The sequence below is a fragment of the Nicotiana sylvestris genome, chromosome 6 (assembly GCF_000393655.2).
Source record: "Nicotiana sylvestris chromosome 6, ASM39365v2, whole genome shotgun sequence".
Classification (NCBI taxonomy): domain Eukaryota; kingdom Viridiplantae; phylum Streptophyta; class Magnoliopsida; order Solanales; family Solanaceae; genus Nicotiana; species Nicotiana sylvestris.
In genome coordinates this window covers 53,682,069-53,754,157 of record NC_091062.1, presented here as the reverse complement: position 1 = coordinate 53,754,157, position 72,089 = coordinate 53,682,069, and the positions used below count along the sequence as shown (strand labels likewise).

The following is a 72,089-nucleotide window of genomic DNA, read 5'->3' as shown; positions in this document are numbered from 1 at the left end:
TGGTACCGGGATTCGAGAGTCCACTTAAGAACATACTGCGACAAGCTGGTCGGAGTAGGGAAGGAGGAAAGGATACACATGAAGCATTTTATGAGGAGTCTGAAGGGAGATGCTCTGTGTTGGTACATTAGCCAAGACCTGAAGAAATGGTCGAACTGGGTGAGTATGGTGTCCGAATTTATGGACAGGTTTAGGTTCAACACAAAAATACACCAGATGTGTTCTACATTCAGAACTTAAAGAAGAAGCCCACAGAAACATTCCACGAGTATGCCACTCGCTGGAGATCAGAAGTTGCTAAGGTCAGACCTGCTTTAGAAGAAGAACAAATGAACAAGTTTTTCGTCCGGGCTCAAGACCTGCAGTACTATGAAAGGCTGATGTTGATTGAGAGCCAGAAATTTTCCAACATCATCAACCTAGGGAAAAGGATCGAGGAAGGCATCAAAAGTGGTATGGTTACAAACTTTGAATAAGGCTTTACACTCTGGTGGTACGTACAAGAAAAGGGATGTAGGTGCCGTAATGGTTGCACAAAAATCCAAATCCCCTATCAAATATCAAGCCTATCCGATACCTCCACTCACATATCAGCGTGCCCCGAATTACCAAGCACCCTCACCCTTTTACCAAACTCCACCACCTACTTACCAATCACCCCCACCTCCCACATATCATCCTACTTCACCTAGATATTCCCAACCCGTACATGTATACCAAGCCTACAATGCTCAGCCATCCCACTATCAATCACCTCCCACACGCAAGAACTTTCCTAGACCTCGACCAAAGTTTGACCGCAGACCCCCCAAACAGTATACCGCCATTGTTGAACCGATTGACCAGCTGTACAAAAGGCTTAAAGCTGCTGGTTATATCACCCCTATCCCTGCTATAACCTCAGAAAACCCTTCTCCATGGCTCAATCCAAATAAATCTTGTGCATACCATTCCGCCATGAAAGGGCATACCATTGATGAATGCCGCTCTCTGAAAGACAAGATCCAGAATTTGATTGATAACAAGATCATTGTTGCAAAGGAGCCTACTCTGAACGTCCACAACAACCCTCTACCAGACCATAAAGGTGGAGGTGTTCACATGATTGAAATAGAGGATGATTGGGATCCCGGATCGATCGGTTTAATCACAGAAGGTGACGAACCAAAGAAGCCAATAATCACCCTCAATCCCATTGTAGTCCAGACTCAGCCTTCTGGGGATACCGAGGTAAACATGTCTGTACCATTTGAATTTTAAGCACCCCCTCCCCCGCAAAGATGCCAACACCAATTGATGTCGAGTTTGGGTCTTCAGCAAACGCACCCGCACCGTTTGAAGTTGTGGTTTTACCCTCCAAAATACATGCTTCATTCGAAGTAAAGGTGCCCATCCCAGTAACAATGTCGGTCTTAACACCGTTCCATACAAATGTCATACCTTGGGATTACACAGCCAAGGCGAGAAGGAAAGGGAAAGCTAAATTTGGGGAAACAGTTGTGACAGAGGGTATGACAAGAACCGGCAGGGTTTATACTATGGAGCATTTAGCTGAACAAAACACCGGCCAACCATCACTAAAGTCGGGCCTGATGATTTCTAGAGAAAGATACAAGCCAAGGAATACTCAGTCATTGATCAGCTGAACAAAACACCGGCACAGATTTCTATCCTAGCTTTGTTGCAAAGTTCTGATGCACATAAGAATGCCTTGTTGAAGGTGCTGAGTGAGGCATATATACCAAGCAACTTCACCGGAGAAGAAATGGCAAACATGGCAGGGCAGGTATTAGAAAGTCACAAGATCACTTTTCATGAAGATGAGCTACCACCAGAAGGGTTGAGTCACAACAAAGCGTTGCACATCATCGTGCAATGCGAAGATTATTTTATCACTAGGGTCCTGATTGATGGAGGGTCCAGCCTCAATATTTGTCTGTTGGTAACACTCAGAACATTGGGAAAGGGTCTGCATGAGATCAAGGACGGGGCCATCAACGTCAAAGCTTTCGACGGTTCCCAAAGATCCACCATTGGGGAAATCAGCATGTGTTTGCAAATAGGGCCTACTTGGTTCGACGTTGATTTTCAGGTTATAGACGTGTCGGCATCTTACAACTTGCTGTTGGGACAACCGTGGATTCATGTCGCTGGGGCCGTACCGTCAACACTACATCAGGTGGTGAAATTTGAGTGGAACCTTCAAAAGGTGATCATTCACGGCGATGGGAGCAATCCCATATATAGTCACCAAACCATCCCAGCGATTGGAGAAAGGAGAAAGATAGGCGGGGAAATCTATCACCACATCGAGCGAGTCAACGTTGACAAAGAAAAATGGTGGAACAACAAAATTAAAAGCATATTGAACTGGAGCAGATATGAGCCTGGCAAGGGACTTGGCAAAAACTTCCAAGAAATCGCCAAGCCGATCTAACTGAAGAAACATGACACCACTTTTGGTCTGGGATACGAGTATACTTGGGAGGAATTCAACAACTGGTCTCCACCATGGCGCGGCCCATACTACTCACTGGAGCAACAAATACCATATTTGGAGCAGACTTTCCAGCCGATAGATGTTATCTATGGGTCGGAAGAAGAGGAAGCACTGGAAGTAGTAAGGAATTTATTCCTAGAAGAAGATGACATGGATTGTTGTGTCATTTTTGAGGAGGAGGGGGAGGAAGGCCCTTCCATACAGGTCATAAGCCGAGGAGCACACCTCAACAATTGAACCATAAAAACCACCAGAGCTCGGAAAGCCTCGGGGTAGCAAGGCTGAACAAAGCATCATGCACTATCTTTTATATTTACTAGTTGATTTTCCTTTCGTATTTTTGAATTTTCGCAATAAGATCTTCCAATATTCAAAACAGTTTTGAAATTTATCAAAGAATTTCGGTTTCCTTACAAATATTACTCTTATTATTTTCTCTCATTACTTTACTTATACAGCATTACTATTGCCTATCTTGATGAACCAATGGCTGTGACATGCAACGAGACAACGCAACAAATGGACATAAATTCAGAGGAAGATAATATAGCGGAAGATATTGTTAAAGAGGTCGAAAATTTTGAGAACAGACCTAAGTCCAACCTGGGCGAGACCGAGATTGTTAACCTGGGAGATGTAGAAAATATCAAAGAAACTCGGATCAGCGTCCATTTGTCACCGTCAGAAAAGGAAGAATAAACACAATTTCTGAAGGAATATGAGGACATATTCGCCTGGTCATATGATGACATGACTGGCTTGAGAATATCTATTGTGGCCCACAAACTGCCAACTGATCCGACATGTCCATCGGTAAAACAGAATCTCAGAAAGTTTAAACCCGACATGAGTCTGAAAATCAAGGAAGAAGTCACTAAGCAGGTCAAAGCTAAGGTCCACAGGGTAGTAGAATATCCGACGTGGTTAGCCAATATTGTGTCGGTGCCGAATAAGGATGGGAAGGTCAGAGTCTGTGTCGACTACCGGGATCTCAATCGGGTCAGTCCAAAGGACGACTTTCTCTTGCCGAACATACACATCCTGATCGACAATTGCGCCAAGCATGAGTTGCAATCATTTGTAGATTGCTTCGCTGGATATCATCAGATCTGGATGGACGAATGAGATGCTGAGAAAACGGCTTTCATTACGCCGTGTGGGATGTATTGATACAAGATGATGCCATTCGGGTTAAAGAATGCAAGGGCCAACTACATGAGGGCCATGACTACTATCTTCCATGATATGATGCACAAGGAGATTGAGGTGTATGTAGATGATGTCATCATAAAGTCCAAGAAAGCCACTGACCATATGGAAGATTTGAGGAAGTTCTTCAATAGACTGAGAAGATACAACCTGAAACTGAACCCCGTGAAATGTGCATTTGGGGTTCATGCCGGAAAACTACTTGGGTTCATTGTGAGTCACCGAGGGATAGAACTGGATCCATTTAAGGTCAAAGCTATTCAAGAACTGCCACCGCCAAAGAACAAGAAGGACGTAATGAGCTTCCTGGGAAGACTTAACTACATCAGCCGGTTTATAGCACAATCTACGGTCATTTGTGAGCCGATCTTTAAGATGTTGAAGAAGGACATCGCTACCACATGGACTGATGATTGCCAAAAATCTTTTGACAGAATCAAGGAATACCTATCAACACCACCAGTCTTAGTTCCACCTGAGCCGGGTAGACCTCTATTACTCTACCTTGCATTATTTAATGGAGCATTCGGTTGTGTTCTGGGGCAGCATGATGAAACGGGGAGGAAGGAGCAGGCCATTTATTACCTCAGTAAGAAGTTCACCCTGTACGAGGCTCGGTATTCTCTGTTAGAGTGCACCTGTTGTGCTTTGACTTGGGTAGCTCAGAAGTTGAGGCACTACTTCTGTGCCTATACTACATATCTCATATCAATAATGGATCCCTTGAAGTACATCCTTCTGAAGCCTATGCCCATTGGCAAGCTGGCCAAGTGACAAATCCTATTGAGTGAATTTGACATTGTCTACGTGACTCAGAAAGCAATCTAAGGACAGGCACTAGCAGATCACCTTGCTAAAAATCCCGTGGACGGAGAATACTAACCCTTGAAAATATATTTTCCTGATGAAGAGGTATCGTTCATAGGAGAAGACATTGAAGAATCCTATGACGGTTGGTGAATGTTTTTCGATGGAGCAGCAAATTTCAAAGGAGTTGGCATAAGAGCAGTCCTAGTATCAGAAACCGGTCAGCATTATCCAATATCTACCAAGCTCAAGTTTCCGTGCACCAACAACATGGCCGAGTACGAAGCCTGCATCTTAGGACTCAAGATGGCCATTGACAAGAACATCTAAGAGTTTCTAGTAATGGGGGATTTAGACTTGCTTATACATCAGGTCCGAGAAGAATAGGCGACCAAGAACTCCAAGATACTCCCTTATCTGCATCATGTGTAGGAGTTGAGAAAGAGGTTCACAAAGACAAAATTTCAGCATGTTCACAGGGTCCAGAATGAATTCGCCGATGCACTGTCTACCCTATCATCCATGATACAACATCTAGACAAGAATTTCATCGATCCCATTCCGGTAAAGATCTATGACCAGCCCGCTTACTGTGCTCATGTCGAAGAAGAAGCAGACGGAAAGCCTTGGTTTCATGATATCAAGGAATACTTGGCAAAAGGAGAATACCCAGAACTCAAGAACGCTACTCAGAAGTGCACGCTTCGGAGGTTATCCAACAATTTCTTTCACAGCGGAGGAATCCTGTATTGGAGGACTCCTGATTTGGGATTACTAAGGTGTGTCGACGCAAAGGAAGCATCCAGGCTATTAGAGGAAATTCATGCAGGGACCTGTGGTACACATATGAATGGCTTTGTTTTAGTAAAGAAAGTACTCTAAGCTAGTTACTTTTGGATAACTATGGAAACAAACTGCATCCAGTATGTCCTAAAGTGCCACCGCTACCAGATATATGCAGACATGATAAAGATGCATCCAAACTTGCTTAATGCAACAAGCTTGCTGTGGCCGTTCGCCGCCTGGGAAATGGATGTTATCGGACCAATCAAACCCGCCGCATCAAACAGACACAGGTTTATCCTAGTAGCAATTGATTATTTCACCAAATGGGTTGAAGCAGCATCTTACAGGGTAGTGACTAAGAAAGTCGTGGTGGATTTCGTCCGTGACCGTATCATGTGTCGGTTTGGGATTCCAGAGTCGATCATTACTGATAATGGCTCCAACCTCAACAGTGATTTGATGAAATCCATGTGTGAAACCTTTAAGATCAAACACAAGAATTCTACAGCTTACAAACCTCAGATGAACGGAGCCGTAGAGGTCGCCAACAAGAATATCGAGAAAATACTATGGAAAATGATAGAGAAGTATAAGCAATGGCACGAGAAGATATCGTTTGCTTTATTGGGATACCGCACCACAGTCCATACATCGATAAGAGCAACCCCCTATATGCTGGTCTATGGTACAGAGGAGGTCATTCCCGCTAAGGTAGAAATTCCTTCCTTAAAGATCATACAGGAAGCAGAGCTCGACAACGCAGAATGGGTGAAGAGTCGTTACAAGCAACTAGCTCTTATAGACAGAAAGAGAATGAATGCAGTTTTCCACGGTCAGCTCTATCAGAACAGAATGTCCAGAGCCTTCAACAAAAGAGTCAAGCCGAGACAATTCACATCGGGGTAGCTGGTGTTAAAGAAAAATTTTCCGCATCAAGATGAAGTCAAAGGGAAATTCTCTCCCAACTGGCAGGGTCCGTACATGGTTCACCGGGTTATGACAGGAGGAGCCCTCATACTTGCAGAAATGGACGGAGAAGTTTGGCCAAAGCCGATCGATTCAGACATAGTCAAGTGATACTATGTGTAATCTTTATGCTTTCCTTATATGATGTAATTTGAACTATGCCTGACCTGATTCCCGTTTAAGAGGGGATATGTAGGTAGCCTATGGGTTCCGTCACAATTCAATAAAAATTTCATTTCCCCCGTAATTGGAAACTAGGGCAGAATTTTGAGGAGGACCCTCAAAATTCCGAAGTGATTTCAGCCATTCGCCGCAAGTAGCCATCAGAAGCAGCAGCCCAGTAAACTGGGGAAGAATTTTGAGGAGGACCCTCAAAATTCCGAAGCAAGAGAAGTTGCAATATTTTGAACCACGTCGCAGCCGTCGGTTCATCTAAAGAAAACTATTCTTAATTATGTATTTATGTTACATTTTCTTTACTAAAATCATGCATGTTTATTTCTGAAATCGCTCTGTTTAGCAACGCTACCCCAATGATATGGGCAGTATCACCAGATCAAAATCGAGAAGGTCAAGCAAAGCCAGCAGGGATACGAACTAACCTCCGCCTTTACAAACTCACGACTTTTTTTAGATGCAGGCACTTGAGTTGCAAAATCATCAAATATACTATACGCTCACTCACAAAGTTCAGGAATACAACTCTCTGAACCATTGCGCTTGCTCGCAACTACTGTCCGCACACAACAGTGTCCCCAACAGGCACAATATCCCAAGCAATCACGATACCACAATCCGTTATCAGCTAAGAAAACTCTATTGCCATTTGCTATATTTACTTCCTGCATAAGGCTACCATTCTGCCTTCTGAGGTTAAGCTCTACCTCCATCTGCATTCTCTGCATTGCATAAGGCTACCATTCTGCCTTCCGAGACTAAGCTCTGTCTCCATTTGCATTCCCTGTATTGCATAAGGCTACCATTCTACCTTGTGAGGTTAAGCTCTACCTCCATCTGCATTTTCTTGCATTGTATAAGGCTACCATTCTGCCTTCCGAGGTTAAGCTCTACCTCCATCTGCATGGTTGAAAGATCGCCACCTTTACATCTTGCATGGCTGAAAGATCGCCACTTTATTTATATCTTGCATGGCTGAAAGATCGCCACTTTATTACCATCTTGCATGGGTGAAAGATCACCACTTCATTTACATCTTGCATCGGCTGAAAGATCGCCACTTCATTTACATATTGCATCGGCTGAAAGATCACCCCTTTATTTACATCTTGCATGGCTGAAAGATCGCCATTTCATTTACATCTTGCATCGGCTGAAAGATCGCCACCTTATTTACATCTTACATTGACTGAAAGATCGCCACCTTATTTATATTTGCACTGGCTAAAAGATCGCCACCTAATGCATCTCATAGGCTGAAAGATCGCCAAATCATCCAAAGGCATCATTGTTCGGAGGCACCATTTTCATAGCCAGAGAACGCCATGCCATGGCCTGAGGACCCCTCTTATATTTTGCATATCATTATTCAAAGGCATCATAGTTCGGAGGCATCATTCTCATAGACCGAGAGCACCATTTCATGGCCTGCGAATCCTTATTATACACTTCATGGCCCAGGACGTCATGGTCTGACGACGTCATCCTAACCGTCCAAAGACAACATTTCATAGTCCGACAGGAACTTGCATCATGTTTAAATTTCCGCACAACACATTGTTCATTTGCATGTAAACCGGCGAGCAACAGCCGTCTTAGCATGAGCAATCCTGCTCTAGTTCCCGCAGCCCTATTAGACTTTAACCATCCATCCTAACCCAAATATCGCATCCGTCTACGAAAATCTCCATCGGCATATTCTGCCGACGGATCCTGGACTATATAAGGCCTGATTCCTGTAAGACCAGGGATATGTAGGTAGCTCAGATGCCAGAACTCGGTCATATTCTTCAAACCATTCCGTTCGGTCAAAATTGGCCATCATATATTTACCCGATAACTCTTTCATCCTTCCCGGGTAAAGAGGGGCATCTGTTGACACCTAATTTTTCCCTGTATATTTTTATATGAAAAATACTTTCAAAATAGTATATGTATGCATATATAAGCATGTCAAAGTGTTTAATTATTTTTTCAATTTTTAAAAGATTTTTAAATCAATTTATCGCCATATTTTATCAGAAAAACCCAATAATTATTTCCCAAATTATCATTTTTGGTAACTACTTTATTGAATTCTTATATTTATACCAAAATATAGCTAAGGTAATTTTTGCACATTTTTACAGATTTATTTAGCTTTTTAAAGTTAAATTGCATATAATTGCAATTTTAGCCTATTTTAAGATTTAATTGTGTTTATAATTACAAATTTGATTCCAGTATTTTTAATTTAATATTTACATATTATTAACCGACTTAGTACCTTTAATTTATTTACAGATATTATTTTACTGTTTTTATAAAATAAATAAGGGGAAAATGGCTATTTAAATGTTAGCCCCATTTATTTTAATTTTAGCCTTATTTGAGACCCATATGAACCCAATTCCCAATCTCAATTCACCAACCCAATTTTAATTTAAACCCGCCCCTGACCCGATTAAATCCTACCCGACCTAGACCCCGCTCATCTTGGTCGTTGATCTCTGAGATCAACAACCCCTATTCACTCTTACCTTTTTTAACCCAAACGACCATCCTAACCTTATCATTTCTCACCTACCATCCGCCTCTGAACTCTCAAACTCTCTGGAACATTCCCAAACCCTAACCGCCTCTTACCACCACCTCCACCTTGAAACCCACCGGAATCCATGGCTTCTCAGGCTATGAGAGTCTTATACTCACCTTCTCTTGCTCTCACGCGCCTGATACCTGAAGATTCGAGGCCTGACCTCAAAGGTTTTCACCCAGACCTCTATCGATTCAAGGTTCCATGGCCATCTCCGGCTTTACTCTGGCGTACCATGGTGGTTTGAGCCTGATTCCGACCTCTCCGACTCAGATCGATGACCTTTCAAAGCCTATCTTACTTCTAGGGTTCTTTTAAAACCCTAACCCTTCGAGGTTTTCTCCGATTTTCTTAGATCTGTTGTATATTTGTGATCTCCTTGAGTTTTCAAATGATTTCCCTAACTTTTCTTTCAAAAATTACTTTCAAAACTGCTTCGTTTCCGATCTAGGGTTTTCTGAAAATATTTAAGTGTTTCTCTGACTTTCTCTCCTTTGTCTTTTGTGTTTATTTGCCTCTACTGTGTTCTTATGTTTTCTTCTACCTTGTATGTTCTTCTACTGAGTTTTTACACTCCGTTCTTATATGTTCTTCTACTGAGTTTTTACACTCCATTCTTGTATGTTCTTTTAATGAGTTTTATATACTCCATGCTTGTATGTTCTTCTACCATGTTTTCCATATTATGCTCTCATATGCTTTTCTACTATGTTCTTATATTTTTTGTCTTCTACTATATTCCAACATGTTTCTCCTACTGTATTTTTATGCTAAGTTCTTAAGTTTTCTTATTTTCCTTCTATTAAGCCCTGTTTAAGTTTCTTCTAAAAAATCTCTTAAGCATGTTTCTTTTACTATTCCTATCAGTGTTTTTCTTTTGAGTGCTTCTACTGTGTTCCGAATGTTACTTTGCTATCATGTATTTCTCATGAGTTTCTGTTGATGAAAGAAGCATGCAAGAGGTTTCAACTCTAAAACCTCTAAGCCTGTTTAAACTACTTGCCTTCTCATCTATGTACTTGATTCAGTGTGGAAACCCTAGAATTTGGGGGTTCCACCAAGCTTGATTATGTGATTTGATTGAACTTAGTGTTTATTTCAAAACCCCTAACTCTTTCAGACACATTCCTTGATTTCATACGACTCTGACCTTTTGCTAAACTTTTCTATACTGGATTTTCTACTGACCTTATAATGACACTACAGTCTTCCCTTATGCTCAACATGTTCGTATGCTCCTTATATATGATAAACTTCCCTTTAAAATAGCTTCTGAATTTGTGATTAGTTCCTACTTCCCTCTGAATATGGGTCTAATTGATTCCCTTTCCATTCTTTGTTGATTTCCCTTAAGTTAAAAACCTTTCCCATCTTTTGACTCGGTTCATTCATACAAAATCTCAAACCCTTTTGATTTACTGGTTGTTAATTGATCTTCTTACCTTATTCGCACAAACCGTGTATTTCAAAAAACCCCGTCCTTAAATAACTTTTATGTATTCACCCCTAATTGCCTACTTTGCACAAAGTGTTTGATTAATTTCTTTCCTTAATTGGTTTATACCCATTTGAATCTGAATCCCTTAACTAAAGAGAGTCTTTTGTAATTGATTGACAATCTGCTCTTCAATTATTTCTTACCTTATTTCTACTTGGTTTTTACACTATAAAAGGGCACGACCTTTCTTCACACGACAGAGGACACAATTCACAATCTCTTCTGAACTCTTACTCACATAATATAACTCTCTCTTCCTGTCTGCACTGAGGTTTTTACCAGACTACTGCATTTTCTCTACTTGTTTCTTTGAAATTGGTATGTCCTAATTTCAAATTTCAGCATCCCCACAATGTGTTTACTTACAGCTTTCTGCATCTATGTCTACTTTACTACTTCTACAGAGTTAAATACGTAAACTAGCATGTTGATTCCCTTTTTATTGTTTCTGCTATGAATCCCTATTCCTTATTTCCCTTTATATGCTTTGAGTTACAGTTTAAGTCATGGAAATATACAAGTTATTGTCTATGGAATGAACTTGATCCCTTAGGGGATCCTAACCTCTAAACAATGTGTTCCAGTAGGCTTATGGGTGTGCCAACGCTTCCCATTGTTGGGTTATGCCCACTAGCCTGCTTTTTACCTCTTGCAACTCCTCATTCCCTATCTCCAAATGTGTGTTGCTTCCTTTTCCCTTTCCCCTGCTGCGACCAAAACACTCACGCAAGTGTACGCGATCTTCAAGTAATATAGTAATAAGTAGAGTATTGTTTCCACGAAGACTTGTGATTAACTTAACGACTGATGCAAACTCAAACAATTATCGATTCAAGCTAATTCATCACAAAATACATAAATAACCAATTTACAATTTAACTAGTAGACAAACAATAATACAAGGCAAAGCTACTACGCCACTTATGAATTTTTCTTTTAACAGTTAATAAAAGAGATATCCCGGGGTTATGGGATTGCTAGAGATCATGCTACGTTTTTAGCTTAAAATGATTTATTGAATTATCTGGGTTATTGATTATAGGGTTAATAATACCCATAAGAATTTGTCGATTTCTTATGCGACTATTCAATTTAAATTAATACCTATATTTCTATGGTATTAATATTAACTCAAATTCATTTACAAATCCTATTTCTCAACCAAACAACGCAATTAAGTATAGTCCTATCTTAATCGCGAATCTTTCACCCGATGCCCAGGATCCAGATCTTGCTCTATTTGATTCTATATGCAATCAAGAATTTCCTTTTTCAAGTTTAACATAACATTCATAAATAGTATTTCACTATTAGCTATGCAGTAAAATAATTAACAGCATAATCAAATAAACAACCCTTAACGATAATTTCAAGATCATCAATCTAAGCTTCAAATAACATAATCATCTAACACCCATAACCCCAGAATTTTTGGGTTTTTAGCCACTCATAATTATACAAACATCAATAATATAAGTCTTAAACATAAAATAAATAGATACTAGAAGAAGGTTTAGAAAAACTCTTTCAATCCTTGCTCCAAAGTGTTGTCTCCTCTTGATTTTGATCCTCCAAGATGGATCTCCACTTCTTTTTCTCTCTCAAAAACAGACTCCTCCGTCAATAATGGATGCTTTCCCCTTTTTTTAATCGTGTGTGAAGGGGTTTTGACAATTATGCCCTTTTTAGACTGAAATCGAGTAATTCTGTGATTTTTACATGTCCGCGGCGCCGTGTGCGACGTCCCGTGTGCCGCGTACATGGATTAGACAAAGGCAGAATGCATTTTAACGGAGCAAAACAATGCATCGCAGATTTTTGCACTGCCGCGGAGGCCCACGCGGTGCGCCCTGCGGCGCGGCAGTGTATTTTTCTGCGCTGCTTCATCTTTTTCTTGTTTTTCTATCCAGGCTTGCTTTTCGACCCCCGAACACGATCCCGACTTGATTTATTTAGCTTTTACTCAGACTTCAAACCCCCAAATTAATCAAATTCATCCCAAAGTTAATTCTTAAGTTGGATTAGCTTCATGCAAGGCATAAAGCATGGATTTAGTACAATTCATTATCATTTAAGCTCAAACCTTTGTAAAATGCAATAATTAAAGTGTTGTTACAACGACTAAAACATGAGTTTTTAGCCTATGATCAACACCCCACACTTAGACCATTGCTCGTTCTCGAGCAATTTAACATATATTTCACATAAGGACGACATCTTTATCAAGCAATTTTTCTAACAACACATGCCGTCACTTAAGTACCAATTCATAATAGTTCAACCTCAAGACATGACTCACAAGTGCCACGCATTTTCATAACTTTCTCACTTACTCTAACACTAAGGTCAAAACGTTTCCTTGCTTTCAAAAATCATGTGCCCTCCCACAACTAATATAGACTAGTTCCTCTCAACATAGTATTCACAAATATTTAGGAACTCAAAATAGGAAGAATTAACTCAATCTCAGAATTGAAATTCATGTGCACCAGATGACATACCATATGCTTGCCCCTAGTGTAATAGTCTACTAATTGAGCTTATTCAATCAAAGATCAAATAGGACTTTAATTGGTTGTAATGCAGGCTAAGGAAGGGTGTGATAAATATAGAATGTAGTAGCTACATCTCTTTGAGCACTTCATACATACACCATTTCATTTCATAATTTCAGCATTACTCTTATGTTAAACCATCTCCAACCTTTTTTTTGTTGAGGTTTTACATAATAACAACAAATCTCATTCTCTTTAAGCACCATAAGCTAGGGAATGTTACTAATGAAAATCCATCTCCTATATATACATATATATATATGTATATACATATATATATGTATATGTATATATATATATATATATATATATATATATATATATATATATATATGTATTTTTTTTATAAACAAACAAATCTCTTCTCAACTTTAACAACATTAAAACAACACTAAGTGCTCATGAGAGATAGAGGTTCAAATAACTGAAATATTTACATAAATTGGTAAGGTTTATAATGCGGATGCCAAAGAAATAGGATTAATGGCTCAAAAGGATTGACTAAGATATATACAACTCGGTGGGAACAATTATAAAACTGGTTCAACAAAGAAATGCCTATATCATCTCCTAAACTAAATAATGCTACTATTTCGCTTTGCAAATACTTGGGGGAAAGTTCTAAATATCAACTATTATACACAGAATATTTCAACAACCTCACTCATACATTGGCCCACAACTCATTCAAGCTTGGATCTTTCTCGACTTTCTAGTCAAAGCAGTTAAGCATAGTTATAAATACACAATTTAAGGCACTTACTTTAGAATCAAGAACTGAGATTTGAACATCACAAATAAGGTACATATAACTTCTAAAGCTTGTGCATTTGAGGAGATTAACTCTGTAAGTTAGGAACTTTTTATTCAATTGAAATAAAAAATTACACTATACCCGGTTCAACTACACCCTTGGAAAAGAACCGTGGTATAAAGAAAAATCAAGGGGAAATTTTTAATTTAAACCAAAACTAGCATACACTAAACTGAAAATAAAACAAAACAAAAACTGCAAACTCAAAAATTTCGAATTTTTCTGATGGATTTTTTTTTTCGAATTTCGACTTTATTTTTCAACAAGAAAATCCAGGAGGGATCTATACCGAAATTAGGATTACTTACTATCTATCAACACTATATTCTAACAAAACAAACTAAAAGCAATTTTAACAAACTAAACAAAATCAAACAAAATAACTAAACTCAATCAAACAAAATACGAAAAATATAAAAGTAAGTACATTACAATAGGGGCCAACCACCCCACACTTAAAAAATTTGCATTGTCCCTAATGCGAAAATATCTAAAATAGATAAGAAAAGAGACTCCCTGAGGCCATTGGCCTAAGCATCTTCATCCTCAAAGGTGCGCAAATATTCCTCGTCATCTGAGGGAATAGAGTTTACATCTTCATCCGATGGGATTTGTCCTTGCTTAGCCAGTCCTAACCACTGTTGAGGCAAAGGAGATAGAGGGTGATTTTGTTGCAACTCTTCCAAGTTCACTTCCCCTCTAGATACGCAAAGGCGCATGTCAGCAAATACTATCTGCAAAGTCTCTTCCACCCGGACAAACCTTTGATCGGCATTAAGTGCAACTGCAGGCGAATCTATCACAGTCGTGACATCAAGCGCCCTGATAGGATATGTTACTTCTATCCGCCGATCATAGTGATATTCTTCTTCAATGAAGTGCGTCTGCAATAATCGAGTGATCATACTCGGATAGTGTAGGTGGCGTCCCCCAAAAGGTCTCACCTTTGACATGAGTTCCAGCATAATTTTCCCCAGATCAACCTGCATTCCTGTTAAAAATGCATAAATCAAGCAAACCTTTAGTTTTGATACGTCTGTATCACTTTGTGTTGGCATGATTTGGCATTAATTATCTTCAAAACAACTCGTGCAGGACGCTGGAATGATCCTTTTTTCATCTCCTTGTGGAACTCATTTGAATCTCTAGTCCACAAGGCAAAGAAATTTGCACCACATAACTGCCTGCGAATATCAGGGTAATCTGGTCTACGAAGGAACCTCTGAAATAGCTTATGAAAATGTTCAGTGAGACCCATTATTTGATTGATGACCTTTGAATAAAATGGGATTACTCTATTTCTGACTCTAACTTGATAGCTTGCATCTAAATCACCTCCTGGTTGCCAATTGGCATAAAATTCTTTTACCAAGTTGATGTTCACACTATCACCTTGGCGAAACAACCTTTCAAAACCCAAAGCTCGAATGTTAGTATATATGGCATTATACTTACGGGCAAGCTTTGCTTCATCTATGGCAACTTCTGGGGTTGGTGGCACAGCAGGGACAAAGGATTGGAACCATTGTATTGTATGGGCTGGAATAGCCCTGATGCCATATTTGCATTCTGGCACCTCATCTGCATCAGGGTCAAAGTGTTCCTCTTCCTCCTCCACTGGTGCCGGAGGTGGTTCCCTTCTACCTCCACGTCGGCTAGTAGATGCAGCCTCAGATAGGCCAGTATTTGATATTTTGCTTGGGCGCCGGGACATTATACCTACACAACATGATATATTAGTTAAAGATACACAAAATTATTTTAAGAGCAAGTAGAGTAAATATCCCACACTTATGGTATCATCATGTTGACACTTAACATGTAACAGAGATTAATACTAAGCATAAACATAAATATTAAACAAAATTAAGCTAAATTATTATTAAAAATAAACATAAAAAGAAATTAGTCTATTTTACGAAATTCAAAATTATTATACAAAATATACTACATAGGCACATTAGCACGAATCTTACATTTCATTTTTATATAAAGACAGCGAAAAATCATGGTTTAGCCTAATGTTATAGTTGTTACCAATAATAATATCTCACAATGCAATTTGTTTCTTATTTTGAGATATTACTTAATTTCAAGTCACTTAGACATTTTATCAATCACATTGTGAGCATCTCTTGCACTTCTCAAATTTTAACTTGTAATGAGGTGAATTAACCATATCAACAATCAAATATACCTCACTTCACAACTATAACATCATCACATCTCCACAATAATATTCAAAGCACAATTTTTCACTTTCTTATATGTATTTTCGAATTAGTATAATCCTCAACAATCTTCAACAAGAATTTCAATCCATTTCACCTCAACACACCTTCAAATCCTCCATAACCACAAAAAGAATATACATGCTAAGCTTGTAATACTAATTTCAACAATATTAACAGAAGAAACTAAAAGAAAATTATGAACACAATTCTTGCTAGGGTTTATAAAAATATACGTGAAAATAGAAGGAAATAAACAAATGAAATACTACTAGTTTGAAGGAAAAGAGAGAAGAGACTACTTACCTTGCAAGAAAAAGAAGGATTTGTGGATGAATCTTTGAGTGAATTTGTTTGGTTGGGGTTTGAGTTTAGTGTTTGAGAAGAAGAGAGTTTGGGTAGTGAAATAATGAAATAAGGGGAGGGGTTCGGATTTAAGGAAATAATTTTTTTTTATATGACAATGGCCTACCGCGGAGCCCCCCCCCCCCCCCCCGGCGCATCCCACGGCGCGGTAGGCCAAATTTTCCAGCTTCTCCGAAAATTTTGTATTCTACCTCATCTATGCAATTTTCCTAGCGCGGTGTGTGTTACGACACCCCATGCGATGCGGTAGGCTAATGTTTCATATAGTTAGCCTATTTTTTGATTTTTTAGCTCACAATTTACCCCCTACATCATTGTACATTGATTGTATGTCAAATTCATGCTTGCACCTGACTAAAAACATTATACATTTAAAAGCTAATATTTCTAAACTAAAATTACAAGTTAGTGATGTTAGTCATTGAGTTGCCTCCCAACAAGCGCCTAATTTATCGTCGCGGCACGACTCAACACTTCATCATGCATCAACCAAATCTACCGAGGTCTTGTGACGTTTAATATCACCACCCCAATAGTGTTTTACTCGCTGTCCATTCACCAAGAATGTAACACTTGAATTTATGTCCTGCAATTCAACTGTTCCATGAGGAGTCACACTTACCACAACGAAAGGGCCTGCCCAACGGGACTTAAGCTTTCCTGGAAAAAGCTTTAGCCTTGAATTAAACAAGAGAACTTCTTGACCCGGCTCAAACTCACGATGTTGGATGTGCTTGTCATGCCACCTCTTGGTCTTTTCTTTATATAACTTGGCATTTTCATAAGCATGCAACCGAAACTCATCAAGTTCATTGAGTTGTAGCAGTCGTTTTTCACCGGCTAAGTCCATATCCATATTTAGCTTTTTGATTGCCCAATAAGCTTTGTGTTCTAGCTCAACATGCAAATGACATGCCTTTCCATAAACTAACCTGTATGGAGAAGTACCTATTGGAGTCTTGTATGCAGTTTGGTAAGCCCACAATGCATCTTCTAACTTACCGGATCAATCTTTTCTATTTGCACTCACTATTTTCTCCAAAATCTGTTTTACCTCTCTGTTTGACACTTCAACTTGACCACTCGTTTGAGGGTGGTATGCAGTAGCAACCTTATGTCTTACCCCATATTTTGCTAGAACATTTTTCAACAATTTGTTGCAAAAGTGTGTTCCTCCATCACTTATTAACACCCTTGGAGTTCCAAAGCGTGTGAAAATGTACTTCTTTACGAAACTTACCACTACCTTTGCATCATTAGTAGGAAGAGCAATGGACTCAACCCACTTATACACATAATCGACTGCAACCAAAATATATCTGTGCCCAATAGAATATGGAAATGGTCACATGAAATCAATTCCCCAGACATCAAAGAGCTCTACTGCCAAAATATTTTGCAAAGGCATTTCGTTCCTCTTCGTGATTGTACATGTTCTTTGACACCTCTCACATTTTTTAACAAAAGCATGTGCATCTTTAAACAATTTTGGCCAGTAAAAACCTGATTGCAGAACCTTTTGTGCAATTCTGTCTCCACCATGATGACCTCCATAAAGAGAAGAATGACAATAATGCAATATTGCATTCATCTGCTCCTCAGGGACACACCTTCTTACCAATTGATCTGCGCATTGCTTGTATAGAAAAGGCTCGTCCCACATGTAGAATCTCACGTCATGTAAGAATCTTCTTCTATGATCAGCTGTGAATTCTGGTGGAGTCACCCCACTTGCAATGAAATTCACATAATCAGCATACCACGGGGTTTCATCTGAAGTGATGGCTAGCAAATGTTCGTCAGGAAATGTTTCTTTGATTGATTCTCCTTCAGTGACATGGCCTCGATTTTCCAGCCTAGATAAGTGATCTGCAACCTGATTCTCTGTCCCTTTTCGATCTCGAATCTCCAAATCAATTTCCTGCAAAAAAAGAACCCATCGGATTAACCTTGTCTTGGTATCTTTCTTTGCAAATAAATACCTGATAGCTGAGTGATATGTGTAAACTATGACTTTGGTTCCCACTAGATAGAACCTGAACTTATCAAATGCCCATACTACTGTGAGCAACTCTTTTTCAGTAACAGTGTAATTCATTTGAGTTGGATTAAAAGTTCTGCTCGCATAATGAATGGAGTAAAAGATTTTCTCCTTCTGCTACCCCAAAACAACTCCAATGGCTATATCACTTGCATCACACATCAACTCAAATGGAAGTTTCCAATCTGGAGCAATGATAATTGGTGCAGTAACTAATCTTCTTTTCAACTCATCAAATGCTTTCACACAAGCATCATCAAACTTGAAGGATGTATCTTTCTCAAGAAGCCTGCACAAAGAAGATGAAATTTTTGAAAAATCTTTAATGAAACGACGATAAAAACCTACATGGCCCAAGAAACTACGAATGCCTCTAACTGATGTCAGTGGAGGTAATTTTTCAATTGCTTCCACCTTTGCTTTATCTACCTGCAATCCATTCTTGGACACTTTATGCCCTAGGACTATGCCTTCTCTTACCATGAAATGACATTTTTCCCAATTTAGTACCAAATTTGTTTCTTCTCACCTAGCAAGTACCTTGTCAAGATTCATTAAACATTCATCAAAAGAACATCCAAATATAGAAAAATCATCCATAAATCTTTCAACCATGTAAAAATAGCCATCATACACCTTTGAAAAGTCGCAGGTGCATTGCAAAAACCAAATGGCATTCTTTCAAATACATATGTCCCATAGGGACATGTAAATGTGGTCTTCTCTTGGTCCTCTGGGGCTATAACAATCTGATTATACCCCGAGTAACCATCCAAAAAACAGTAGTATTCTTGCCCAGCTAATCTATCAAACATTTGTTCAATAAAGGGGAGAGGAAAATGGTCTTTTCGGGTGGCATTATTTAATATTCTATAATCTATGCAAATCCTCCACCCAGTAACAGTTCTAATGGGAATCAGATCATTGTTTTCATTTGTCACTACGGTCATTCCTACTTTCTTTGGAACACATTGGACTGGACTTACCCATTTGCTATCAGAGATTGGAAATACAATACATGCATCAAGCCATTTAATCACTTCTTTTCTTACCACCTCTTTCATGTTGGGATTTAGGCGGCGTTGTTGTTCTATGCTCGGCTTGTGTCCTTCCTCCATGAGAATTTTATGCATGCAAAAAGCTGGACTAATACCTCTTATGTCAGGCATTGTCCACCCAATTGCTTTTTCATGCTCACGTAGTACTCTCAACAACTTTTCTTCCTGCAATTCAGATAAATCAGAAGAAATAATAATAGGTAACGTATCAAAACTACCCAAATAAGCATAATGAAGGTGAGAAGGTAAAGTCTTTAGTTCTAATTTTGGAGCTTCTTCAATTGATGGCTTCAGAGGAGGACCATTTGGTCTGTTCAAAGGTTCAAAGGGATGTAAAACTTTCATATATTCACATGATGTATTCAAAATATGCTTCATCTCTTCAACCTCATCATTAATCTCCAAAATCTCGAATAACACAATTGCTTTCTCTAAAGAATCCTTCAAATATACACTTGGGGCAATAAGTTGCTCATCCATCTCCATGACAGTTATCATAGACAATTCTTCATAATGGCAAAGAAGTTGAATTGCTTTGTATACATTAAAAACAGCTTCCTCGTTGTCAACTCTCATGATCATTTTTCCCTCTCTTACTTTAATTATAGCATCACCTGTAGCCAAGAGAGGTCTTCCCAATATAATAGGAACTTTTCATCTACTTCAAAAAAAGATAATGAAATCAGCCGGGAAAATGAATTTCCCAATTTTCAGCAGCACATCTCCAATCACCCCTTCCGGGTAAACTATGGACCTGTCTGCTAGTTGCAACATCATAGTGGTGAGTTTTGGAGCTCCCAAACCCAATTATTTGTACAAGGACAATGGCATCAAAGTTATGCCTGCTCCAAAATCACAAAGTGCATGGCCTACATTAACATTGCCTATTCTCACAGGGATAGTAAAGCTGCCAGGGTCCTTAAGCTTTTGAGGAAGCTTATTTTGGACCCTTGAAGTGCACTCCTCAGTAAGTGCAACTGTTTCAAATTCTGTCAATCTCCTCTTGTTAGCCACAATATCTTTTATGTACTTGGCATACTTTGGAATATCACGAATTGCATCTACCAACGGAATATTCAATTGAATCTGGCTCAACATAGAGAGAAATTTGTTGAACATGCGATCATTATTCGTTTTCTGCAATCTTTGTGGAAAAGGTGGTGGTGGCCTTGGAACATTCAGAGGTGCTGAAACTGTATCATCTTTCTTTGCTTCCTGTGTTGCTTTGAGAATCAATTCACCCTCAGGTATAGGCTTGTCTTTTCTCTTCTTTGGAAATTCTTCTAATTCCCTTCCAGTTCTAAGTGTAATTGCACTAACTTGCGGATTTTTCTCTGTATCACTTGGAAGAGCACCTGCAGGTCTAGTGTTTTGATTTGCAGCTAGTTGTCCCATTTGCCATTCAAGATTTCTGAAATCAGTTCTGAGTTGTTGATTTTCATGCAACAATTTCTTCAACAAATCATTTGTACTTTCTTCTACCTACTGGGGTGGCCTTTGAGGTTGATTAAAATTTCCTTGGGGTCTATATTGATTCTGATTTGATTGATTTCCACCCCAAGAGAAATTAGGATGATTTTTCCAATTTGCATTGTAAGTGTTAACATATTGTGCCTGTTGGTTCATCAGACCTCTGCTTTGTTGTCCAACATAATAAATAGATTCAGGATTCGTTGGGCACATGTCACTTGTGTGATTGTCACCACACATTTCACAATAAATCGACATTTGTTGAACATGTTGCATTTGTTGTGTCTGGTTCATTATCATTCTATTCATTTGATTTGCCAATTTTGCTATATCTACTCTCATGGCTAAAAAAATCATCAAGTTCAAGTACCCCTGCAGCTTTCTGTTTCATTGCTCTCCTTGGTTCTCCCTCACCTTGCCAATTATGATCATTAGCAGTGAAGTTGTTTAGCAGAAGTTGTATTTCACTATATGGTCTTGCCATGCAACTACCTCCACAAGCTGAATCAAGATTCATCTTTGAAGTCTCATTTAATCCATCAACAAAAGTATGGCCCAATACCTCATCAGTTTGACAATGATGTGGACAGTCTCGGAGTAGTTTCTTGTATCTTTCCCAAGCTTGGCGAAGAGTCTCACCATCCCATTGTTGAAACCCAAGAATCTGGCTCCGCAAAGACTTTGTCTTTTTAGTGGGGAAAAACTTGATTAAGAATTTCTTTGCTAAATCATCCCAAGTATGGATTGAATTAGCAGGCTCTTTCTGCAATCATTCTTTAGCTTCCCCCAACAATGAAAAAGGAAACAAGGTTAGCCTGACATAGTCCTTGGAAACATTTGGATAGTTGTAAGTATCCGTGATTTCCAAAAAATTCTGAATGTGCCTCTGCGGGTCTTCATGAGATAGACCTACATATTGCCCAATGGACTGAATCAGCTGTACCATGTACTGTTTAAGCTCAAAGTGACCAGTGATATCAAGCTTCACAATAGCCTGAGTCATATTAGCAAGATTTGGCCTTGCAGCTTCTATCACCGGACGCCCTCCATTACCTGCCATCACTGTTGGCTGTGGTTGAACTAAAATGTCCAACTCTCTTTCTGTTTTGTATCTAGCTTCCAACTCCTTCCTCGCTCTATGAAGTGTTCTTTCAATTTCAGGATCAAGAGGGAAGAGATTGCTTGTGCTTCTACTCCTCCGCAATCAAGAGAAGAGCCTGCGTGGCACAAACAAAGTGAACTGAAAATTAATACTTAAACCAATAGCTGATAAAAGCTTAACTTAGTCAAGTAGCTAATTTCCAAGACCCCGGCAATGGCGCCAAAAACTTGTTGCGACCAAAACACTCACGCAAGTGTACGCGATCTTCAAGTAATATAGTAATAAGTAGAGTATCATTCTCACGAGGACTTGTGATTAACTTAACGACTGATGCAAACTCAAACAATTATCAATTCAAGCTAATTCATCACAAAATACATAAATAACCAATTTACAATTTAACTAGTAGACAAACAATAATACAATGCAAAGCTACTACGCCACTTATGAATTTTTCTTTTAACAATTAATAAAAGAGATATCCCGGGGTCATGGGCTTGCTAGAGATCATGCTACGTTTTTAGCTTAAAAATAATTTGTTGAATTATCTGGGTTATTGATTATAGGGTTAATAATACCCATAAGAATCTGTTAATTTCTTATGCGCCTATTCAAGTTAAATTAATACCTATATTTCTATGGTAGTAATATTAACTCAAATGCATTTACAAATCCTATTTCTCAACCAAACAAGGCAATTAAGTATAGTCCTATCTTAATCGCGAATCTTTCACCCGATGACCAGGATCCAGATCTTGCTCTATTTGATTCTATATGCAATCAAGAATTTCCTTTTTCAAGTTTAACTTAAGATTCGTAAATAGTATTTCATTATTAGCTACGCAGTAAAATAATTAACAGCAGAATCAAATAAACAACCCTTAACGATAATTTCAAGATCATCAATCTAAGCTTCAAACAACATAATCATCTAACACCCATAACCCCAAAATATTTGGGTTTTTAGCCACTCATAATTACATCAACAATATAAGTCTTAAACATAAAATAAATAGATACTACAAGAAGGTTTAGAAAAACTCTTTCAATCCTTGATCCAAAGTGTTGTCTCCTCTTGATTTTGATCCTCCAAGATGGATCTCCTCTTCTTTTTCTCTCTCAAAAACAGTATCCTCCGTCAATAATGGATGTTTTCCCCTTTTTTTAATCGTGTGTGAAGGGTTTTTGATAAATTATCCCTTTTTAGACCGAAATAGAGTAGTTCTATGATTTTTACATGTCCGCAGCGCCCCGTACGATGCCCCATGTGCCGCGTACAAGGATTGGACCGAGGCAGAATGCATTTTAACGTAGCAAAACAATGCAGCGCAGATTTTTGCATTGTCGCGGCGCCCCAGTGTATTTTTCTGTGCTGCTTCGTTTTTTTCTTATTTTTCTATCCGTGCTTGCTTTGCGACCCCCGAACACGATCCCGACTTGATTTATTTAGCTTTTACTCAGACTTCAAAACCCCAAATTAATCTAATTCATCCCAAAGTTAATTCTTAAGCCGGATTAGCTTCCTGAAAGACATAAAGCATGAATTTAGTACAATTTCATTATCATTTAAGCTCAAACCTTTGTAAAATGCAATAATTAAAGTGTTATTACAATGACTAAAATACGAGTTTTTAGCCTATGATCACCCCCTTTCAGAATTCTGCACTTACACTCTCTCTTAGTTCCTAAGTTCTGCCCCCTTCTTATGAGCCTTGCCTTGGGACCTTGAGTTCCCTCTGAACTTGGACACCTGAGGACTGGCCCTTCCACACTGCACTTTGGCTTAATATGGTGATACATTTGGGTGTAAGCACTGCCCGGAGTTCTTATGAAACTCTTAGGAAACTCTAACACACCCAAGTGGGAGAAAGGCTTTGAAACATGATCTTTGGAGTTGGTTTACTTCATACTTCAGACAAGAAGTCTGAATCAGGCTCTCCTTGGTTGTAATTTTTAATTTCTGATGTATTTTTCTTTATTTTATTTGGACTGTAATAACTTTTGGGGATGGTTAGTAAAAAGGGAAGGGTAACCATGCATGTAAAAGGAGTAGATATCCTGCTCATATGGAATTTCTGAATTCTGCATATCACATAGATATCCTGCCTATAGGAATTCTGCACTTTCATATGTAGATACTATGCATATAAGGAATTCTGCACCCATATAGATATCCTACCTATAGGTTTCTGAAATTCTGCATTCATATGGATATCCTGCCTATAGATACCATGCTCATAGTTAACTGGAAATCCGAATCCTGCATATGCATCTATCACCAGGAAAACCTGTTTATAGGGCTTAAACAACTAACTACATTTAGATATCATGTTCATAGGCTTAAACGAAGTATAGCATTTAGATGCCATGCCTATAGGATTTCTGCACTCTTGCTATGTCTGTAAAAGTGTTTAAAATCAACAACGCCTAGAAAGAATGCCTATAGGAATTAATAACCAAGTCTGAAACGTCTCACTTGTCTACAAATCTAAAATCATTGTCTAACGTCTGCGGAATTTATGATCTTTTGTCAAAACTCGTCTTTCTTGAATAACTGACAAACTTTTTCTAAAATCAGTATACTTCATCTTTTCTGAAATCAGTAGATATCATGCCTATAGATTTTTGTCTAACACTTAGGCAAGCCATAGGGTAGTTTATAAACGGAATCAGATTTTATTAACTACAACCAGCAGGCAGGCCTGATTTGGGCTTCTTATCTGAAATATGCAATAAATCAGTCTGTCCCAACTGTTAAGTTTAATCAGACCCTAATCAGTATGTGTAAGACATGCTAAACTACATGCTTTTCTTTGATTTAAGGAGGTCTGCTTGAGCTCTTTTATCTGTTTATATGCTTCCCCAAACTTGTTATATGTGTTTTGTTTGTTGCCTTACTATTTTACCTTTTGAAACCATAAATAAGCCCAATACCGAGTCCTGAAAGCAGTCTTCGGGATATCTGGCTCCCGAATCTTTAACTGATGATAACCTTAACACAAGTTAATCTTAGAAAACACTCAAGCACCCTGCAACTGATCAAACAGGTCATCAACACGAGGCAAAAGATACCGGTTCTTCACTGTCACTTTGTTCAACTGGCGATAATCAATGCACATAAGCATATAACCATCCTTTTTATTCACAAACAAGACAGTAATACCCCAAGGTGATACACTAGGTCGAATGAAGCCCTTATCAAGCAATTCCTATAACTGTTCCTTCAACTCCTTCAACTCACAAGGAGCCATACGATAAGGACGAATAGAAATAGACTGAGTGCCCAAAAATAGATCAATTCCAAAATCAATATCTTTTTCGAGTGGCTTACCCGGAAGATCAGCTAGAAACACATCATGAAAATCCCTTACTACTGGGACTGAATCAACTATAGGGGTATCAATACTGACATCTCTCACATAGGCTAGATACACGTCACACCCCTTCTCAACTATTTGTTGAGCCTTAAGAAATGAAATGACTCTACTGGGAGTGTGATCTAAAGTACCCCTCCACTCTACTCGTGGTACACCTGGCATAGCCAGCATCACGATTTTGGCATGATAATCAAGAATAGCATAATGGGGGCAACAACCAGTCCATGCCCAAGATAACATCAAAATCTACCATGCTGAGCAATAATAAATCGTCTCTAGTCTCAAAACCACTAAGAGTAATCAAACACGACCGATAAACGCGGTCCACAATAAGAGAATCTCCTACAGGAGTGGAAACATAAATAGGGGAACTCAAAGAATCCTGAGATACACCCAAATATGGGGCAAAATAAGAAGACACATAAGAATAAGTGGAGCCTCGATCGAATAGAACTGATGCATCTCTATGATAGACCGGAACAATACTTATGATGACAGAATCAGAAGTGACAGCCTCAGTGCGGGCAGGAAGGGCATAGTATCTGGCCTAGCCTCCCCCTTTAGGACGACCCCTACCACCCCGACCTCTACTTCGGGCTGGCTGAGTAGGTGGGGTGGCAGCTGGTGCTGTAATCATATCCTAGGGACTCGGTGGAGCACGTTGTGGCTGAGAAGGCTGTTGAGGTGCACCCCTCTTAAGTCTAGGCAATCCCTTACCATATGGCGTGTTTCACCATACTCAAAACAAGCTTTGGGAGGACGTGGCGGCTTTGACTGACTTGGGCCAGGTCTGGTAGACTGACCACGTATGGCACCTTGTGCATGAGGCACACTAGATACTAGAGGTGCATAATAAGACTCCTGAGGTCTAGGCGGAGCTGGAATACCACTGGCTGCTAGAAGAGATGAGTGAATAGGGCGACTTACAAAACCCCTACCATGACGAATTGCAACTAGGGCATGGGCACCGGAATAATGGCCCGACTCTCGAGATATCTTGGCCTCACTCTCTTCCCTATCCCGAGCAAGCATGCCCTCTACTCTCCTATCAATTCTCACCACCTACTGATAAGCAATATCCATATCCAACTCTCGAGCCATGCTAGACCAGATGCTGGGAATGAGCCCCTTAATAAACCGACGAACTCTCTCACGAACTATAGAAACCAAGGCCGGTGCATGTTTAGACAAGTCACTAAAATGGATAGAATACTCTGAAACAGTAATAGTAACCTGGCGCAACTGCTCAAACTCCACGCGCCAAGCGTCCCTAAGGCTCTGAGGGACATACTCTCTCAAAAACATGTCAGAGAACTGAGTCCATAAAAGGGAAGCTACCTCAGTTGGACTATCCAACTCATAAGTCCTGCACCATTGATAGGCTGCACCTCGAAGTTGGAAGGCAGTAAAAGAAACCCCACCCAACTCTGTTATACCCATACTGCGGAGGATACGGTGGCACTCCTCCAGAATTCCCTGAGTATCCTCTGATGCTAGACCACTGAATATAGGTAGCTTGTACTTCTTATACCTCTCAAGCTTTTGCTGCTCCTCCTCTGAAGCTGCGGCCCTATCCTCGGGCTGAAATGGGGATACAGGCAGTACCAGTATAACCTCTGGGATTTGATCAACCTGAACCCGCTGCTCTGGAGTGCGGGTGGTGGGAGTCTGTGCTCCTCCCCCGGCCTAAGATGTGGCTTTAGCAAGGGGAATAAACCCTGCTTGAGCTAAAGTTGTGTGCATGCTCATGAATTGTGCAAGGGTCTCCTGGAGAGCTGGAGTAGTAGTAACAGTAGGCGTATCAGGCGCCTGGGATCCGGCTGGAGCTGCTGGTGGCTCCTCTATGGAAGCTCGCGACTCTAGTAGGGGGCGTAGGTGCCTGGTCATCTCCAGTAGCACGTGTCCTCACCATCTGTGAGAGAATAGAAGACAGAGGTTTAGAATTTTGAAATCAATAATTTTGCACAAAAGGAATCAAATGAAGTGAAATTTTCCTAACAGTTACATAGCCTCTCGAAGATAAGTACAGACGTCTCCGTAACGATCCGCGAGACTTTAATAAACCGGCTTGTGATTCATGACTCCTATGAACCTAGAGCTCTGATACCAACTTGTCACGATCCAAGTTCTCTATTCGTGAACTATCGTGACGGAACTAATCTCTACAACTAGGTAAGCCTAACAAAATCTCGAAAATGAAATAAAAATGCAAAACTAACAATTAACATGAAAATATAATAAAGGAGTTTAAAATGCCGCTCGACAATTTACAATAATAACACTCCATCAACTTAACATAGCACTCCTAAAACTCGAAATCTCATGAAATCACAAGCTACAGAGGTACATAGTGTTTCTAGTCTCTAGAAAGTCTAACAACGAAGAAAAATACAGGAATATCTATAACTAAAGGAAGAGTAGAGGGGGACTTCTAGGTCTGCGGACGCAGCAGATATACCTCGAAGTCTCTGTATTGCCTCGCCTCACTGGAAGTATGGCTGAGAAGTAGAACCTGGATCTGCACACAAAAAACACGTGCAGGAAAGGCCGTGAGTACACCATAGTGGTACCTAGTAAATGCCAAGTCTAACCTCGATCGAGTAGTGAAGAGATTAGGTCAGGGCTCTACTGATTATGTAAATAACAAGATAAGTAGTATGAAATATGGCAGTGAAGATAATTGCTAACAATCAATGAAATGAAATCACAGAAAAAGCATAACTCCGTACACACACAAAAGCAACAGGGGATCTCCCAGGATATCGTCCCAAACGTAAATACACAGAGGATCTCCAGGGATACCGTCCCGTAATACAAATCATAAATGTGCAGGGGGATCTCCCGGAATATCGTTCCGTCTTCCCAAAGTAAATATCCAGTACCAGGGGATCTCCCGGGATACCGTTCCATAGTCCCAAATGTAAATACCTAAAACAATCAATACACACAATAGTCTCAACGATAAATATACAATTCTATTCAAGTTCGTATCAAGGAGACAAGTAATTTCTATCCTAAACATGTTACACAGAATCCAAGTAAAGTAGTTAAGTCACATAGGCATACTTTCCTAAGCTAAACAGGAGGCTTCACATACTAGTATTGCTCTATTAAAGGAAAACATAGATATTTACTTAATGAAAATGGGGGTTTTCAACAATTTGCATGAGTACGCACTCGTCACCTCACGTACACGACATTCATATAACAACAGTGCCAAAATCCTAAGAGGAGTTCCCCCACACAAGGTTAGGGAAGCCACTTACCTCGAACCAAGCTCAAAATCAATCTGATATCACGCCTTTGCCACGAGTATCCAACTTCGAGTGGCCCAAATCTAATCAAATCAATTACATAACGTAAATAAAACTACAAGCAACTAATTTAACTAATTAATTCAAAGCTAAGGCTGAAAATAGGAAAAGGTCCAAAAATCCTCCCTGGACCCATGTCTCGGAATCGGGTAAAAATCACAAATTTTGAACACCCATTCACTCACGAGTTCACTCGTACAAAAATCATCCCAATCTGACATCAAATTCCTATTCAAAACTAAAAAAAATTCATTGGGGTACTTTTTCTCCCATTTCCAAACTTCCAACCTCAAATCCCTTAATTCAATGAGGAAAATAACAATAGATAAATGTATTAGAACCAAATTAGAGTTAGAATTCTTTACCCAATAGTTCTCCTTCAAAATCTCTCAAGAAATCGTCTCCCACCGAGCTCCAAAAGTTCCAAAATTGAAAATGGGATAAAACCCTCGATTTGGCCCTTTTTTTGCTAGAGATCCCGCTTCTGCGAGGGGTCCACTGCATCTGCGGTACCGCACCTACAGAGAAACCATCGCAGGTGCGGAAAAAACTTATCTGTGTTGGGGCCGCAGCTGTGGTCCTGCATTTGCATTTCCCCAGTCGCATCTGCGGTCCCTGATGCTCCAATCCAATTCTACTTCTGCGATTCACTCAGCGGTCTCTGCAGCACCGCACCCGCGGTCGAAGATCCGCAGATACAAAAACAACAGGTTCAGCAACTTTAGAAATTGCCTAAGTCCAAATTCTCATCAGTTAAGCACCCAAAACTCACCCGAGGCCCCCGGGACCTCAACCAAACTTACCAACCGATCCTAAAACATCATACGAACTTAGTCGAGCCCTCAAATCACATCAAACAAACCTAAAACTACGAATCACCCTCTAATACGAACCTAATGAACTTGAAATTTCAAAATTCTACAACCGATGCTGAAACCAACCAAACCATGCCCGATGACCCTAAATTTTGCACATAAGTCATATTCACCGTTACGAACCTATTCCAAATTTCCGTAATCGAATTCCGACTCTGATATAAAAAATTCCACTATCTGCCCGAAACTCCAAATATATAACTTTTCGTTATTTCAAGCCTAAATAAGCTACAGATCTCCAAAATACAATTCAGACATGTCCCTAAGCCCGAAATCACCCAATGGATCTAACGTCATCATATTCTTCCGACTATGATCCAAATTCTAAGACTTAAACTCTCATTTAGGGACTAAGTGTCCCAAAATACTCCGAACTCAAGATGAACCATCCCGGCAAATCACAATAACAGAAATAGACATGGGAAAAATAGTTAATAGGGGATTGGAGCGTTAATTCTCAAAACGACTGGCCGATTCATTACAATATGTGTGTGTGAGATTCGATGGGGTTTTAGCCAGGCATCGGGGGCGTGCTTAGAGTATGATTGAGGTGCACTTTGTGCCAGGCACTATATGAAGGTGCTGAGATTATGTATACTTAACTTTTAAGCTATGATTCTTTGTTGAATTGTCATGTGTAACTGATATGCAAACATAGAGTTGTATTATCCGTCATGCTAATTGGTATTTGACGACTCTATTTTATGCTTAAAGCTTGATATTACAATTTTATCGTATTAAGTACATGTCTAAGTAAATTCTTTAGTAGTTGATGCCTTGATTATTATATCTGAAAAGCATGTCTCTTCCTCCTCCTATGTGTGTTAAAATGAGCCTGTTATCATTTGAGCTGTATTCCTACATATGTTATTATTCTAGTGTTATTGCTACTGTTGGCTGTGGAAAGTGAGCAGTGGATCGTGCCAAGCGCATCACTACTTTCAGCAGTGGTTAAGCTTGTTATGTATTGAGTACATGAGGTTAGTTGTACTCATACTATACTCTGCATTTCGTATGCAGATCCGAATTGTTGATAGCGGCGGTTTCTAGTGAGTTGTATCTGGATTAGCTTGTAGATTTCGAATTAGCACTGGTGTTCCGTTCACGGGCCTTGAAGTCCTCTCTTTATCTCATGTTCTTACTGTAGTCTTCCAGACAGTATTGTATCTGTTCATTCTTTGTATTTAGCACTCTATAGAGCTCATGTACTTGATGATACAATGTTTTGGGGTGTATTCAGTTGTATTAGCATTATAACTTCAAATATTTATATTATGCCGCTTTTTGAGATAATTTCTTACCTTTGTTAAAGTTTATTTTCACATATTTGTTGTTGGCTTACCTAGTTAGTGGTATTAGGTACCATCACGGCTCCGGTGAAATTTTGGGTCATAACACTTTTAGTCTATTGTCAATATTTGATTGTAAATAACTTTATTTAGTCAATAATATCTCTTCCATTTCTTTTTACCAAATATTTAATTTGTGCAAGAAGTGTTTAAAAATTACTTCTTTCTTATGGTGTTCTAGCAATGAGTCATTCATTCTCTTTTTAATCACCATCAATATGAATATGCACAGCACACGCATTAATAAAAGAAAGCTGGCGAAGAGCCTCCAATATTTAAGAAAATTTTACACGTCGTTACTGTTATGTTATTATGGCTCTTTAACTAAATCAGTTAACTCTTATGCATTGAATTCATGTGCCTTGCTAGCTTTGTTTTGACTTGAGACTGTTTGGAGCATTATAAAAGACAGCTAAAATGAACCAACTTAAACAATATACACCAAAAGTCCTTAATTCCTTGAATGTAAAAAATAGAAAGATGCAGATTTATTCCTCTACTTTGAAATTCGTTACACTGCTCATGTTCTTTCCCTTCCTATTTATTGTAGTATTTAACAAATGGAAAAAATCAAAACAACAAAAGTTGCCTCCAGGTCCATGGAGACTCCCCCTTATTGGTAGTATCCATCACTTGATCAGAGGGAGACTTCCACATCAAACTCTTACAAAATTAGCAAAAAAATATGGTCCAATCTTGTATTTGAAACTTGGAGAAATTCCTACAATTGTCATATCATCACCTAGTATGACAAAACAAATTTTAAGAACACACGATCTTGCCTTCGCTACTAGGCCAGTATTCACATCTATAAACATCTCTTCTTACAATTGCAAAGACATTGCCTTCGCACCATACGGTGACAATTGGAGGCAAATGCGTAAAATATGTGTCATGGAACTTCTAACTGTCAAGATGGTCAAGTCATTTTGCTCAATCCGAAAAGATGAACTTTCGCGTCTGCTTTCATCAATTCGATCCGTGAACGGACGTTCTGCTGTCAACCTGACACAAATAGTTCTTCGGTTTACAAACTCGGTGATTTGTAGATCAGCCTTTGGGAATGCATGTAAAAATCAAGACGAGTTGATAAAATTGTTGAGTGAAGTACTGGAATCAGTAGGAGGATTAGTTGATGTGGGTGATTTTATCCCTTCTTGGAAGTTATTAATTCACAAGATGAGTGGGGCAAAATCAAGATTCATAAAGCTGCATAAAAGGGCTGATGCAGCTCTTGAGGACATAATCAACGAGCATATTAAGAATAGAGCTGCTGGAAGCAAGGGAAATGGTGAGTTTGGAGGTGAAGATTTGGTTGATGTTCTCCTAAGAATTAAGGACAATGGCGAACTTCAATTTCCAATCACAAATGATCACATAAAAGCAGTCATTTCTGTAAGTTTTCTCCCAGCTCATGATAATTATCATCTGTCTCCTTGCGATTAAATTAATGCACGCACAAGCATATAACTTCTAAATTAGGAATAAAATGGAGACTAATTAAGATTTAACTTATCACGTCCATAATCACCTTACTAAGAGTCCTTCCTCATAATCTAATGACGTTTTAATGATCTCTTTGGTCTTGTTTTGATCCTACTCATGTATGCAGAGAGTGTTGCAGTAAAAAACTACTTATCTACTTTGATTATCATACTTCTAATTTATGCATCTTACTTTCCTTCTTTGTCCGTTTTAAAATAATGCTACATTCTATATTTAGTAACTTTTCAAGTCTAACATTCCAGGTGGAAAATTTAAGAACACAAGTTCAAGGGGCATATTTTGATACACTACTACACATCTTTATTTGAGACCAAAAATTCAAAAGTTTTCCTTATTTTTTTAAGCTTTGTGCCCCATCAAAGCAAGACACATGGAATGAAAATGAGAGAGTATATACTTAAAGTCTTCCCGGGGGCGGCCTAAGGGTAAGGCAAATGAAGCTATTGCCTTAGGCCCCCCAAAATATTAAGGGCCCCAATTTTAAATACTATGTGTCACATATATTTTATGTAAATATTATTAATAAAATATTTTAAATTTTTTAATTAAAGTTATACGATTGAGTGATAAATAACGATAAATTTATTTGTCGTTTAATTGAATGATGTATTTACCTATTCGCATGAGAGACAGACACATTGTGCACTTGCACGACATCACCCTTCGTGCTTTAACTCTCTTCCTCACCCAAACAACAATCACAAACAATAGGGCAAGGAAAATAAATGAAATTGCGATAATAATCCCGGCAAGGAAACAATAATTCAACAAGTCCCTACAAGGGACAACATCAAAACAACAACTAAATCCTGGCAAGAGAGATAACAAATAAAGTAACAATAGCCCGGCACGGAGGCAACATAATGATCTCTTCTCTTTCTCACTCTTACTTCGCAATTCACTTCACAACTCGAACCAATGCTCTAAAGGTTCAATTATCACTTATACCTTCACAATTCGTTATACAACTTGAGCCAACGCTCCTCAATATTCATAGGTCACAATTCCTTCCACAAACTTTACACAACACATAGAGACCATCACCAAGGAATGAAAGATACAACGAAGTCATGATAATCACAATATAAGACTCACGGGCATGCTAGACACCAACATATAGATACTCGTCACCATGCCTATACGTCGTACTCAACAATTACCACATAGCAAATAAGACTCGACTCCTAATCCCTCAAGCTAAGGTTAGACTAAACACTTACCTCGATGCCACGAACACGATTCACGTTTCAATTATAGCTTTACCCCTTGATTCCACCACCAATTCGCTCATATCTAGTTACAAGTTACTTAATTACATCAATAAATGAATCAATTCGAATGCATGAAAATGAGTCTTCCAAAGTTTTACCCAAAAAGTCAAAAATTGCCCCGGGCCCACATGGTCAAAACCTGAGGTTCGAACCAAAAACCGATTACCCATTCCCCCGCGAACCCAAATATTTAATTTGTTTTGAAATCGGACCTCAAATCAAGGTCCAAATCCGCAATTTTTGAAAGACCTAGGTTCTACCCAAAACACCCAATTTTCCCCATGAAAATCATTGATTTTGAGTTGAAATCATGTTAGAAGATGTTAAGGATTGAAGAAAACTAGTTAAAAATGACTTACAATTGATTTGGAGAGAAGAAGCCTTTGAAAAATCGCCCTAGAGTGTTTATGTTTTGAGAAGATATGAAAATGGGTTAAAAATTCGTCTAAGTATAAAAGTTGCAGGTTACAGATGTAGGAAATGCGAACCCCGACCTCTGCTAGGTTGGGAATTGCGAAAGAAGTGTCGCATTTGCGAAGTCGCATTTGCGACTGAGGTTTCGCTTTGCGACTAAGGAGGATCCAGGCAGGTGTCGCATTTGCGACAAACACTTCGTATTTGCGAAGAAGGCTGCCCAGACCACCTCTCGCATTTGCGATACACAGCTCGCATTTGCGAGACAGGCTTCGCAAATGTAAAGCCTGCAGGTCTGAAACATTGGTCATTTCCTAAGTTGAAATTTTCACTCCATGGCCTATCCAAAACTCAGCCCTCGGGGCTCCAAACCAAACATGCACACCAACCTAAAAACATCATACGAACTCGCTCGTGCATTCAAATCACTAAAATAACATCAACAACTATGAATTTAGCTCAAAATCATGAAATTTTCTTAAGAACTTCAAACTTTCAAATTTTCTCAAAAATGATACGATTCACGTCATTTCAAGTTCGTTCCTTACCAAACTTCACAAACTCATCTTAAATCACATATAAGACCTGTACCGGGCATCGGAACCAAAATACGGGCCCGGTACTATCAAATTTTAATCAGAATTTATTTTCAAATCTCATAAATAATTTCAAAAAACAATTTTTTTTAAAAAAATTCATTTCTCGAGCTTGGGACCTCGGAATTCGATTCCGGGCATACGCCCAAGTCCCATATTTTTTTCCGGACCCTTCGGTCAAATCACGGGTCTGGGCCTGTTTACCCAAAATGTTGATCGAAGTCAACTTAATTCATTTTACAGTCAAAATTCATCATTTTTCACAGATTTTCACATAATAGCTTTCCGGCTACGCGCTCGGACTGCGCATGCAAATCGAGGTGATGCTAAAATGGGGTTTTAAGGCCTCGGAATGCAGAATTTTATTTTAAAACCAGTGATGACCAGGGTCATCACAACTATATATCTGCTCATATTATTTATTCCAAAAAGAAAAGGAGAAATGTTTTTGGTGGAGAAGCAAGTAATTAAGCTATGAAAATCACCGCGTAGATGATCATGCCCAACTATGCCTTATAAAAAGGACTAAGCGGTCGTTGCAAATAGAATATGGTTTACAAGTCAGGAGTCGGATCCCACAGAGAACTAAGGCTTAGCTACAGTTGTTCAATATCGCTAAGAAATACAAGTCCAAACAATTTCCTAATTATAAAGATTATAATGTTTATTTTTATCTAATTAACTAACAAATACTAGAAATCAGTAAAACTCTCAATTAACAAGGATAAGGATTGGAGACAAGATTAAGGAGGTCTAGAGTTATGATTTCCTCTATTGTCGGAATCCTTTCCGCTACGTTTCCTATAAATTTGCCTAAGTTTTCTCTACCGATCATGAGCGCTCTGAGTGTTGTAATTTTCTCCCGAGTAACTAGCACAATTTACATATTCTCCCAAATTTGCCTAAGTTTTCTCTACCGATCATGAGCTCTCCGAGTGTTGTAATTCTCTCCCGAGTAACTACCACAATTTACTAGAAATATTCTCCCGAATTACGCTAGCTGGCATTAAGTACGGCTTACTCCGGTCGCACCAAGGTTTTGTTATCCCTAATCCCACCTTTAAACCTTTCGTATTGATCCCTCATATACGTTAGGAGTGATGTCATTCAACAACTACCTAAATATGCACTCTCTCCCGAGTAATACACGCTAAATAGGCACAATCAATTGAGAGCTCTTCAACCAACTACAATATAAACATAGTTGAATAATTAGAGAAAACGCTACAGCAAATCTATATTAACGTAATAGGAAAATCATCCTTCAAGAGGTTCATCAAAACCGTAGATAATAAATTAGCTATTCAAAATAGTATGCATAAATACAATACCAGAATTCATAACCAATAATGGAAATAGGAAGAAGGAAGTGAAAAACTCGTAAAAGAATTTCCCGCCTTGCTCCTTGTGTGTTCTTGCCTCCGTAAGTCGAATCTATGGTCTAATATCAGTCTCCCTGTCCAATCTCCACGGCGGCTCCGTGATCTCCCTAGGTCTAAAATTGAAAGTGACGTTTTTAGGTATATTTATATGTGTAGGAAAAGACCTAAACGTGTAGGCCAAGTCCTAGTCAAACCAGGAGACGAAATAAGTCTTCAAAATTCGGAATGTGCACACCCCAGGCCTGGTGTAACCAGGAGTTTGCCTAGCCTCGCTAGGCTAACACCTGGTTAAGCTGGCCTTTTCCTGGCCTCGCCAGGTCTCTCATTTTCACGGTTCTCGAGCACACTTTCAACGTTTAAATATCCTTTTTGCTCTACTTTCATCTCCAATTCACCTACACATAATTAGACTCCATTATACGCAAATAAAGTGTAATTTATCATTAAAGCATGTAAAATGCAAGGCACATAATGTACGAAACTATGGAATTATAGACACACATCAATACCCCACAATTAAACATTTCTCGTTCTCAAGAAATCAAACTACACTTATAGACACGACCTTTTTAAACAATTCTGGCTAACTCATCACACTAAGAATCTTTAAAATAGACTAAGCACAAGGGTGTAACATCTCCACCTCAAGATTTGACTCGCAAGTACCATGCATTATTCACCACTCACTAACTTAATCTAACATATATGTCAATGACATTACCTCTCCATCATGAATCACGTGCCCTCACACAACAAAAGAGAGTAGTTCCACGCACAATAAAATTTAAGAACAATTAGGAACTCAAGATAGAAAGAATTCACTCGCTCTTAGAAACAACATTCATATGCCACAAATGATTCACCATAGGCTTGCCTGTAGTGTAATACTACTCTACTAATCGAGCTCATTCAGTGTCGGATCAAGTAGGACTTTATTTGGTTGTAATGTAGACTACGGGTCGGGTAGGATACATTTGGATATAAAAGTGACTACACCTCCCTAAGCACTTTAATACATATACTTTAACATTCAAACCCATACTTATGTCAAACCATAACTCCACCTTCACATCAATATATATTAACTCCATACTTCTTTAAGCACAATTACATCAAAAGGCACCACCACAAGGAATATTCTTCACAACAATATAACTATTTTTCTTTTCTTTTCTTTCTTTTACAATTAAAGTGGCTCTTACTTTTTTTTCAACACAGTGCGCCTTTCTCCTTATTTTATTGGTTTCACTCAAAAGCCAAACCAACTACTATACACTTTAACTTTTGCAAAGTTCATAACAATTCAAGTGCTCATGAGAGGTGAAAAAGTTCAAATAGATGATTAATTCAAATAATTGGGTAAGGCTTGTAATGTAATTGCCAAAGAAATAGGATTACATGCTCAAAGGGGTTAACTACGATACATAACAATTAGGTGGGTAAAATATACATATCTGGCTCAACAAAAAAAATGTCTATATCACTTCCAAGACTGAACGAAACTACTATTTCGCTTTGCAAACACATGTGGCAAGTTCTAGACATCAAATGCAATGCACAAAATAACACAAAAACTTACACACACATGGCACATAACTCATTTAGGATTGGGTTTTATCAAGACAATCTAGTCAAAGCAGTTAAGCAAATATAAGATCATACGATTTAAGGTACTTATACAAGAGTCAAAAATTGAACCTAAGTGTCACAACCAAAGTACTAACTATTCTCAAGGCATAACAAAGTTAAGAGATATCGTTGTAATTCAATTCATCTCACACTAGCTCCTACTCCTAAAAAAATAAAACTAACTATACCCGGTTCAAACAAAACCCTTGGAAAAGAACCGCGACACAAAGAAAAACCAAAGGGGAATTACTACACTACCTACAAAGAAAATCCTTTTTTTTCTCTTTAGACTTAAATCCCTCAAGAAAATTGTCTGATAGATCCATCGTCGGGAAAGGTTCAATCCTTCAAAAACAAAACATTATTCAATTAAACTATCATAACTAAAGTAGCATAGAAAGTCACCCAGACAATATCCTCACCCCACACTTAAAATTGTGCATTGTTCCCAATGCACATCATAACTAATAAGAGGATAAAAGAAACTCCCTGGTAGGCCAAAGGCCAAAGCACTAGCAGCTCATGGGGTACTCAGACTTCTCCCATGCTTGGTCTTTCGTGCGGGTACCTTACACTTAGTTCCAACCATCTGGTTTGCTGTTGCATCCTTCCAATAGCTTTGCTTTTCATGCTCCTAGAAAATCAAAAATTTACACTACAAAAATAATACAATTAAAAAAAATAATTAAAAAAAATAAAAGAAAGCAGTAAAGTTGGGTTGCCTCCCAACAAGCACTTGATTTAACGTCGCGATATGACATTAGCCACTTTTTGCCTCCACTTGAACTTATGAATTGGACTCCAAGTTTTGATTCTGCTCTATGATCATGCTTCTGGGGTGGTGGAACGAATCTGACTGGCCCAATAAAACAATGTAGTATGCTGCACTTCTTGGCCTTTTGATTAGATGTGTAATCCCGACTTTCTGGCAAAAAGAATTTCAGAATGTAGGCATCTTGTTCCTTATTCCTTGACTCCTCAAGTGGCTCGAATGACTGTATTTCCATATCATCATCCAAACACAATGTAGAAAAATGCTTGGAGTGTAGACAAATGATCGCTTCCGACTCGACACTACACTATGGTAGGAAGAGCGGATCGCAATAGCTTTTACCCGAATAGAGGTCCGGGATCGAATTTCCACAGGGAGCTAGTAGTGGAGTTGTATTTTCTGTCTAGCCTAGAGTTGCGGTTGTGCTTCTAATGTCACTTCAAGCATCTTTTGAGTTTTTGTATTTATAACTACTATTATAAAACTACGGATTAAAGCTAGATTATGCTAGGAGAATATTGCTAAGTTGTAATTAATGGGAAGGAAAAGCACTAGGGTCGTGGCATTACCTTGGTGGCTAATTGACGGGTAGATAGGTTCGATTGACTTATTTGGGGCTTATGCTATAACCGTTGCACAATTTTATCCACTCTCACACCTCTCGGTAGAGAGAGTGATTTTGCCCAATTGACTCTCTCGAGACCAATTGGGTTGGAAAATTAGACCAAGCAACTAGGGTTCAAGTAGGGTGATTACTCTCTCGAGATTTAATCCGTTAATTGGGACTATCATTTCTCATGAGTCCATCCCAATTCCTTGTTGGGTTAATTTTAAGGTCATAGACTCTCTTTCTCAAGAAGAGTTAAACCCACAAAGCTTGAATCAGTGTTTGCAACCACTAATTCTAAATTAAATCATAAAATCAACCCAATTAACAAACACTCATAGTCAATCTAACCCTAGATGGCAACACCCATCAATTACCCATACTAGGGTTGAGCCACAACCCTAGCTAATGGGTTTAGCTACACATAATTAAAGAAGAAACTGAAGAAATAAATGAACAACTACACATATTAATTAATTACTAAGAAGAAACTACAATAATCTATTGTTAATGGGAAGCAAATATGCCAAAAATGGCTACAACACCAAGCGCAGTTGTTCTTCTGTTCTTAGATCTGACCGCCCTCTCCAAAAAAATAGTAAAATGTTCTATTTATACTAGGCTGGAAAAATTGGACAAAAATACCCCTGTGGGGTCAGTGCGGGCCGCACAAAACGGACCGCGGCCGTACTGGCTCTTGGGCTTCAGTTGTTTGATGACTTGAACTGGGGGATGCAGACCGCGTGGGAGTGTACCGCGGCCGCGAAGGCAATTGGCGCGGTCCGCGCAAACGTGACAGCGGGCCGCATGAGGACAAATGCCCTTTGCTGAACCCTATGAATGTGGACCGCACAGAGCAGGAGTGCGGCTGCAAAGCTTCTCCGCGGGCCGCGTGAATCCTACCGCGGCCGCGTGACCTTATGCTTGAAAATGTCCAGTCTCTGAACCTCCTAGTGCGGCCGCGTTCATTGTTACGCGGTCCGCACTTGGCCCCTTTTTCTTCACTTCTCTTGGTCTTTGATACTTGAGCAAGTTTCACTCCTTTTTTAGCAGATCTTTGATATTTCGTCACTTTGTCAATCAACCCTGTAATCAAGCACAACTTGTGAGCATTTTGGGACTGTTTTTGTATCAATTTATACTCAAAGCATAAGCAAGTAGGGACATAAACACTTTAAAATCCTAACTTATCAACTCCCCCAAACTTAAACCTTTGCTTGTCCTCAAGCAAACAAAATAAGACCCACCCCTTAAAGGAACATCCAAGTAATTCCAACTATCCTAAAATAGCCTCAACAAGCATCAATTGGGACTAACAATTGTCCTCAATACGAATGCATCATTAACACATTTAAAACTTTTGAAAACTATGGATCAAGTGTGACACAAGAGCATCAAGAGTTGACACATTTCATCAAAGAGCTTTTCTCACTTACTTTGGTCATTGATGAACCCAAACTCTCACATCCTCAACTCTCCCTAAGCGAACTCACCTTTTAAATATTGACACACAAATTGAAGCAAATGAAATTTCACTCATCTCTCTCAAAAAGGAAGGTCACAAGTCCGGCTCTAAGTACCATATGCTTTCCCCTTATGCAAGTATCCACTAATGTAAACTCCCTTCAACTTGAGATCAAATAGGGCTTTTGTGGAGTCATTGTGAAGGCTTTTAGGCAAGGGTAGGACATATTTTTATTCACATGGGTTCAATCTTCCCTTAAGCACTTCTTTTGATTCATTTTGGCGCAACTTTCTTGGCTCTTTTTGAGGATTTTATTTCTTCACAAGGGGTTAGAGAGACACATTGTCACTCTTTCTTATACAATTCAAAACATTTCTCCTTTTTCTACTTTCTCCACACCTTTTTCACTTTTGTTTTCCTTGAATCCCTTTTTATTTTTGTTCACATGGGACTTTCTTTTTGTCCTTTTTCTTTTCTTGCTTTTTCATTGCCTTCTTTTCTTTCTTTTGTACCTTACTGCTTTGCTTCCTTTCTTGTCTCTCCCCCCAAACTTAGATTTTTGCCATTACTCAAGGGAAGATTTGGGTGCCGAGAGAGGGTAATCGTTTAGAACGGGTATAGGCTTGTAGCATTGGTTCTTGAAAGATAAAGGTTTAAGGCTCAAAAGGGTTAACTAGGGATTATTTCATTGGAAGACTATGAAATTGTTCAACTTAGCATTTGGATCAAGGAGAGCCTATAATCATTTCTCAAGTCAAATTTCACCTAAGATTTTGCCTCAACAGACATTCAGGGCAAGTTCTAGACCATTGGCTCGGGACTTGGACTCAAATATCAATTCCTCACCACACACGCTAGGGATTTGCTAAAGACATCGAGTCGAGGGCCCACAACGACCTTAGTTATGATTTAAACACACAATGGTCCAAAAAGACCACATGATGATCGTTTGGTCAACGCAAGAGTCTCAAAGCCACGACTTTCACCTCACAACATTATGTCTTTGACCATGGGATCAAAGGCAAATGTGCTAGGCCCAAGTGAAGCTTTGCTTGAGGTGCCTTTAACTACACTATCAAAAACAAAAGAAAAATCAAAGAAACAGACTCAAACCCTTAAGAAGGTTGTCACGCCATCTATCATTGGGAAGAGCCACCCGGTTCGCACAATACTCCACACTTGGAAAGAACCGTGGCACTAAGAAAACCAAGGGCTTATTGGAAACGCCAAAACCAAAACAAGCGGCTACGAGCCTAACTACAAAGCTAAAAATGAAAATTTTACAAAAATAGAAAATAGATTGAATATGTACAATATGGGAGTAGAATATACAACGGGGGATGAATATATACAGAAATGTAAAGTTATATACAACCCAAAGTAAAAAAAAAACACGAAATCAATAAAAATAAACTAAGAATCTATATATATACAGTCATCCAGAAAAAAATAGGGCGCACCCTCATGAATAAAAGCTGGCATTGTCCTCAATGCCAACTATCAAATAAATATCAAAACAAAATAAAGGATATAGGATCTCCCTAGGCATGGTATGTCTGCATGGGATCATCAGTGGTCCCCAAGTCCTCTGTATGTACGGGAACCTCAGACTGGTTCCCGATCTCCTGCTGCTCAGCTGATGGGACTGGGGCTGCTCCTAAACCGGCTAACTGATAGGTGCATCACTGGATGGGGTCTCATGTGGTTCTGGTAGCTCAATAACTGCACCAACTGAACTGAGGAGCTTCCTCTTCTTTCTTGGGGGCCTGGGTGCCTGCTCCTGCTGTGGCTGTGGCACTAGTGCTGCTGCTGGGGCTGGATCCCCGAATAACAAGTCTAAAGGCATCTGGTCTGCCAATAGCCTGTCCACATCAGTCCGTAGCACTCTCACCGACTCCTTGGACGCCCTTGACTTCCTCATATTCTTGTGCTCCTTGGCAAGCTCCCTCAAAGCCTTGCCGTGTGAATCCACCGCCATAGTCAAGGCATCCTGAGTCCTCATAATATTCTCCTGATTTTCCAGGAGCTTCTTCAGTGTGTCCTCAATGGACTGAGGAAACTGAGTAGTGGAAGGTGCTGAATGGGCCTCAACTGTAGCAGACAATGTAGACAACTTGGATGTCGCAGCTGACATCCAGTTGTTCAAACTGGCTAGTGTCCGGCTCAACTGCTGGGCCGTGAAAGGATGAGTCCGGGAAGAAGGGACCCCCGTGTCAACTGAAGTACTGGGGCCAGCAGAGGAGGAGAGTCGTGGAGGCAAATCATCATCAGTGGTGATAGTAGGCATGGTGGAAGGCTCTGTGGGGGCTCAACCGAAGACATTACCGCCACTGGCTCCTCAAACTGGCCAGCTGGAATAGAGGAAGGCGGCTTGTAACTTTTGTCTTTGGGGTTGTCTGGCCCCTTCAAACTGTACCAAGAGAATGGAGCCACAGGTTTTACCTTGACATCAAACAGTGTCTTCTCCACCTCCAAGTCCCGAAAATACATAGTAAGGGTGATGGGAAAAGGGTAGTTCTGATCATGCTCAACCCCTACTACAGAAATGGTGTGGGACATCACATTGTCCACATTGATAGGATAACCTGCCATAATAGAAGCAATAAGAACCGCCCGGGCAAGTGGAATAGTCTAATCATGAGTAGTCGGATCGAGCCGACTGCATACAAAGGTCAACCTCCCTCTAGCCTCGAAGTTGAAAGTTTTCCGAAGTATTTTGGTCCCTGCTTGTAACCATTCTGGAATCATACCCGGGATTGCCAGGTACGAAGCTAACCACGGACGAACCTCCTCGCCCATTGCTAACTTTTCATTGTACAGGGACTCATCTTAGTCAATAAACCCCAAATACTCATTCAATGCCTTCCCGGTGAAAACCACATTTTTGTTTCTCACTTTCGTCACTTTAGTGCCTTTCAAGATATGAGTCACATTGTTGTAAAACTCCTTGACCATATACTCATTTGCCTTCAAACAATTGTCTTTAAAGAACTCCCAACCCACTCGAGCCTGGAACTGTCTATGCACATTGGGGTTTAGGGGTAGAAGGTCTTTGTCAATAAAGCTCTGCTCAAGTATCAACTTTCGTGTCGACCACCATTCTCTATATTTGTGGAATTCCACCTGGCTGACAAATCGATCTTCCCAAACTTCAAGTTTTCTAGTTCTCTCAACACCCCCAACTTGGGGCACCCCACTATCCGGTACCTCATTATCACTATTAGTCCCGCCTTCTGAACTCTCCCTAGACACTGAAGTTGTGGGGGAGGTGGATATTTACCACTGCCTGCTGCTAAGCCATCAGATGACTCATAAGGTATATGTTGTGGGGCTTGGGCAGTATATGAAGCCGGGACTACAGTAGCTGGCCCTGAATCAGAAGAGAGGCCCTGAGAGGGTATATACTCACTCCTCGATTGGTCGTCTACAACAATTTGTTTCCTTGTTTTCAGTTTAGGTCGGGAAGTGAGTTTAAATTGTTTCCCTTTTCCTCCCCGGGAGGAGTCACCTCGGCCGGGTTGTTTAGCACCCCTTCCTTGTTGTTTTACCATTGTCTGCAAACAAACACATCTAACATTGTTAGTTAAAGCACATGCAGTGAAACATGTGACTGAATTAAAATTGCAGAAGCAAAATGAAAGTTGCAGACACTGCTACAGAACCAGGCACCGCGGACCGCACCATCAGGAATGCGACCATGTTGGAAGCACCGCGGACCGCGCTAAGGCGACTGCGGGCCGCACTGAACAAAACCCCAGGAAGGGTCTTCTCTGAATCTCACACCGCGGTCCGCACAAAATGGGGTCGTGGCCGCGGTGGGCCACCGCAGACCGCACAAAAGTTACCGCGGCCGCGCTGGACACAAGTTGTTCCTCAGTCATTCAAGCATCGCGAACCGCGTGGAAGCGTAACGCGGACCGCGCTAAGGCGACCGCGGGCCGCACTGGGTTAGGTTCAGTGAGTAAGCTAGGGATTGCATGCTTTTGTTCTATTTTTGTTCAACTTTTTACCCCTACTTGTCCCTACTCATGTACCCAATCCTTAGTTATTTTAAACTAACATGGAAGCTACCCTAGACTAACAATTCGAAGACCATTGTGAAGGCAAAGAAGTTACAGACTAATAGCAAGCAATTAAAATAAAAATAAAAGAGTAATAATAAAAAATGCATGAAATGTTACCAGGATTATGAAGAATGAATGCAATCTATCCACACAAGCAAGAATCTCAGTCTTGGACGGGGATGAACAGTAGAATTAGGGTTCTGGTTTCCAATTTGCAAAAAGGGTAAAATGAGAACCTTGGTCTCTATTTATAGAGCCCCAGTAGGACCCGTACTTACCTACCAGCGCGGCCGCACAAAAGTGACCGCAGACCGCGCTGAGTTTATTTGTGTGACCCCTCATGATAAAACCTATGCGGACCGCACAAACGTGTAATGCGGCTGCGTCAGTCCACCGCGGACCGCACTAACTTGACCACGACCGCGGTGAAGAACTTCAGAGAGTCCCCCTTTTGACTTATGCCAGCGCGGACCGCACAACATGCACTGCGGCCACGCTGGCAATCTTCAGAGACTATGCCATTTTTCAACTTTGTTTTGCACTGCTTCAACACAATTCCTGCAACATCTCATAAACAGTTAGCTCAAAAATCCTAAGCTACACATGGGTTGCCTCTCAAGAAGTGCCTGATTTAACGTCGCGGCACGACGCATGTTACCATCACATCACTTTAGATGAAGAAGCGCCACTACGTGGCTGCCATCGTACTTTCCGAGATATTGCTTGACCCGGTGACCATTGACTCTGAAGACTTCACCATTTTTGTTTTTTAGATCAAGAGCACCAAACGGGGTCACGAACACAACTTCAAATGGCCCACTCCACTTTGACTTGAGCTTACCCGGAAACAGACGTAACCAGGAATTAAACAAGAGAACCATATCCCCAACTTTGAACTCCTTGCCCCGAGCATATTTGTCGTGAAGGTACTTCATTTTGTCCTTATACAAGGACAAGCTAGAGTATGCATGGAATCTAAACTCATCGAGCTCATTAAGTTGTTCAACCCTCAGATTTGCAGCAACATCCCATTCTAAGTTCAACTTTCTCAAGGCCCACATAGCCTTGTGCTCCAATTCCACCGGAAGATGGCAAACTTTCTCAAACACCAACTGGTACGGGGACATACCAATCGGAGTTTTGTAAGCTCTCCGATAGGCCCAAAGAGCATCATCCAATTTTTTTGACCAATCGGTCCTATTTGCATTTACAGTTTTAGACAAGATACTCTTAATTTCTCGGTTAGAGACTTCCACTTGACCGCTAGCTTGAGGATGATAGGGGGTGGTTACTTTTTGATTAACTCCATATTTGGCTAGAAATGAATCAAAAACTTTGTTGCAAAAGTGAGATCCCCCGTCACTAATGATAGCACGAGGAGTGCCAAACCTCGTGAAGATACTATTTTTAAGAAATGCCACAACACTCTGGGCTTCATTGTTGGGCAAAACCATGGCTTCAACCCACTTGGAGACATAATCTACCGCCACCAGAATGTAAGTGTTTCCACAAGAGCTCACGAAAGGACCCATGAAGTCGATGCCCCAAACATAAAAAATGTCTACCTCGAGAATTGTATTGAGGGGCATTTCATCCCTTTTTGAAATTCCACTGGCTCGTTGACATTCATCACATATTTTAACCACATCACCGGCATCTTTAAACAAAGTAGGCCAATAAAATCCGCAACTAAGCACTTTAGAAGCCGTTCTCGCCCTGCCATGATGGCCACCATAGGTTGAGGAATGGCAAACTTCCAAAATACACAATTGCTCCTCTTCCGGGACACATCGTCGAATCACATCATCGGTGCAAATCTTAAACAAATAGGGCTCGTCCCAATAATAATCCAAGCTATCCCGTTTGAGCTTCTTCCTTTGGTTAGAAGAGAGCTCACACGGGATGATTCCGGTAACAAGATAGTTTGCAATATCGGCGAACCACGGTATTCCACTCATTGACACTGTAAGGAGTCGCTCATCGGGAAATGTATCATTGATCTCAAGGCCATCACAAGGCCTCCCCTCCTCCTCCAAACGGGACAAGTGGTTCGCCACTTGATTCTCTCTACCCTTCCGGTCAACATTTTCTAAATCAAACTCTTGAAGGAGCAAAACCTATCTCATCAATCTTGACTTTGAATCTTTCTTGGTCATCAAATACCTAAGGGTAGCATGGTCAGTGTGCACAATAACTTTAGCCCCCATAAGGTAAGGACAAAAAATTTCCATAGTAAAAACAATAGCCAACAACTCCTTTTCGGTGACTGTGTAGTTCCTTTGAGCCTCATTCATGGTTTTGCTTGAGTAGTACACCGGATGGAACATCTTGTTGATCCTTTGTCCTAGAACCGCCCCCACCGCAACGTCACTCGCGTTGTACATGAGCTCGAATAGTAAGTTCCAATTTGGTGCTGTGATGACGGTGGTAGTTGTCAACTTTTGTTTAAGGAGCTCAAAAGTCTCCATGCATTTCTCATCAAAAACAAACTTGGCATCTTTCTCTAGCAATTTGCACAACGGGTTAACTGCCTTAGAAAAATCTTTGATGAACCTTCGGTAGAAACCCGCGTACCCAAGAAAACTCCTCACCCCTTTGACAGAAGTAGGGGGAGGAAGCCTTGAAATAACCTCGATCTTGGCCTTATCAACTTCAATTCCTTGCTTCGAGATCTTGTAACCCAACACTATACCCTCTTCTACCATAAAATGGCACTTTTCCCAGTTTAGAACAAGGTTGGTATCTTCACACCGGGCCAACACTCTATCTAAGTTTACCAAGAACTCCTCAAAAGAATCCCCAACCACGCTAAAATCATCCATTAAGACCTCTAAGATATCCTCCACCATGTTGGTGAAAATAGCCATCATGCAACGTTGGAAGGTCGCCGGAGCATTACATAATCCAAATGGCATTCTGGAGAAAGCGAATGTGCCATAAGGACATGTGAAAGTCGTCTTCTCTTGGTCCTCTAGGGCAATGAGAATTTGATTGTACCCCGAGTAACCATCCAAAAAACAATAGAAAGCCCAGCCCGCAAGACGATCAAGCATTTGGTCAAGGAATGGCAATGAGAAATGATCTTTTCTAGTCACCTTGTTCAGCTTCCGGTAATCCATGCAAACTCTCCAACCCATCACTGTCCGAGTCGGAATAAGCTCATTGTTGTCGTTGGTCACCACAGTCATTCCACCTTTTTTCGGTACACATTGCACTGGAGAAGTCCATGAACTGTCAGAAATGAGATAAACCACACCTGCGTCAAGCCACTTAATAACCTCTTTCTTTACTACTTCTTGCATAGCCTCATTTAGTCTTCTTTGATCCTCAAGTGAAGGCCTCTCATCCTCCTCCAATATGATTTTATGCATGCAAAAGGCGGGGCTTATACCCCGAATATCAGCTAGAGTCCATCCGATTGCCCTTTTTCGCTTTTGAAGAACTGCCAAGGTGGCCTTAACTTGCATGTTAGTAAGGCAAGAAGAAAGAATGACAGGTAAAGTAGAATTTGAACCCAAGAATTCATACCTGAGGTGTGGAGGAAGTGTCTTCAACTCCAACACCGGTGGCTCCTCAATCGATGGCTTCGTTGGTAGAGTTTTGCGATTTTCAAGATATAAAGATAGCCTTCTAGGCTCATAAGAATATGAACCCATACCATGCAATGCATTCACGCACTCCACTCTACTAGCATCATCATTGATATCCATGTTAAGAAACACGACCTCAAGAGGATCTTCAACATTGATCATGGAACTTGTGTCATCCACTATCACGGCTGTGACAATGTCCACAAAAGAACACACCTCTGTGCTATTTGATTGTCTCATTGATTTGCAAACATGGAATACCACCTTTTCATCTCCCACTCAGAATGTCAACTCACCCACTTCAACATCAACTAATGCCTTCCCCGTGGCTAGGAAAGGTCTTCCAAGAATAATCGACACTTCAAAATCCACCTCACAATCTAATATGACAAAGTCGGCCGGCAATATGAATTTATCAACATGGACAAGGACATCATCGATTATGCCCAAGGGTCGCTTCATCGATCGATCCGCCATTTGAAGTCTCATTGAGGTAGGTCGAGGTTTCCCAATTCCCAAAGTCTTGAAGACCGAGTACGACATCAAATTAATACTAGCCCCCAAGTCACAAAGGGTCTTTGCAAAATCCGCACTTCCAATGGTACAAGGGATAGTAAAAGCTCCGGGATTCTCAAGATTGGGTGCCATTGAATGCACTATGGCACTCACTTGATGAGTCATCTTAATTGTTTCACACTCCATCGACCTCTTCTTTGTAACCAAATCTTTCATGAACTTCGCATACCCCGGCATTTGCTCAAGTGCCTCAACCAAAGGGACATTGATTGTGAGGCTCTTCATCATGTCAATGAATTTTTGAATTGATTGTTAGTCTTTTGCTTTGCTAACCGTTGAGGATAAGGTGGAGGTGGCCTAGGCAAAGGTGCCTTGGCTTTTTGTACAACCAGCTCGAGCATGTCAATCACGTGTTCCCTAGACGGGTTCACGGCATCTTGAGTTTCTACCTCGGACTCATCATTAATATCAATCCGCACATAATTTTTCGCATTTTGATTAACCACATCATCAACAATCAAAGGTACATCATCATCCCGCAACTCAACATCTTCATCCATAACTTGCTTTTGCATTGAGGAATTCACATCACCGCCTCTCCCACTTTTTGTTGTAACCGCCATCACATGATTATTATTCCCACCCTTCGGATTCACCACCGTATCACTTGATAGCGCACCCTTAGGACGAGTATTCAATGCTTGAGAGATTTGGCCTAATTGCACTTCCAAGTTCCGGATAGATGTGTTATGCGAAGCTAGTTGGGCCTTAGAATCTTGGTTCTTTTTCATCATTTGCTTGAACATGCTTTCAATTCTCCCCATATCACTTCTGGACGAACTCGGACCTTGAGAAGGAAAGGGGGTGGATTGTTCGGTTGTTGGTACATGGGGGGCCTTTGAAAGCCTTGCCCTCGGTTGCCTTGGTTCCCGCTATTGTTCCACCCTCCTTGATTGTTGTTGTTGCCCCAATTATTGTTACTACCATTCCAATTTCCTTGGTTGCTTTTATTACCCCAATTGTTGTTTTGGTTGTTGTTATTCCAATTACCTCCGCCTTGTTGTTGATTGCCCCAATTTCCTTGAGGACGCCATTGTTGATTTGAAGAGTTACCTCTATTCCCTTGGTAGTTGTTGACATATTGGACCTCTTCGCTTTGATCATCATAGCACTCATTTGAATAACCACCACCATCATTGTTGTTGTCATAGTGTTCACAATTACCTTGAGGTTGTTGCCCTCTTTTCCTCCTTTTCAACATAGAAACACCTTCCATTGCATTGACTTGGCGCGAGTTTTGGACTTGTTTCAATTGCGCCTTTGCCAATTGATTCATAGTTGTTGTAAGCTCGGCGATGGCTTGGCCATGATCGTGCAATTCCTTAAGCAAATGGATGACCATGGGGTCACCTTGGGGCACATTTTCTCGGCTTTGCCATGCCGAAGAGGTGTCGGCCATTTAATCAAGTACATCACATGCCTCTTGGTAAGAAAGTTTCATAAAGTTCCCTCCGGCCAATTGGTTCACAATGCATTGATTTGTGGTGTTGATGCCTCGATAAAAGGTCTGCTGAATCATAGCCTCGATCATGTCGTTATTGGGGCATTCTTTCACCATTGTTCTATATCTTTCCCATATCTCGTGCAAAGGTTCCGTTGGCTTTTGCTTGAAAGCTAGAATTTCATCCCGAAGAGCTGCCATATGACTTGGAGAAAAGAGCTTGGAAATAAATTTGTCCGCCAATTCATCCCATGTTGTTATAGAATGATTGGGGAGCCTTTCTAACCAATCCAATGCTTTAACCCGAAGAGAGAACGGGAAAAGCCTCAATCTCAATGCATCCTCGGACACGTTTGTCTTCTTGCTACCCCAGCATGTATCTACAAACCCCTTCAAGTGCTTGTAGGCATTTTTATCGGAGGCACCCGTGAAATACCCTCTTTGCTCGAGCAAGGTCAGCATAACATTTGTGATTTGAAAGTTCCCCGCCTGGATTCGGGGAGGAACAATAGCACTGGCGTATCCTTGATTTGGTAAAACTCTAGGAGCCACTCTCGGTGGTGCCAGAGGAGGGTCTGGACTATTGTTGTTCTCATTTGCTTTTACATTGGCATGTCGGCCTCTCCGTGGAACTTGAGGTAAAACCTCATCTGGTTCTAGATCCTCTACCTCCTCCCCCGCTATCACATTGCCGAGAGGGTCATTTTCATTAAGAGCCATTGTACCTGATTGATCGACACAAGCAAAATTAGTAAACAAGAAGGAAAGAGAAGCAAAACACAAAACTAACTAAACAGATAGTCAACACCATAAGCTCCCCGGCAATGGCACCAAAAAGTTGATCGCTGCCGACTCGACACTACACTATGGTAGGAAGAGCGGATCGCAATAGCTTTTACCTGAATAGAGGTCCGGGATCGAATTTCCACAGGGAGCTAGTAGTGGAGTTGTATTTTCTGTCTAGCCTAGAGTTGCGGTTGTGCTTCTAATGTCACTTCAAGCATCTTTTGAGTTTTTGTATTTATAACTACTATTATAAAACTATGGATTAAAGCTAGATTATGCTAGAAGAATATTGCTAAGTTGTAATTAATGGGAAGGAAGAGCACCAAGGTCGTGGCATTACCTTGGTGGCTAATTGACGGGTAGATGTTACTTAGGTTCGATTGACTTATTTGGGGCTTATGCTATAACCGTTGCACAATTTTACCCACTCTCACACATCTCGGTAGAGAGAGTGATTTTTCCCAGTTGACTCTCTCGAGACCAACTGGGTTGGCAAATTAGACCAAACAACTAGGGTTCAAGTAGGGTGATTACTCTCTCGAGATTTAACCCGTTAATTGGGACTATCATTTCTCATGAGTCTATCCCAATTCCTTGTTGGGTTAATTTTGAGGTCATAGACTCTCTTTCTCAAGAAGAGTTAAACTCACAAAGCTTGAATCAGTGTTTGCAACCACCAATTCTAAATTAAATCATAAAATCAACCCAAATAACAAACACCGATAGTCAATCTAACCCTAGATGACAACACCCATCAATTACCCATACTGAGCCACAACCCTAGCTAATGGGTTTAGCTACACATAATTAAAGAAGAAACTGAAGAAATAGATGAAGAACTACACATATTAATTAATTACTAAGAAGAAACTACAATAATCTATTGTTAATGGGAAGCAAATATGCCAAAAATGACTACAACACCAAGCGCAGTTGTTCTTCTGTTCTCAGATCTGACCGCCCTCTCCAAAAAATAGTAAAATGTTCTATTTATACTAGGCTGGAAAAACTGGACAAAAATACCCTTGTGGGGTTAGTGCGGGCCGCACAAAACGGGCCGCGGCCGGACTGGCTCTTAGGCTTCAGTTGTTTGATGACTTGAACTGGGGGATGCGGACCGCGTGGGAGTGTACCGCGGCCGTAAAGGCAACTGGCACGGTCTGCGCAGACGTGATCGTGGACCGCATGAGGACAAATGCCCTTTGCTGAACCCTATGAACGCGGACCGCACAGAGCAGGAGTGCGGCCGGGAAGCTTCTCCGCGGGCCACGTGAATCCTACCGTGGTCGCGTGACCTTATGCTTGAAAATGTCCAGTCTCTGAACCTCCTAGTACGACCACGGTCATTGTTACGCGGTCCGCACTAGGCCCCTTTTTCTTCACTTCTCTTGGTCTTTGATACTTGAGAAGGTTTCGCTCCTTTTGAGCCGATCTTTGACATTTCGTCACTTTGTCAATCAACCCTGCAATCAAGCACAACTTGTGAGCATTTTGGGACTGTTTTTGTATCAATTTATACTCAAAGCATAGGCAAGTAGGGACATAAACACTTTAAAATCCTAACTTATCAACAAATGCGCTCAACTACATGAACACTAGAACTTTCTACATCCTCAACACCAATGACACTAGAGTCAACTAAATATGTATCCTCAATATCCTTGGTGGACTCTAGTATCTCTTCTACAACATCGATATCCTCAAAATCTAGTTCGATTGATTGTTCGTGTTCTACTCTGGCCTTCTCCAATAGCACCTCAATTTCTGTGTCTAATTCACTCTCTTCTTGATACTTTTCACAATATTGGCTTGTTGAGCATTAAAATCTTCAACTAGTTGACTCACTTGAACCTTCAAGTTGTGAATAGTTTCCTCTTGCCTTTCTATCTGCAGTTGTAATTTATTATTTTGTTCCACAAAGCACTTTAGCATATCCTTGATCTCTTTCAGATCATCATACTTAGGTTCTTTGTTCCTATTAACTTCACAAAAAAAAGAACCATCAAAGTAAGGGGTCGGGGAAAGACAAGAAATATAAGCACATCCATGAAAGTGAACATCTTGACCACCACACATATCACACACATTCCACACATAAGATTGAGTTGGTGCATATAACTTGCTCTCGGGAATATTTTGATATTTTTTCTATGGGTGGTTTCCTCCACAATATGCATAAGGAGGATCAAAAGTAGAATTACCAACATCAAAACTCTCATAATTCCAAAATGCCATGTTCTCAAATCAAAAACCAATTTTTTTTAAAAAAATAAATAATAATAATAATAATAATCAGATACAAGAAAACAAAAATAAAAGTTCAAACTTGCAACCTAGAAATATGTACACCTACAACTACACTGTTAGTTCCCCGGCAACGACGCCAAAATTTGATCACGCTCAACTATGCCTTATAAAAAGGACTAAGCGCTCATTGCAAATATAATTCAGTTTACAAGTCTGGAATCGGATCCCACAGAGAACTAAGGCTTAGCTACAGTTGTTCAATATCGCTAAGAAACACAATCCAAATAATTTCTTAATATAAAGATTATAATGTTTATTTTTATCTAATTAACTAACAAATACTAGAAATCAGTAAAACTATCAATTAACAAGGATAATGATTGGAGACAAGATTAAGGAGGTTTAGAGTTATAATTTTCCCTATTGTCGGAATCCTTTCCGCTACATTTCCTATAAATTTGCCTAAGGTTTCTCTACCGATCATGAGCGCTCTGAGTATTGTAATTCTCTCTCGAGTAACTATCACAATTTACTAGGCATATTCTTCCGAATTACGCTAGCTGGCATTAAGTACGGCTCACTCGGATCGCACCAAGGTTTCGTTATCCGTAATCCCACCTTTAAACCTTTCGTATTGATCCCTCATATACATTAGGAGTGATATTGTTCAACAACTACCTAAATATGCACTCTCTCCCAAGTAATACACACTAAATATGCACAGTCGATTGAGAGCTCTTCAACCAACCACAATATAAACGTAGTTGAACAATTAGAGAAAAAGCTACAGCAAATCTATATTAACGTAATAGGAAAATCATCCTTCAAGAGGTTCCATCAAAACCCTACATATCAAATTAGCTATTCATAATAGTATGCATAAATATAATACTAGAATTCATAACCAATATTGGAAATAGGAAGAAGGAAGTGAAAATTTCATAAAAGAATTTTTCGCCTTGCTCCTTGTGTGTTCTTGCCTCCGTAGGTCGAATCTCCGGTCTAATGTCGGTCTCCCTGTCCAACTCCACGATGACTCTGTGCTCTTCCTAGGTCTAAAATTGTCTCAAAAGTGACATTTTTAGGTCTATTTATGTGTGTAAGAAAAAACCTAAACGTGTAGGCCAAGTCCTAGTCAAACCAGGAGATGAAATAAGTTTTCAAAATTCGGAATGTGCATGCCCTAGGCCTGGCGTAGCCAGGCTAACGCCTGGTTAAGCTGGCCTTTGCCTGGCCTCACCAGGCTAAAGCGTGGTTAAGCTGGCCTTTGTCTGGCCTCGCCAGGTCTCTCCTTTTCACTGTTCTCGAGCACACTTTCAACATTTAAGTATCCCTTTTGCTCTACTTTCATCTCCAATTCACTTACATATAAAATAGACTCCATTACTCGCAAATAAAGTATAATTTATCATTAAATCATGTAAAATGCAAGGCACATAATGTACAAAACTATGGAATTATAGCAACACATCAGTAGACAAGCCAGATCAGAGTGTTCAATGTATATGAATAGATCCTAAAAGATGTCAAGAAAGAGTTGTGCTGCATGCAACGACAATGTTGTGCAGGAGGAGTTTGGCAAAGTGATACAACTCAACGCAGGAATGTTTCTCGGTTTCTTGTGAATGCTGGGATTTTGAATAAGGAACAAATTAAGATTCATGGTTTTTAGTTGCTTCATGTGCGGGTTTATGCTTCTCTTGGGTCGATTATTATAGGTGTAATTTTGTGCGTGAACTGTGTGAGGGATTGCCCTGTTTCCTTTTTCTTTTTCCAGGTACTTGTATTGCTCATGATATTGTCATTGGGTTTCTTTATTAGTTTTAACGGCCGTTTGTTTTCAGATGATAAAATTGGGCTTTCTTTATGTGTTAGTAGGAGCAAGTAATATAAAATTAAAAGTTAACATAGTTTATGAAAAATAACTTTCACTCACAAGTGAGAAGACATATTTTGGTAATAACACTAGAAAATGACTTCTATCATACCACACGTGAATACTTTGCCAACACTTATTATTTGTCAGGAAAATTATTACCCGAAGTAGAGCATAAATAAAAAAGATGAAACAAAACCATTCCGGAACAAGAAAATACCATCACAATTTGAATTAAATCTCAAATCACACTTATTCAGTAGAGATGCAAGAACTAAGAAGTATTGAGATTATTGCCTAATTATGTAAAGTGGCTAGTTTGTTGTAAAGTGGTTAGTTAGATGTAAACTGGCTAGGCCAGATATTTAGTTTTAGTTAATTAGTTAGGTTGTGTATATATACTCTTTACATATGTTAATAATATTTGAGGAATCATTTCCCATTTTCTGTTTCTCCTTCTTCTAGATTGTTCTCTCTTTCTCTCTCTCTCTCTACATCGACCTCCATGGTTGCACAAGCTAAGCTTGGAACAACCTTCACCTTGAACAATTAACATGGTATCAGATCAAGTCATTCTGATCTATCATCTCTCTATCATCCTTTTTCTTCTCTGTGTCCGTCAATTTTGATTTTTTCCCCCCAAATCGATCGATCGCTGAAAGCAGTTTCATTTTTGCCTTAATTCGGTGTCTGAGAAGGGGATTTTTCTCCCAAAGTGTAATACTCACACAATTAAGCTCAATCACTAATTACTGTTGAAGATTTGAGCGATGTGGCTAGCACATATGTGCATGTCAGAGTTCCAGGAAATTTTGGAATTGATCCAGGTAATCCCTTGTATTTGCACCCGTCGGATAATCCCGATGCTATGCTTGTTTCCGTTCCTTTCAATGGTGTTGGTTATTGTTCATGGAGGCGCAGTGTGCTGCGAGGTCTGTCAGTGAAAAAAAACTAGTGTTTATAAATGGCGAATGCAAGCGCCCAGATCCTAAGTCACTCACATTCCGCCAATGGGAACGATGTGATGATATGGTAATTTTGTGGATTCTTAATTCCTTGTCAAAGGAGATCGCAGACAGTGTTTAATATGCAAATGAAGCTATGGAGTTGTGGATTGAACTAGAAGATAGGTATTAGTAGACAAATGGAGCTCGATTATACCAAATCCAAAAAGAAATAAATGATACATCTCGGGGAACTCTTGACATTACCAACTACTACACCAAATTGAAGAAACTCTGGGAAGAATTGAGCACCTTGACTAAAAAGTCTCAATGCACTTGCAACTGTACCTATGGTGCGAAGGAAAATTCTACAAAGCTGAGCAGGCAGGCAACTAATACAATTTCTTATGGGGTTGAATGAAACCTACACTATGATTCGAGGAAGCATCCTCATGATGAATCCATTACCAAACTTAACTCAAGCTTTTCTCTCCTAATACAAGATGAGAAGTAGAGGGGAATCAAGCCACACACTCAGTTGTTCATTGAATCAACCTCTATGATTGTTGCCAGTTCTAGGCCCAACACTTATAGGACCAACTATTCACCTAACAACAACAACTATGGTGGATAAGGAAGGGGAAGACCTATATGTGATTACTGCAGAAAGCCATGACATACTAAGGATAAATGCTTCAAACTACATAGTTAGCCTGCAAATTCTGGACACCCTCGCAATCAAAATCATAATCCAAACCAACATTTCAACCAGAATCAGGGACTCAATCGCAACCATAACTTTAACACAGGAAAGAGAATAGTGGCTAATGTACATGGAAATCGGTCTTCTGACATGTTACCTAACAAGGAAGAAGAACAAAACGATTTGAATGAAGACCAGAACATCAACCTGCCAAAGGAGCACTATGGACAGATCCTGACTCTGCTCCAACACTTTCAAACTGGAAATAGAGGAGAGAATGCAGCTACCACCAATCTTATCAATGGGGCTGTAAACTTTGCAGGTATAATAGTCTGTACTTCCTCTATATATTTTGGTAAATTATCGTGTTAATGTCTCAAAAACAAGACCGATTCCTGGATTTTAGACTCAGGGGCATCAAATCATATGACCTTCAATAAGTCCCTACTAACCAATGTCATAACACTACCCTATCCACTCCTAGTTGTCCTACCAAATGGATATAAAATGAAAGTAACAGAAATTGGTAGTGTAACAATTGTGCCTGATATAACTTTACATAAAGTAATGTTTGTACCTTCTTTCAAATACAATCTAATTTCTATTCATGGTCTAACCAGTGTTAACAGAAGTATAGTAGCCTTCACTAACAATCTTTGTATTCTGCAGGCCTCTTCAATGAAGAGGCCTCCAGAGATTGGTAAGGCTTGTGATGGGCTATACCTTCTCTGCCCAAAATGTCTGAGAAGCAAGTATTCAGGTTCTGCTGTTAGCAATTCACTTTATTGCCTTGGCAATAAGGCTCACCACACACACAACTCACACTGTCATATTGATTCATATGTACATAGTTCATTGTCCACAAATAAGTGTATATATCTTCATCCACATGTAAATATTCTATGTTTGAGTAATAAAAATCTTAGTTTGAATTCTTGTTTATCATCTAATAATGATGTAAATGTTCCGTGGCATAATAGACTTGGACATGTACCCTTTGTCAAAATGAGAGGGATTACCTCTATCCCCATCTCTTTCCTCCAAAGCAACCCTTTCTTTATTCCATTTGTCCAATGGCCAGGCAGGGATAAAACAAAATTTTCCACAAAAATCTTCCAAGTACTACACATAAATATATGGGGACCTTACAATGTGACAAACCATGATAACTATAAATACTTTCTTACACTGGTGGATGATTACAGTAGGTCCACTTGGACTAACCTTCTCTCATTCAAAAGCAATGCATTACAAGTCATAAAAACATTCATCTCTATGGTTGAAACCCAGTTTAATACAAAAGTCAATACAATCAGATCTGACAATGGCTCAGAGTTCACCAGTATAGAGGCAAATATGTTTTCCCAATCCAAAGGCATCATTCACCAAAAGACCTGCCCTTACACACCTCAACAGAATAGAATAGTAGAAAGAAAACACAAATATCTCTTGGAAACTGCCAGGGCACTCCTATTCCAATCAAAATTACCTGTAAGATACTGGGGTGAATGCATCTTGTGTGCAACCTACATCATAAATAAATTACCCTCTTCCCATAGTCATCCTAAATCTCCATTTGAACTAGTTCATAGAAAAAGCCAACATACTCTCACATGAGAAGTTTTGGATGCCTATGTTATCTTTCTGTACCAAAAGTGCGTAGAGACAAATTTGAACCTAGAACATCCCCACACATATTCATTGGTTATCCCTATGGTGTCAAAGGGTACAAGGTCTTAAGTCTTGCCACTAAGAAGATATCTATTTCTAGGGATGTTGTCTTTATTGAGAATGTGTTTCCCCTTGCTATATCACCTAACAATTTTTCATTTCCCTCTATTCTCAACTCTATTCCATTCATTGATAAGATTAAAGAATGCACTAAATTTGCTTATGATAGTGATAATGGCACCAGTGTTACACATTTCCAATCCCAACACTTTGAGTCCAACACTAGTTCTGAGAGTCCTTCCAGCCATTTGCCACAATCTGAAACACCTCAACCTTCAAGCCACACTTCATCACCAATAGCCCATCAGCTTGTCAACACACCTATTTCCTTAAGGAAATCACAAAGACCACATAAGACACTTGCATATTTACAAGACTACCTACACTCACTCTCTATACTAAGACCATCACCATCTGTTGCTCACAGTAGTTCTACTGCACTTTTCTCTCTTAATGCAATGTTCTCTAACAACCACTATATAACCTCTAATGTCTTGAATTCTGAGAGTCAAAGTCTTGTGAGGGATATCTGGAGTGACAGTGAACCCTCATCTTATGAGGAGGCAACTATGAATCCTACCTGGCAAACACCTATGAACCAAGAGTTTGAAGCATTACATGCCAACCACACTTGGGATTAGTTCCCTTACCTGCTGGGAAGAAAGCCATAGGATGTAAGTGGGTATATAAAATAAAACATAAGGCAGATGGTAGTGTAGAAAGACTCAAAGCTAGGTTGGTTGTAAAGGGATATACTCAACAAGCTAGAATTGATTATACAGAAACCTTCTCCCCAGTAGTTAAAATGACAACTTTGAGATCTCTAATAGCTATAGCTATGAAAAGGGTGGTACATATCACAATTAGATGTAAATAATGCATTCCTACATGGGGATGTGAATGAGGAGGTGTACACGGAGGTCCCACAGGGCTTAGCAGTTGACAACACAGGTTTGGTTACAAACTCAACAAATCTCTCTATGGCCTGAAACAGGCAAGCATGCAATGATATGCTAAACTAACTGAAGCTTTATGCTCAAGGGGTTACGCACATTCAATGTGTGACTACTCTTTATTTTACAAGAAAACTGAGCACTCTTTTGTTTACATAGCAGTTGTCGCGCCCCTTTTTTCTCGCAAAATCGGGTTTCGACGCGACAACTCTTTTAAAGAAGATGTTAAAAGAGAGAGGCACCACCTAACGGGTTTAAGGTGCATTAGGGCATCTATTTGCAAATAACTCTATTTGACTAGTTTGCATCACCAAAGATCGGGTAAAGGCTCGAAATTACCTCAAAGAGAAAGTGTTAGGCACTATTCGAGGTCTACAACTGTGGGTCCCGGCTGAACTCGAATTATATGAATTAGTCTATGTAATCAAATAAACGAAGAGAGAGCACAAAAACTTAAGAAGTTCACTATGAAACACAAATAATTGATTTTAAAGACAAGATGGGGGGTCTTAAATTTTTTAGCCTAAAGGATCACTCCGTGCAACATAAATAATACTTTGTAGCTCCCCTCGAGATGGGGTGTTACTCCTATTATTCAGCGTGTACAGACTATTATCTCCTACTACCCGATTACTATCTTTAAGTTGTTACCTAATGTGCACTAGTTGATTCTAAATTGTGCCTTATGCGTGCACTACTCGTCTCATGCTATGGTCTAGGAGGCATTTGGACCTCTATCTTGGATGGTTCTAGACTTAACTTAGGTTGCTCAAAATGAGAAAACTAGGCGACATACAAAATAAGTTGAAATTTCATGTATAAACAAATAAGGTCTCAAGTTAGCCTCCATACTTAGACAACAAACGCACACAAACGCATATGCAAATTAGGAGTTTTCAGAATTCAGAATTGAGACAAGTTAAAGCCATTAAGCCCCATAGACATTATTTCTATGTGACCTTAGAATTCAAACATGCAGCAGTTTCAGATGTAAGGTCTAATCTTATAGACGTGATTTCTGAACAGGTGCACAATTTAGGGAATCTGATATTACATGCGGATTATTGAGACTACAAGTTAGAAGTTATTGATCCTATAGACATGATTGCTAAGTTATTCTGGATTCCAGCATTATAAAGGTAACACTATAATTTTGACGTATTAGGATATTACATGTCTTATAAACATGATATGTAGTCATTGTCTGATTATGTAGTAGAGTTGTTTGAAGACATAAGGTTAGCAGCATTAATAGAACACCCTATAGATAGGATTTCTAGCAATTGACAATTATACTTGATTTTATAATATTTTTATCCTCATAGGCATGCTTCCTAGGCAGGTGACAAATATAATGAGAATAACATAAATGACATCTAATCTAATTATGTTCCTATAGGCATGATATATACGTGAATTGTAAAGAGCATGTATTTGTGGATCAATGTAATCCTATAGGCATGGTGTCTATGTGAACATGCTGCAATTGAAAGATTGATCATTTTATTTCATATAGGCATGATTTCTAATAAACACGTGGAAGCAGAATATGTTAAATGAATTGAACACCTATAGGCAGGTTATCAAACATGTAGAGGCAGAATATATCAAACGAGTTAAACACCTATAGGCAGGTTATCTAGCACACACAGTAGCAGAGCATGTTCGAGCAAATGGAATACCTATAGGCAGGATTTCTACCCATTTCATGCAATATTAAAATAAGCCTAGTTTTCCAATTTTACTAATACCCCAATTGTTATTACATAATTATTACAGACCCAATAAATTACAAAGTTACAAAAATAACTATAATGGGCCTAAGACATGCCCGAAGTATACCTGGCCAGGCCAAGCCTTCAATTTCAAATCCACATAGTTCACAACAGCCCAGAAGATAGTCTTCATAGCCAAAAACCAGTAGCCATCAAAGATTCAGAAAAAATTAGTCATATCACAAGCCCATTGTCTTATTCAGTAAGTGAAAATGGGACATAATTGAGCAATTAAGACAAAGTGGCAAGGAACCTTAGACCCTAGTGTGTTAGAGTTCCCAAGGGCTTCAAGAACCCAGGACAGTGCTCACACTAGGGAGTTAATAGAGGAGATTCAGGGATAGACATGGGACCAAGTTCTAGTGTGTCATAGTTCACAAGGGTCTCAATTGGACCCCAAGCAGTGCTCACACTAGAGAAGTTAGTAGCAAGAGCCTTGATAGCCTTGACTTTCAGCAGGCTAAGAATAAGGAGTTAAGAACAACATGAGTGATGATGAGGGAGAATGGACAATAACTGAGGGACATAACATAGTCAAGTTGATCACTTAGAGCAAATAATCAAACATGCTCTAAGTTCTAAGAACAGACTTAGCAAAAAATCAGAAAAAGCAAGTTCAACACCTAGTGCATAAGTAGTCATACATTAACAAACAGGTTTGCAAGATTGGTATACATAGACTCATAATAAGGAAAAGGTTCAAATTATGTTAAGTATATGTCCCAGTGTCATAAGATAGCCGTGTTAACTTCACATCAGGCAGCAAAACATTATTTAGACATAGTAGGGAATCACAAATTATGACAACATACTGGTGAATCAAGTGATCCAAAACATGCCGAGGGGTATGTTAACTGAGAACTAGTCATGGTTGACAGAATGGGACCTTGGCACATAATTAAAACATACTACCTATGCAAGATTGCCATTATAGAGGTTTAGAACAGAAAGGGGAAGATAAACTTATGTCATACAGTAAGTGTAAGCATTCAGGTCTGACCTACTAGACCAATTAACCGAAGAAAGTTCAAATTATGCAAATAGAGCATATTCGAATAACAGAGTGGACAACCTTAAGAAGAATTAAACACCAAAGAGATGCTAAAAAGTGCAAAGGTCACATGCAGCAGTAGTTCAAAACACATTGGCTAAACGAAATTAAGAGAATCTCGACTAGTCGAATTAGGCTTAGGCATGTTTCAAACTAACAAAATTATGAAGTCAAATGTTAAAAAGACCTAAAACTGAGGTAAAGCAAATAGAATTGCACACAAGAGTAACCCAACAACACATTAAGCTATGAACTTCAGAAGTGAAAAACATATGCAAGTAGCAGATACATAGGAACGAAATTGCAAAGGTTCAGTAACTCACCAGTTAAGCAAAAAACAAGAAAGAATAAAGTCTACAGTACCAAGAGCCCAGAATTTTCTGGCCTTGGCTTTCAGCCGGCCAAGAACCAGAATGTAGAACAAGAGTATTAGAGAACAAATAGTAGTAACTTCAGTTTTTAGTAAATCTTTTAATGATTCCAGTCTTGTCTTAAAGGGGAATGGGGAGGGGTTTATATAGTAGTAGAAATTAAATAAGTAAACAAGAAAAAACTATAAAATCAAACATAAATAAGGAAACCATAGCATGCTGAATCAATAAAATCGAATTTAGGGAAAAATAGGTAAACTCTAATTTTTTTAGGGAAAGTAAATATTGATAAAAATGTAACAAAATTTGGTCACACAGTAGAATATAGGACGAACATAGACATAATAACGCTTAAAATCAGAGAATCGATCCCATTTTTGGTTCGATTAAAAGATATCTGAAAGCTCTAATTTAGGGTAAGTAAGAATCAACAAGAGATACAGAAATATTCGTACTTACAAAGAGCGGATGATGAACATAGACAAAATAATCAGAAAAGTCAAGGATATAAACCGATTTTGGTTCGATTCTTACACGATCTGCTTTCCATGTTTAGGCAAGAAGTATAGAGAAGGACCCAGTACAATGGAGAGGTCACATATGGCAAGAAACGGCCATGGTATCCCATGTTAGGTGGGATTAGGAGAGGGATTTTGGGGGAAGACGGCTAGGATTTGAGAGATAAGAGATGAGAGGATTCAAGGAAGGCGAGCGGTGAGAAATGATTTAGGGTTAGGGGGTTTTGGGTATAATTAAAAGGGATGGTGTAAGGTGGGCCGTTGATCTTAGAGATCAACAACCAAGATTTTAAAATGAGACTAGGACGGGTTTAAGAAATGGGTACCGACCGGGTCATGGGTTGGGTTAATTTATCTTGGGCTGGGATATTTTGGGCTAGTGTATTAGGTAATTGGGCTGAGGTTGGTCCGAGAATAGGTAGAATTTAGGCTAGTATTTAAAAACCCAATGTTTAATAAATAAATAAATAATTTATAAAAGTAATTAATAAATAATAGCAATATCATTTGTGCACTAAAACGATTAAAATAATTACTTAATATTATAAAAAATATAAAAAGTCATTTTCTGCATAAATAATGTAATTATACATTAACATGGACTATTATTGCAAAATATGCAGTTAGCCCTAAAATGCAAATATAAAAAATGTACTAAAAATATTTAAAACATCATGTTAGTATAAATGATAAGTTTAGATGATTAAATCATCATAAAAATTATTACTGAATATTTATATAATAATATACGAAAATAAATTGATTTAAAGTCTTTAAAAATTATGGAAAGTTATGAAAAATACTTGTATATGCTAATAAACGAAATAATGATGCATATGCACTATTTTGAAAGTGTATATATATATATATATAGGGGATTTCTAACCTACTACATAGTTGTAGTAGGTTAGCATTGTATACAACTTTACTTTTTCTTAAATACCCCTAACAACATATTATCATTGCATAAGTCAGATGAATAATTTTGTCATTCTACCCAATTTGGTTTCCTCCTTTCTCTCTCACCTTTTGCTCTCCATAGTCTCTGCCAAGAGCAAACTGGAGTCTTTTTTTTCTTATAATATTGTTTTCTATCCAACTCTTCCTCTCTTGATAGTTTCCACAAGTTAAATAATGAAATCTTCTGCCTTTATATTTGTGTGAATGGCTAATATTTTTGTCAAGCTTTATATAGAGTATAAAAGACTGGAAAAATTAAAATCAATTCAAAATCAAACCATTACTCCAATGATAGGATCAATTTACATGGGGCGAAAATATTGTGTTAGAAATGTCTTGTGACAACCCAAAGGGGTTATCACCTGTTTTCTTATCCATTCTGTGCTTCCGAGGCCTTAAAACCTCATTTAGAGTCGCCTCGATTTGCGTGCGCAGTCCGGGCGTGTAGCCGGAAAGCTTAAACATGAAATTTTGTGAAAAATGCTAAGTTTTGATGTTAAAATGAATAAGTTTGACTTTGGTCAACATTTTGGGCAAACGGACCCGAACCCGTTATTTGACGGTCCCGGAGGGTCCGTAGGAAAATATGTGACGTGGGCATATGTCCGGAATCGAATACCGAGGTCCCAAGCCCGAGAAATGAATTTTTAAGTAAAATTCTTTTTTGAAAATGTTTAAGGAAATTGGAAATGAAATCTGATTAGAAAATGATGGTATCGGGCCCGTATTTTAGTTCCGGCGCCCGGTACAGGTCTTATATATGTTTTAAGTTCTTCCTATAAAATTTGGTTGAAATCGGACGTCGTTTCACGTGTTTCGGACTTAAATTTCTAAATTGGAAACTTGATGAAGTTTGAGGAAAAATTCTTGATTTTGAGGTTTGATTCATTGATTTTGAGGTTATTTAGGCGATTTGATCGCACAGATAAGTTCGTACGATGTTGTTGAGTTAGTGCATGTGTTTGGTTAGGAGCCCCGAGGGCTCGAGAGTGTTTTTGGAGGTGTTTCGGAATGGTTTTTGGCTTTAGAAGTGTTGCAGATTTTCTGTTGTTGTGCCCAGGGATTTTGTTCTTCGCGTTCGTATGGTCGCACTCGCGAACGCATAAGGCAAAGATCTCAGGTACCCAGTTTCTTCTTCGCGAACGCGGAGGTTGAGACGAGAACGCGAAGCTCAGGGGGGACCCTTCGCGAACGCGTCCTTCCACTCGCGAACGTGTAGGGTTTAGGAGAGGGGCCACCAGTTTGTTCTACGCGAACGCGGCCACTGGCCCGCGAACGCGAGGGCTCGAGGTGCTAAAGCATCGCGAACGCGAGACCAGTGTCCCGAACGCGAAGTTCTTCAGACCTGACTCATCGCAAACACGTTGAGCTTATCGCGAACGCGAAGAAGGATTTTGCCCAGTTATTTTAAAGTCTCAAAACAGAAACCATTACGGGATTTCACCAAAATTTCACAAACTCTTTCTTCTCCAAAGTTCTAGGGCGACTTTTGAAGCATCTTTTCACCATAAACTCTTGGGTTAGTAATCTTTAACTTATTTTCTTCCATTTTCATCAACATCTATTGAATTTCTAGGCCTAAAATATGTAATTAAAGGTAGAAATTAGGGAATTGGGTAGAGTTAGGGCTTTTTAATTAATTGTAATTTAGACCTCGTTTTGTGGTCGAATTCTAGAAATAATTATATATTCGGGCTCGTAGATGAATGGGTTATCAGATTTTTGTTCGAACCTAGTGTTTTGACCAAGTGGGCCCGGGGTCGATTTTGGGATTTTGGGAAGAATACTTGGGAAGCTATAATTAGGCATTGGATTCGAAAATTTTAGCATTTATTGATGTTATGAAGTCATTTGTGTGTAGATACAATTGATTTGGAGACGAATTCGAGAGGAAAAGCGGTAATTGAGGATTGAATTAGCCGTGGAAGTTTGAGGTAAGTGTTTGGTCTAACCTTAACTTGAGGGATTAGGAGTTGAGTCCTATTTGCTATGTGATAATTGTTTAGTACGACGTATAGGCATGGTGCCGAGTATCTATACGTTGGTGTCTAGCATGACCGTGAGTCTTTATGTTGTGAATATCTTGATTTTGTTGTGTCTTTCATGCCTTAGTGATGATTTCTTTATGTTGTGAAAAGCTTGTGAAAGAAATTATGACCTTTGAACTTCGAGGAGCATTGGCTCGAGTTATATTACAAAGTGTGAAAGTATATGAGATAATTGAACCCTTTGGAGCATTGACTCAAATGGTAAAGTGAGTTATGAAGTAAAAATGAAAGAAAGAGAAAAAGTTATTAAATTGTTCCCTTGCCGGGATGTTTGTTGCTTTGTTGATTATCTCCCTTGCCGGGATGATGAGATTATTGATATTGTTCCCTTGCCGGGATTTAACTGTTTAATTATGTTCCCTTTTCCGGGATTTATATTGTTATTTGTTTACTCCCTTGCCCCTTTGTTTGTGATTGTTGTTTAGGTGAGGAAGAGCGTTAAAGCACGAAGGGTGATGCCGTGCATTGTTTGCTATGGTGAGGAAAGAGTGTAAAGCACGAAGGGTGATGTCGTGCCATACGATGTACCATTCCATACCGATTATCATTGACTATATGGTGAGGAAAGAGAGTAAAAGCACGAAGGGTGATGTCGTGTACACTTTTGTTATAAAATATTGTTTGGTGAGGACGGGAGTAAAAGCACGAAAGGTGATGCCGTGCACGTTGTTATTATATGATTGATTTGGTGAGAACGAGAGTAAAAGCACGAAGGGTGATGCCGTGCAAATTGTTGATTTCTGATTCTTGATGATATTCTAGTTATGTTTTTACTTTCCTTACTTGATGTTTTCTATTCGGAACTGTTATTTCCCCCACAACATGTTTCCCCTTCCCACATTTACTGGTTATTTCTGCATTTTCCTTTCCGCTGTATATATTTAAATTGCACAGGTTTATTTGATAGTATGGTCCTAGCCTCGTCACTACTTCGCCGAGGTTAGGTTAGACACTTACTAGCACATAGGGTCGGTTGTGCTGATACTAAACTCTGCACTGTGTGCAAATCCCAGAGCAGCTTACGGACAGTAGTTGGAGGGCTTCCTTCAGTCCACCCGGAGACCTAAGGTAAACCTGCAGGCGTTCGCGAGCCCCGACATCTCCCTCTATCTCTATTCCCTGTTTCATTTTCTTTCGTTCAGAAACAGTTTATTGTATTTTCTTCAGGCCTTGTTTGTAGTGACTCTTAGACAGTATGTGATACTGTGACACCAGGTTTTGGGTATTGAGGTTTTGAAAGTTGTAAGGGACGTAGTCTTGAGTTATAAAAATTGTTGACTTTCGCTTATTTATTTAATTCCGCTGTTTTTCATGTTATCGCTGGTAATTGAAAAAAAAATTGTTAATAAAAAAGGTAGTTAAGGGTTGGCTTGCCTAGCTCTCATTAGTAGGCGCCATCACGACTCCCGAGTGTGGGAAATCCGGGTTGTGACAAAAAAAATCTGGGTCGTGACATGTCTTGAATCTTTCTCATTTTTATTTATTTTAAGGATAAGTAATGGAAAAGAAAAATGATTACAATTGCTTACTGAAAAGGAAGAGTCACCGAAGAAAGAAATAAAAATGAACAATGACCGAAAATAAGAAATAAGTAGTGAAATTTGCCGGTAGAGAATTTTAGAAAGGATAAAGTTGATGATGGCGAAGAACAAAAGAGGCCCATTTTGATAGTGAAAGAGGAGGGTTTTTGTTTTTCTTGTGGGGAATGACAAAAAGGTCCTTGGTATTAAATGATGGCAATGTTTTTAGCTAGGGGTATTTAAGGAAAAGTAAAGTTGTATACAATGCTAACCTACTACAACTATGTAGTAGGTTAGAAAAACCCATATATATATAATATGAGGAAAAAATTGGGTATCAACAATAATGCATGTTGATGATATTGTAGTTACAGGAATTGACACTGTAGAGATCACATAGTTAAAAATATTCTTGAACAATAGCTTTAAAATAAAGGATCTGAGGAGGCTACATTACTTCTTAGGACCTCCCTCTACAAAGTGGTGTAATAATTTCCTAGAGGAAGTTTACTCTTGATCTGTTGAAGGAATACTAATGCATGGATCACAACAGCTTCAATTCTCCATTGGACCCCACTGTGAAACTTAAAGCCGAGGAAGGAGAAAGATTAGCAGACCCCACTTACTACAAAAAGTTGATAGAAAAGTTTAATTTCCTCACCAATACTAGACTAGATATAGCTTACAGTGTGCAACACTTAAGCCAGTTCATGGATGACCCTAGAGAACCTCACTTAAAAGCAGCTTTCCATCTGCTTAGATACTTGAAGGGGGACCCCAACTTAGGCATATTCTTGTCTAAGGATCAAGACTACACAATCAGAGCATATTTTATTGATCCATCTATTAGAAAGTATTTTTTTGCTTCATCTTTATAAGAGAATCCCAAATACAATAGGGCAAAAGGTCCGAAAGTCGATAGATATTTGTCGTGCCCCCTTTATCTTCTTTCACTTAATTAATGTCATATTTTCATTTACGATAAAGTTCCAAGCCGTGACGTGCACCTAATTCACACATTACGGATTGTAAATTTATCACTAAGCCAAAGTCCTAGAGTTTCTTTGTATCTCATTATTATATGAATTTTACAAAAGAAATTTAAGGGCCTTTTAATATGTTTTAGCTTTAGGCCACAAAATCCGTAAAGCGGCCCATAAGTCTTTCCATGCATTTAGTACGTGCGCATCACGATTGTTTTCCTCATATACCAAAATTGTGCTAAAGGGCGGCCCGACAAATTTTGTGGCCTAAAGCTAAACTTATCAGGGATCTTAACTTTTTTTTTTGTGAAGTCTAATTTTTCATTTTTTTTTTTTGCAAAGCTATTAATAATATTCTTATAATCAATTCTCCTAATAAGTCTTTCTCAATTGACAATATAGTTAATTCATTTGATCTCTCTTAAAGCATTGTTGATTTTAGGTAAAATTTTATCAATTTTAGTTTTGAAAAACTTGTTTCCGTTGAAGCAACGGTAATAGGGGTTATCATCATTATTCTATAAGCAATATAGGCATTTGAAGAAATTATTTGACTGAATATATCAATTAAATTGTTATCTTCTAATTGTACTATTTTTCTTAACACTTTTAATTCAGAAAATAAATCTAAACCATCAATATTAGATTAATTATTATGCTTCCAGGAACATTCAAGGCATTTTTTTTCAAATTTCCATCATCTCACAATCTCAGTTATTTACCGATAAATAGAAAATCAAAATAATTTCATATGCTACGAATTGTTCAAATCTATTTTGAAGTGAAAAAATAGTCTTGTCTACTATGTATAAAAAGTATATCTTATTAGGTGTAACAAAAAATGAGACCTCCACAAATATAGGGCCTAAAGCAGTTGTTTTACCTGCTTTAGGGAAGGGCCGCTCCTGTTGCTATAATACTCCGAGCTTGAAGTATAGACTGTAGCGGCAATTTCTCTTTCAATTTTTTTCCTATTACATTCAGAGATCAAGCAAGGAAAAGGGGTTTAAATTCTGGATCCGCCTTCGAGAACAAAGACTCTCCATGTGCCAATTGAGTGGCGATGCATACATAATCTTCACTCAAATGCATCTAATGATAACAACGACGTACGCCTCAACCACATGCTAGTTGAAGGCTTCAATCAAACGTACCTAGCTAATTAAATCAAAATAATGTTCAAATTTATTCTCCAGTTAGTTGGATGTGTAGAACTTTAAACAAGTTTGAAGATATCTCATTGAACTTTTATGTACATTATCGTTATTATATGTGCACCAATATGTTCTCTTTATTTATTTATTTTTGTTGAAGTAGGACACATTCGCTGGTGGAACAGAAACTTCAGCTGCGACTATTATTTGGGCATTATCAGAAATGATGAAGAATCCTAAAATTATGATCAAGGCACAAAGTGAAGTGAGACAAGTCTTCAAGGGAAACACAAGTTTTGATGAAAAGATCTTGATAAATTACCATACCTTAATATGGTCATTAAAGAAATATTCAGGCTACATCCTCCGGGTTCCTTGCTGTTTAGGGAATGTAGGGAACAAACATATATTGATGGATATACACTACCTCTTAAGATTAGAGTGTTGATTAATCTATGGGCAGTTGGAAGAGATCCAGAAATTTGGCATGACCCTGAGAGTTTTATTCCAGAGAGATTTGAAAATTCTCATATTGACTTTACGGGAAATCATTTTGAGCTTGTTCCATTTGGTGCGGGCAAAAGGATTTGTCCAGGAATACAATTTGGTTTAGCAACTATTAAATATCCCTTGGCGCAGTTACTCTACCACTTTAATTGGGTGCTTCAATTTGGAACTAGTCCAGAAGATTTGGATATGACTGAGAAAAATGGATTAACTGTAGGGAAAAAGAAAGATCTATACTTAATTGCCATAGATCACAAGGACGATGAAATTTTTTGATGTTGTGATTTAAATGGTGAAAAGTCATACCTATGTAATGTTTCGCCTTCTTTCAGTTTATTAGATGTGTCTCCATATTACCTTTGAAGTGTACCATGAAAATGTGCAAATAATAAGATCCAAAGTTAGTTGAATATTTTGGTTAAAAAGCTCGGACCAAATAATATGTTTCACCGTTTTGTGTGGTATATATGTAATTTACGTACATTTTGTTTCTCTTTTCTCCAAGAGAATGTTAATTGTTTCTGGTCCAAATCGATATCCGGATTTACAGGTTGTTTGTGTGGTGTATTTTCATTGTATAATATTGTATTGTTATCAAATTTTAAATACAGTATTTAGATTGATTATTATTTTTTTGGCCAAATTAAAAAAAAATCTATTTAACCATAAGCAATTTAACATACTAGCTAGGTCATTTGACTCTAAAATCGGATCATACAAAAATAATTAAAAACTAAACACTATAAGGCCTAATGCTGCACAAAGTATCAATAGTTAACACTTATCACCTTTGAGGACTATTGTGCCGAACTAGTGAGAGAAACTCTACCTTCTCACTAACCTACAGAACATCTTCAACTTCTCTTTTCAATCATTAAAATGGCTAAAAACATCAACCGCCATATCCCCCCTAAACCACCAGATAAGGACACTACCACCCAAAAAAAAAAAATTAAAAGCTTCAAAGAAAAACTGATCGAAGGAGTACAACATTCCTTAACTATTGCTAAGACCTCAACAAATATGGATACTGCTACTAAGGTCCAAGAATCTTTTGCCCAAATCACCAAATGATGATAGATGAAAAGAGAATTCAACTCACAGTGGAAGATCAAGCACGTATATATCAACCTTGGAAATACTCTCTCATTAACAAGCTAATTGGTAAGAAAATTCAACACCATATATTAAAAAAGAAAATCCAGGAAGCCTGGAAAATTATAGATAATTTCCCCCTCATTGATTTGGGAGCAGACTACTACATAGCCAAATTAAAATGTGAAGAACGCATGATTAAAGTCATAAATGCTAGCTCATGGTTCATATTTGGTCATTTCCCCTCTATTCAAAGATGGAAGCCAAACTTTGTAGCAACAGAAGTTAAGAGCTCCCTCACAGCCATTTGGATCCGTCTGCCCTAGTTACCAACCAAGTTTTATAATGGTATCATCTTGGCAAAAAATGAAAATGCCATTGGTAAATTACTAAAGGTTTATGCGTGCACCTCTTCCACTCTAAGGGGTCGCTATGCCAGATTATGCATAGAGCTTCCTCTTGAAGTCCCAGTAATCTCATCAAC

The 72,089-nt window shown here is 39.2% G+C and overlaps 2 protein-coding genes and 1 pseudogene across 2 annotated transcripts; 1 reads left to right on the top strand and 2 right to left on the bottom strand.

The window, feature by feature from the left end:
* Window positions 1-16,962: 16,962 nt before the first annotated feature.
* Window positions 16,963-20,978, bottom strand: LOC138870624 (uncharacterized). The gene is made up of 6 exons (XM_070148447.1): window positions 20,636-20,978; window positions 19,578-20,089; window positions 19,066-19,161; window positions 17,937-18,405; window positions 17,539-17,786; window positions 16,963-17,070 (listed from the first exon to the last, which is right to left on the bottom strand). The coding sequence occupies exons 1-6, from the start codon at window positions 20,976-20,978 to the stop codon at window positions 16,963-16,965; spliced, it is 1,776 nt and encodes a 591-aa protein (XP_070004548.1).
* A 5,616-nt stretch (window positions 20,979-26,594) lies between these two features.
* On the bottom strand, window positions 26,595-27,444 carry LOC138870623 (uncharacterized). Its single transcript, XM_070148446.1, has 2 exons — window positions 27,412-27,444; window positions 26,595-27,113 (listed from the first exon to the last, which is right to left on the bottom strand). The coding sequence occupies exons 1-2, from the start codon at window positions 27,442-27,444 to the stop codon at window positions 26,595-26,597; spliced, it is 552 nt and encodes a 183-aa protein (XP_070004547.1).
* Window positions 27,445-31,550: 4,106 nt separating this feature from the next.
* On the top strand, window positions 31,551-70,786 carry LOC104236305 (premnaspirodiene oxygenase-like; annotated as a pseudogene).
* The last annotated feature ends 1,303 nt before the right edge of the window (window positions 70,787-72,089 follow it).

Excerpts from the sequence above, each read along its gene's own strand:
- LOC138870624 (XM_070148447.1), bottom strand. The coding sequence starts at position 20,978 with ATGGGACAACTAGCTGCAAATCAAAACACTAGACCTGCAGGTGCTCTT. Across the intron at positions 17,787-17,936 it reads ACATGCTTTTGTTAAAAAAT|TCGATTATGTGTATAAGTGG; the intron begins GTGAGAGGTGTC and ends TTTTGGTTGCAG. Across the intron at positions 17,071-17,538 it reads TTGAAGTGTCAAACAGAGAG|GACATAAATTCAAGTGTTAC; the intron begins GTAAAACAGATT and ends GTTGAATTGCAG.
- LOC138870623 (XM_070148446.1), bottom strand. The coding sequence starts at position 27,444 with ATGGTGAGGACACGTGCTACTGGAGATGACCAG. Across the intron at positions 27,114-27,411 it reads GTGCTACTGGAGATGACCAG|CCCGAGGATAGGGCCGCAGC; the intron begins GCACCTACGCCC and ends TCCCCATTTCAG.